General features: G+C 41.8%; 2 protein-coding genes across 8 annotated transcripts in view; one reads left to right on the top strand and one right to left on the bottom strand.

Moving 5' to 3' along the window:
• The window catches only part of LOC117757393 (aldo-keto reductase family 1 member B1-like), a 4,558-nt gene extending 2,809 nt beyond the window's left edge, over window positions 1–1,749 (bottom strand). The window contains exons 1-4 of the mRNA XM_034578514.1: window positions 1,591–1,749; window positions 629–796; window positions 419–535; window positions 227–304 (exon numbers count right to left, since the gene is read on the bottom strand). Coding sequence (XP_034434405.1) covers window positions 227–304; window positions 419–535; window positions 629–796; window positions 1,591–1,656 — 429 coding nt within the window. The 5' untranslated portion in view covers window positions 1,657–1,749. The remainder of the gene's footprint in view (window positions 1–226; window positions 305–418; window positions 536–628; window positions 797–1,590) is intronic.
• A 4,800-nt stretch (window positions 1,750–6,549) lies between these two features.
• On the top strand, window positions 6,550–49,135 carry tfec (transcription factor EC). 7 transcript variants are annotated; one of them, XM_034578386.1, is made up of 10 exons: window positions 6,550–6,699; window positions 13,285–13,523; window positions 39,963–40,217; window positions 40,984–41,085; window positions 43,421–43,466; window positions 44,488–44,544; window positions 45,687–45,762; window positions 46,711–46,858; window positions 47,845–47,967; window positions 48,004–49,135. In XM_034578386.1, exons 1-10 carry the CDS (start codon window positions 6,573–6,575, stop codon window positions 48,346–48,348), a joined length of 1,518 nt encoding a protein of 505 aa, XP_034434277.1. In that variant the 5' UTR covers window positions 6,550–6,572; the 3' UTR covers window positions 48,349–49,135. The 7 variants fall into 7 exon arrangements, with proteins under 7 accessions (XP_034434277.1, XP_034434275.1, XP_034434276.1 ...); XM_034578384.1 differs by having other exon boundaries at window positions 43,421–43,541; XM_034578385.1 differs by lacking the exon at window positions 6,550–6,699 and adding an exon at window positions 7,881–8,004 and having other exon boundaries at window positions 43,421–43,541.
• Window positions 49,136–52,982: the final 3,847 nt, after the last annotated feature.

Below are 52,982 nucleotides of genomic sequence, written 5' to 3'. Positions count from 1 at the left end.
TCTATATTGTTAATCTTAACATAGTACAGACTTTGCACGCACAGCTCAAGGCTGCAAACGTGTGCTTGTGCACTTAGTTGTCGATCCTCGTTACTTTCACAGGGTAAAACGGTTTGTTCAGTTTTGAAACTAAAATATAAGAGTTAAAGATGACATGCATCTTCCGTGAAGAATTACATCTGTAAGGAGTTTGAACTGTTTGTGTGTTTCTCCGATCGACTCTCACCTCCCAAGTCTCCAGTAAGTCTGTGTTACCACTGATCAGCTGTCCTGCGCTGTCCAGAGGAAATTCGTCATCGCCGGGCTGCAACATGACAAAAGAATAAAAACACTGAGGATTCCAGCAGAATGTGAGCAGGAGGTTTACACCCTTAGATGTGACAGTGAGCTTCATACTTCAAAAAGGACATTAAACTACCTTGAGACCCATGGGCCAGTGCACGAGGTAGAGGTCGACGTACTCCAGTCGGAGATCACTGAGGGTCTTCTCACAAGCCTGCCTCACCGCGGACTTCTCATGGAAAGTGCACCACAGCTGCAATGTGAAAGGCCAGAGCATGCATGGTCAGGGGGAGCAGTTTAAAAAACCCAGACATATAAAAGGATCATTTCCTCATCGACAACTCACTTTGCTAACAATGAAAAGATCCTCTCTCTTCACCATGCCATCCTTGATCATGGCCTGAACACCTTCTCCCACCTCGGCCTCGTTGTGGTAGATGAACGCTCCATCGATGTGCCTGTATCCTGCTTTGATGGCTGCTTTCACTGCTGCTGTCACCTGACCAGGGGCAGACTGGAAGAACATGACTGGTTAGTTTGAACTGAAAATAAGACCGTATAGGCTTCCTGGTGACATGTTTTTACATGATTGTGCGGCACATAGAAATTGTGACATGCTTGTGATTCCAAAGGGACCTGGTGATTTCGTTCTCAGCTCAGAACCTGGAATAATTCACTTGAACGAGGACTAAGCTCCACTTACCTCTGCCTGCATTGGTTTGTTTGTTAGTGAGCAGGATTCATGCAAAAACTAACGAAACTAAATGCAGATTCCCACTAAAATCGTTGGAAGGGTGCGATGTGGGTTTGGGAAGAAGCCATTAAGTTTGGATGCGGATCCAGATGTGGGGTCGGATCCAGTTTTTCTACTTTCTTGTCCAAGCAGGGAATTTCACAATCATACCTTTAGTATGAAGCCTGTATGTTACAGATTGGATTTACTTTTCCAATCTATACACATACATATCTATAATATTGCTGATACTAATCGCTTATTTGCTGTGAAGCAGGAAACATCAGACTTCTGAGATATTTTAAGAAACTTTAGTCCTGTTGCAAAAACTAATTAAGGTTTAACAGTTTTAGTTCCAGCCTTAAGTTATTGTTAACTATTAACAATTAAGTTGAACGTCCACCACTCGTAACGTGTCAAATTCAACGCAATTGCGTGTGACTTTCCATTAAAATACAGGTTCCTCGACGACTCGTTCATAAACTCGCAGCTTCGCGTCCAGCTAACTAGCTCACAGGCTAATTCTATTTATACAGTTTTATTGGTGAGAGTTTAGTTAAGATGTCAATACGCACCTTCCATGTGCCGAGCCCGACTGTGGGAATATGTGCACCGGTGTTGAGTTTCACTGTCGCGGCCATTTCTCCAGAGGACGAGGGAGAGACTGGGAGGAAGAGTCAAGTGCTCACGCCATAAACACCACACCAGCCGCGCGTCTACTCGTTTAGTTACGGTACAGGTGCCGGGAGCGGACAAAAAGGACCCAAACAAACTATGAACGTTTAATATCGCTTATTTAATATTACTTATTATGGACGATTGATAAAATGGGTGAAACGAAATTGAAAGAAAATCAAAGGTAAAGTCTGATCAATTATATCGTTCACATCTTGCTCATATTAAATATAATTGAACAGATCTATAAGAGGTGACACAGATATTTCCCCTCACTCTTGTTCAGGATGACCCCCCCACTTCAGTTTGTCAAGTTTCAAGTAATTATACTGTACTGCAGAATAAATCCAAAAGGAAAGGCAGCTACTTTTTGATGATGACATTCATAACTTGCTCTTATTTAATATGATTTTAAAAAATCCTTTAGAAGTAACAAAGACTTTTGCTATGGATACAATCATTTGGACAAGAAGAGTTGAAATCACATTTTTATGTCCCTGGCAAAGGAAATGTTAATACCCTGTATGGCTGGTTTAAGGCTGGGTGATGTTTGGAATCTATAACGATATATATATATATATATATATGATATAAATATATGAGAAAACACATATAACTAGTGGAAATGCAATTATCAAAATGATTACAGCCAAAAAACTTGGATTCCACTTGTTTATTTAACTGAACTTCAGCAGGCTAAAACCTTTTGTTAGTTCTGCCAATGAACCACAAGAGGGCACCATTACCACACTTTCCTGCCTCCTCAAATCTCAGAAATGAGACTGAGAAGTAACATAATCACAAAAATATATATATGAACTATTTTGACCATTATTTACGGTGACTTGAATGAATGATGAATGAATTATTTCACTTCTAGCCTCCTAAAAACCTCACGCACATGAATCAATATTTTCCTTTCCTTTATTCATAGTGGGAAAAAATGCTTTTTGAACAAACACCAGGTCATTGTCCAGCATGTGGCGTGAAATGTAGCTGATTAAATTCCTTTATTTAATTGGTGATTGCTACTTTCCCTATGGAATAATGCTTACACTCTGAATGTGCACTATTCTGAACGTACCCTTAAACCCCAAGAGACAAATACAAGATTTTTGTCTATTTTATCTAAATCAGATAAAACCCCACAGACCTTTAAACTGAGTCGTTCAACACTCTGAGCGGCAGATAAGAGATGGAGGAAAAAAACACACACAAAAGGAGAAAAGTTACTGGAGCCAGCAGCCACTGTGTGTACCTCACAATGGCTCCCGCTAAAGTTTGTGTCTCTTCTGATCTTCTCCCAGCTGGACGCCTGCTTTTCAGGGCCCCGTCTCGCTCTGATCTAACTTCAGACACCGCAGATCCTTTTTTTGCCAGCCCGCAAACTGTCAAAGTATCCCAGGAATCAAATGCTGTCGCAGGCTGTCATGATCAAAGGCCCGCAGGTAAACCAGACGCCAGACACAGCGACACACAATCGCCACCTTGAAAAAGACAAGGAATGGGGGAGAGGGCATTTCCGGAGGATCTTATTCTGTGACTGCTGGTGTAGCTGCTAGGTTTCACTGAGCGGCGAGCATCGACGAGAATCAAGGGAAAGAGAGAGACAACCTTTTGAAGATACAACAGAGGCCCAGAGAAAAACCAAGTGGCACTCAAGGAAACTTCAGGACAAAAAGTGTCAATCAAGGCGAGTGTTCTTCCGGTTTTTCTCAAAGAACCGGAGGATAAAAAGGTGGAAATATGCGACCTACAGAGAGGACGATGCTGTGACAAATAAATACATAGATCACAACGAGCTGCTGTCCTCTCTTTCTATTATAATGAACACTCCATCCATTCACAGGCCGCACATCAGACCAGACGCCGCACCAGCGAGAGCCGTGACCTGTCCCGCCGAGATCAAACACCTCATTTCATTTCACTGCCTCCGCTCTGTTCTCCCCGTTTCTCTCCCTCCACCTCTCCTACGCCTCAGCCCTTCTCCGTCCTCTTCTCCCTTTCTCGCCAGAGCGCCCCGGGTCACAATCTCCACCCATAAATCTAATGTCGAGTGTCAGCTCCCGCAGAGTTCACTCACACACTCCGCATTCTGCACATTCCGTCTGCTGAACAATAACAAGATCAGGGAGAGAAATCCCTACGTCATGAGTATAAAGCGTGGACGTTCATCAAGTGCGGAGAGGGGAGGGAGGGAACGTTCGGCTGATCTGAGCCCAGCAGACATCGTGGAAAAGTTATTATTTAAAAGCCTACAATAATCCCACCAACATCTGGATTAGGTAGACAGACAAAATTGATTAGAGCCAAACTATTAGGCTGTTTATCCATTAGTCGATTGGTAACAATTATCGGCATCAACATTCACAATCCATCAATCGTCTGCCTCATCTTTTTAAGCAAATACGACAAAAAATACTGGATCTAGACTCGAAAATGCTAATATTTGCACGTTTTCTCTGTTTTCTATGATGATACGATTTATAATTCTCCTTTGGTTCCGAGAGGACGTGCTGCGAATCCTTACCTCTGCCAAAGAGGTTATGTTTCCATTGCTGTTTATTTATTTTGTCGAGGGGTGCGACATGACCCAGGGAAGAACCTCGGGAGCAGATTGGGATAAATGGACATATCTTGGCGAGATAGAGGTTTGGTCTTGGCTGAGGTTATGCATGCCCTTCTTTATTTTGTAGAACTCATATCTTCATATCGCATCGTCTTATAGTATCGTCTCGTATCAAATTACCTCCACCAAGGAGTTTATGTTTTCGCCCCTATCCATTTGGTTGTAAAAAGGATTACGCAAAAAAAATTTTGGTCCAGGTCCAGATCAGGGGGTGAATCCGGGAACATTTGGAGATACAGCATTTTGTAACCTTTTCACTGATTTCCCAGGACATGACACTTGGATCTTGATGTTAAAATCCAATACATTTAGGGAACTATTATCTATGAGTGTGTGAAATTTGGTGCAGTTGATTCAATTTAAGGGGACTGTTGAGGCCTTGGCGGAGGTATGCGCTCTTTATCTTATCTTATCTCAAGAAAAGCGTCACCACATACACAACAGCAGCCAACACGGATGGAAACCCCATCTAATTTGGGACAACAGAGGACAGTGGCTGGGGTGTTGGTGCATCAATGGCCTCATAGACTGAGAAATTGTGTTTAGGGCCCTGCTTCTGCGAACAAGAGAAGCCAAGAGAAGCTGCTGCCTCGACCAGAATAGTTCAGACAATTTATTAAGTTAATGCCAGGGAATGTAGTGTTATTTGTGAAAGGGCCTCTGTGCTACCTTAACCATTCAGCTGGTTTGGATCTTCGTAACGTTCCCATTCCAATCCCTTCAGCTCTCAGATGGTGAATGCAAGTGTTTATTCTGTATTTATTACCTTTAAATATCTTATGTTTTTGTTCTACTAATGGGTTTGTATAGGAATGCCTTTTAAATAGTTCAGAACCAAATGTTGTATTTGTTTGCGTCAATAAAATGAAACAGTATTTGAAAGCTACTAAAAAACAAACCCTGCACACACTATATCTTTTTCTTTTTAAACTGCTCCTAAATATTTCACAATGAGAAAACATATTGTGTAATGTGCAAAGAGAGAAGGTACGTTGGGATGTGTGATAGAAGATCTGTATGAATGTGTGCGTGATTGGACGAATGCAACTTGCGCTGTAAACCGCTTTGAGGGGTCGATGAGACTGGAAAACACATTTTCAACACAGTCCATTTACCATCACTGTTGGTGGTATGTGCTCTACTTTTCAGAATGATTAACAATGAGTGGGAATTTCTCTGTTAGCTGTGAAGATCTATAACCAAACCATCATTGTGTATTTTCTCATGCACTATAAACATATAATCCTGTAAACATAAAAAATAAAGATTTCAGAAATCACACAAAGTGCCCATTCCACACCCTCACACACACACACACACACACTCACACACACACTTGGCCTTGTAGAGGTGTCTCCTCTCTGGCCCCTCAGACACGTTTTTTTTCTTCTTTTTGGCTTGATTAACCACTTAGTTCAGTCTCTCAGACACGAGATTGCAGGGAAAGAGAAAGTAATGAAGTGCTTTTGAATTTGCATTCCTGAGAGCCTTCGCAGACGCCTTGATTTCGTCCGGCCTTCGCTGTTTGTTCACTGTCGAGAGATGTCTGCTATTTTAACGGTAACGCGCGGCGAGTGTCCATCCAGCCTCCTCCATATTGCTCCCTCATCAACCTAACTGCCGCGAATAAACACAATCAACGCGCATGTGAAGGGGAATTGGGAGGCTTGTTCATCATTGTCATTATGCAGATTGCAGTGTGACCGTGGATGCAGCACCGGAGACCCTTTTCCCCTCTGGAACGAAAAAATGTCACCGTTCCATGAAGCTGACCGAAAACACTTGTGAGTGTGTGTGTGTATTTTGTGCAGCACTGATCAGGTGCGGACAAACTGTCTCAAGAACATGAAACTAGCAGCATTCAGTCCACACTTGAAGTCAAGCCTGTATTTTTAGTATCGACCTTGACAACAACATGAAAGTGTGAGTCCTGAGTTATCAGCTCGAGTGTCCAGTTATCAGCTTAAGTGTCCAAAATTCAAAAATGATATACAACGGACTGTATTTCAAGGCTAAAGCTTATTTTTTCTTAACATTTAAAAACATCCAAACATTCAAAACTTTTTTACAAGCCCACAGATGATGCAACAGGATGACTTGCGAGAATCTGTGTATATTTCTTTGTTTTGGTTATAGGGGCATGCAGTTGACACGAAAGCTTCCCTTTGCACCCCGCTCTTACAGGGCGAGAAAAGAGGAAACACAACTTGCTTTAAATCTGGAGGCCTTTCACTGCCGCCTGTGCTTCAAGGAATGATTGAGCATCAGGAGGAGGCAGATCCACGAGCAAGTTCATTTGAATATTGGACTTTGAAACAGAACCAGACTTTTACTGTGCATGTAACAAGTGGACCTGACTTCTTTAACCTCCAATCTGCAGGTAATTGAGAATTTTAGATTTATTCTTTATCTGTCAAATACAATGACAATTTGTGCTGCAATTGAAGGTGTGCTATAATGTGACTATAACTGCTGCTATTTACAATGAGGGGCCGTTCACCACGATACTCCAAAGTAGTGTTTCCACAGGAAGTACATAACTGCAAGGTTTGGATGGTTTCGGACCAAATATTTTTTCCCCATATATATACCTGTATATATATATATATATATATATTCAAGATTCTTAGTTGTCATATGTGCAGAAGAAGCAGGAGTTGCAATGGACAATAAAAATCTTACTTTGCTCGTCCTCCAACAGCAACAGAAATAAGGATTAAACAAGAAAATAGAGATTGAACACAAATCTAGCTTACTAATAAAAAAATATTAGTGTTTATGTGTATATATATATATATATATAAATAAATATATATATATTTATCAATATGCATTGCTTTCTAACTGTCATTAAATACTAAAATATAATGCAAAATTTGCAAAGGGAATGAAACTACTTTTCTCATAGTGGGACACATGACATATTTATGAGATTCTGGATCTTGAGATTTTGGACAAACATCTGTCCTTTAGTGAATCTGAAATAATGTTTTGTTATTTTTTTCTTTTCCAACATGATGTTCCAACACTATATAGCAATAGTTTTCCCAATCAATGACATATCAATTTGCTAAGTTTATGTTTGCATGTTTATAAAATGCACTTTAATGAATGATGATTGCGTTTGGCTGTTACTCTCTAGCTGTTATGCTCTAACGGCATTTCATTTAGTTACATTTGTAAGAGAACACCACGCTGCATTAGCTGCCACTGAGCTGCACACGTCTCTTCCTGGAGTGGGCATATTGTGTCTGTGTTTGTTTTAAAGATCAGAATGACACAGCAGGATAAAATCTCCAGAGTTCCTCATGGGGGCACTTCCTCATTTTGAGTCACCTGATATTATTTATAATACACTAAGGAAAAAAAACCCAAACAACCCTGTGAACTTCTCCAATCTTGCATCACGGGAGAGCGGAGCGTGTGCAGGTTCAGGGATTGGGAGGGGGGGGGGGGGGGACCGTGCAGACAGAATGAGCTGCAGAGCAACAGGGATGGACGTGTGTAGTGGACGATGAGTCACAGCCATGATGACTAAGACATATATTGTTTTCCGTGCCATGTCTACGGTTGTATAATGAGAGGATGGGGTGCAAAACGTGGTGCAGCGTGCAGCAGCTGGAAGTGTCCAGTGTGACTCTGACACTAAGGTTTGTGCACAGGGCACTTCGAGAGTTTTGCAATGGTGATCACTCTCGTGTGAGTCATGGCTCGACAGGATGTCATTTAACATCAGATGACAAACACACGCATGCACACACACATGCGCACGCACACACATGAACACACAAACATGCACGCACACACGCACACACACATGCACACACACGTATCTTTCAAGATGTTGAATGGGTGCCTACAACACCATCTTGTGGCCAATCTGGAAATGACAACTTACATTTCCAAGAAGTGCATTTATTTGTTACTTAATAAGAATAATAGTAATAATAATAATAAAAATAATAATATATCAGTTTTCAGTATTTAGCATTCCCACTCCCCCCAGTCTGATAGAGGGATGTGTGTAAGACGCAGTGGGCAGGAAGAAGAATGTAAACACGGTCTGCTCCGAGGCCTGACTTCAAAGTCAGACGGTGGTAACGTCCTCTCAGCGGTGGCGTGCGCCCTTGACCAAGGAAAAGGGAAAAGTGAATGTTCATCCACGGTTCGATGGCCTCTTCCTGATAACTGCTCTTTGAAGTCACAGAGCAGATCTGATTGACTTGTGGAGTAGACGCATACAGCCCCTGTTATATAGAAACTGTCTCGTTGTGACAACGCACAAAAAACACATTGCATGCGTTTCCCCAACGGATCGATTTTCCAAGGTTAGGGATAGTTTGTCGTACAGTGTAAAAGGGGGTGCGAGGAACGATCAGATGCACCAGCGTGTCCATGTGCTGATACCTCCTTTTGTTTTGACACACAAGCTGCTTTCAGAAATGCACCAAACTCTAGAGATCCTCCTGACATTCTCCAGAGGGGCTGTTTGTGTGAACACAAAATCCCCGAGTGGGTTTTTGACGATTCATCAAACACGTGACAATGAGCAGAGAGTCATTTGCTGCGTTATGCACGTGTGAAAGGTAAATTCCGCAGAAAGTCCAGACCAAATTCTGGCCATGTCATGTCTGAAAATGGCTAAAATGACACATGATCAAGGCTGCATGTTTTCTCCTTGTTAGCATTGTCGGTAAACAAACTTCGACTTCTTTGGCAAAAGCACTGATCCGAAACGGGTCCGGAGGAACCGACGGCAACGTGCAGTGCGAGCAGTGAGGTCGGGTCAGACCAGCGGAGCGTTCAGTGAGAGCACGTAAATCGCCTTTTCAGCGCAGACAATTTGGTCGCACAGTGTGAGGTCGGATTTAACAACGTTTGTAAAGTCGCACAGTGTTGGTCCAGCTCCAGTGATGACCTCAGCTCCTCACACACACACACACACACACACACACACACACTGAAAGCTCTCTGGGATAATGACCTTGTGTGAGGGGTGTCAGGTGTTCGGAGGAGACTTGTGGTGTGATCGGTGATAGAGACTGGATCTCCTGTGTGTCTCCTGTGTGTCTGAGCTCTTCATCATTATCTTGGCTCACTGACTCATGTCTTGAGCACAGGCAGCAGAAAGCTCTCGCGGCGGCCTTGTTCCCGACGCACCGGGGAGCGCCAGGAGGGACAATGAGAGAGAATTAGCGGCGAAGAAAGTAAAAAGAGCAAATAAATAGGTGCCTCAATACATGACAGCCCAGCAACAAAGTCCACTGTGGGTGAGAGGGAGAGCGAGAGGCAGAGGAGAAAGAAGAGGGGAGAGAGAGGCCCTGATGAAAATAAATAGTGGAGCTCGCAGGGAGGCAGGGTTGAGCGGATTGGAGGTGATGATGAGTGGAGAGCTGTACAAAGTGGTACATCTATGGGAGAGGTTTTAATGAGGCGAACGTCAGTGAGTGTGTGTGTGTGTGTGTGTGTGTGTGTGTGTGTGTGTGTGTGTGTGTGTGTGTGAGTGTGTTTTCTCATCTGTGACACAGACACTCAGAAAGTCCTCACCAATGATACTCTCAACTTCCCGTCTCCATGTGGGTGGCAGGCAGACAGACGGACACACACACACACACACACACACACACACACACACACACACACACACACACACACACACACACACACACACACACACACACACACACCGATAGACAGACATAGACAGACACACAGACACACACACACGTATCCAGACAGACACAAAGAAAGACAGACAGACACACACATGGACGGAAGGACAGACAAAAACACATGCACGCACACACAAACACATTTAGACAGACAGACACACACAGACACAGACACACATATACAGACAGACACAGACACACGGACGGAAGGACAGACAGACACACATGCACACATGCATACACACCGATAGACGTACACATAGACAAACACTTACTGAAAGACACACACACACACACACACACACACACACACACACACACACACACACACACACACACACACACACACAGACAGGCAGGCAGATGTGGTCTGATGCCTTCACACCTGTATTTAGCCTCTGTCCACTTGAGATGGGATCAGAAAACCCACATGTAATAGTGTACGGGGCTGAAGACCCTGGGGTCGGGCCTGAAGCAGTGCAGCGCTGTTGCCTCTTTAAAGACCGAGTACATAATATTTCAACATATTTAAGACTTTTTTTGTTGTTGAAATTTTCAAATTCCAATTTTAGACTTTTGAAGACCCTGCTTGTTTTTAACACTGGATTCCTACATTCGGATCAGAGACTTCTTGACGTTGGAGTCCTGAACGAAGTTGGTGGAAAATCAGTAACAACAACAAGTGTTAAGTGACCTAAGTAATGTGAGACCATCACAGGCGGCTCATAGTTTGGTACAAATAGAAAAGTAAAGAGAGATAAATCAATGGAAACAGAAATAAACACATTTATATGCATAATGCTGCAAAAACACAAATAAACAAAGTATTGACAACAACACAGAGTCACTGCGGTGAAGGGATGTTGAGCTAATTGTCAAGAAAGAACTTAAAGCAAAAAGATGAATCAAGACAAAAACAGTTACTACATGTGTCATTAAAAACAAGGTAAAATTCCTCTGTTTCAAAACTTTAATTTTAGTAACTCAAGTTAAGACGTTTAAATTCCATCGCCACAAAGGATTGGAATTGGCTAAATGACATTTGGAAGGCAGCTGCCTCTTCCAGTGCTGCCAACAGTGGATTAACATTCCTCACTTATAACACTTTCACACACAATCCCCTGTGTACGACGTGAGATAATGAACACAGGTTCAGGTTGCCATCTGCGTTTAACTGTTCACACCAGACGGTTAACTAGAAGTAAACCAAGGCAAACTGAAAGGTTCTACACTGGAGATGATAAATAACAAGTAGTTAAACCTATGGTTATTTTAAAAGGCCCTTTTTGTTAATTATACCAAAGTCCTGACTGTTTTTTTTAACTGAAGTTGTTTTCAGAGTTTTCCACAAGCCAGTCATGTCAGATACTGTAAGTTTGATCCTCTCCATGGACACTGGTCTTATTATTCCAATCAGAGACAATTAGGTCAAGATGTATTATGTCTCCCAAACATTAGAAAAACTTAATGTCATTACGATGACAGCTAAAAAAAAAGAAGGAAAATCAGCAACAATAATCACATTCAGCTTCCAGCCGCTATAATCAGACAGATTAGTGTGTGAATTGATGCATTTCATAAAAACATAATTTGGAAGTAAATATTGCAGTTACAGATACAACATGCAACAACCCTAAATTAGAAAAATGTCTAAAGAAAGACTAGACCTAATGTACTTTCATTTTGGTCGCCTTTTAATTGCATCATATAGTCTTTACCAGTAACCTTTTAATTGTTTAATTGAAAGACCCCTAGAGGCCAAAGTTACATATCGATTGCTTAAGTTCAGACGTGTGAAATTCAAATATAATCCTTGAAGGTGGGTATTTTTAAATTTCTGATACATTAACTAAAGACATTATAGGGTTTGTGGGGGTGCAGGGGCAAACTGGATGACAGGGGTACTGGCTGAGTGACATTTTCCAAATCCCATAAAACACTCCTCTTGTGTCTAACCAATCAATTGTTATTTAAGGAAGATGCCTTGCTCATGGGCTGACAGAGAAGCTCACAAATAACAAGACAAAGACTCAGGGGTAAACCCACACAAACAATCCAGTTGTTCCAATTGACAACTCTTGCAGGAATGCAGCTAGGTGGACAAAACCCTGTCTCTACATCGACAAACCAGGGGTCTGGCGAATTGTGCAGCGGAGGAATTCTGCACTGTTGGTGACAGAATAAAGGCAATTAAACACTGTTTGCCCCATGCTTGGACAGCCTGGCAGCCATGTGCCTTGCCAATTAACCTCACACGTAGGGGAAGGAAGAAAAAAGAAGAGAGAGGGGCAGAAACTAAGACACCGAGATTATAATCACACACGTTCTCCTCTTTCTTTCTTTTTTATACCTACCTTCTTTTCGTGTTCAACCACTTCTGTGTGTCCTATTTCGCATGTACTCTCCATTAGTACACCAGTGACAGTGACAGCTAATTTGCACTCAAGTATTGTAACTTCGATATGAAGTACTTACTTTCATACTTGCGTCCTTGGCTTCCCCCTGGGACCATCGGCCATTGATGACTTCTCGCCATCTAATGCAGTTCCAGGCAACTTTCTTCTGGAAATTGGTTAATTTTTTCACACAACTTCTCCAACCTGACAGCAGACAGCGAGGCTACCTGGAGAAAGTACCAACAAAAAAAGGAATTAACGGCACAGTCAGTGTAGATATTATACTTCTTTGGTTATCCATTGATGGTGAATACACCAGTTTAGCTTCAGACATGAACTCTGTATAATGTACAGACAATATGGTCTGCACATTATCCAAGGTTTTTCCTTTCAGACATGAAGAGCGTAGCAGGAGATTGTCTGGATTCACTTTTTTATCCAAAAATATTTGGATTTTTTAGAAACGTTGCCAACACGCCCACTCGCTCCCTGTGATTTCTCCAAATAATAACCTGCCATAATCATTTTCGAGTAACATGGACATGCAACCCTGGGATAAATGTGTACTAATGTGGTTTGAATTTTTCAATGTTCCCGATGTTTCCGCTTGTGTTTAATGGAAACCGGTCACCAAAATTAGCAACCAGAAACTATGGCAACCGTTGCAACACACTGCGGGACACAGTTCTTACCGATGAACATCCAAGCAAACACACACAAACACATCCTGCCATGCAACTCCCTTCTGCCCTCTCGTTTCCCTCTCCTTAATCAGTTATCCACTGAGAAATTAAAGAGTAAATCTTGATTTAATAAAGATAATATAACAATTTCATTACATAATTGGTTAACTTACTAATTAATTGTTATTTCCTTTTTTTTTTCTTCTGCTTACAGTTTTGGGTTGTAAGAAAATGTTCCACTCGTGGTCCGGCCCAAACAACCAGTGGGTGATTAGTCCGAGAGATGGCGGACAGCGTTTGTACAACTCAGGACCATATCCACAGATCTGGCCTCAGTTCCGTGAACCTCATCCCGGCGGTGCCATTCGCCAATCTCCAACCCAGTATGCCTACGGTGGAGGCTATGAGAGACCACAATCCCGTGCCTGGCGTCAATCTCAAAACACATGGAAGGTAGGTGTAGACCCAACAGACTATCATGGTCACACCTCATCAGACTGTTGAAAGCAAATCTATAAATAAGGATCAAATATTGGTGGTTCAATCGTCAACCACTGACAGGTACATTTATTTTCAGCTATTTACTCATATTATACGGCAAAAAAAGAGGCAATTCAGATCATTTGTTTCAGGGTTTGGCATAAATAGTTCGCCAAGAAAGGTCTCCATCTTTGTTATATTCAAATATGAGTTCACATTTACATGTAGGCTTAAAATACTTAAGAAATCAAAGTAGAATGCTGCAAGCGCACTGTTCTGAAGATCATTAAACTCCCTTTGTTCCCCTCAATCTCCCCCGTTACATGTATATGGCGATCACACAAAGAACTGCAAACACAACATAAACAACTAACACCTCTGGTTTAACAGACACACCATCAATGTGTTTTTTCCCTCCTTCTTGTCCACATGCATCCCACTAATAGCCCATACATCATCACAGGTAATTACTGAGCTTTCAGGTTAGAAAAATGTCACATGTTAACAGCATTGTCACGTTTAATGACAGAGCCCAATCAAATGGGTCCGCTTTCATAAATATGAAACCCAGTGAGGTCGTAAAGCCAGCAGGCCTCCTCAGGTGAACCTCCTCCGGTCATCAACATCAATGGCACATTGTAGTCTATTCATCACTGCTGTTAGGAGGCCCTTTGAGAAAACTACAACAAACCTCCAGGTCCCCGGGTAAAATCCGGAGAATTTGCCTTTTCACACATGCACAACAGAGCGAGAGGTTCTCTGCACAGACGCGTTGACAATGGCATCAAATCCTCTGCGTTATTCAGGCGAGAGGTGGAGCAGCCGGGTGCAGCAGACAGAGGCAGGAAGTGACGTATTAACGCCGCTGCGTAGCTCACGTGATCATGTTTACATCACCCCGACACCGTCATCAGCTCTTATCACCACAAACTCTCTTGACATCTTCGTCGGTGTCTTGTACTTGTGTGACGCCGCTTTTCACTGGGAGATATTGGTTTCCTTTTTGTTTTGGCGTCTGTCTCTGGTTAGAATTGTCATCAACCCTGCTCCCCTGCTCTGTGCTCACATCGACTTCTCCTAGATTTCTACGGACTTTATACGAGGAGGTCAGGCGGATAAAGTCCATAGAAACTATTTTATTGATGAACTCTTTTCAAATGTTGCTAACACTGGCAACATGTGTCTTAGTACAGTTTAAGCCTAAATGTGGGTATATTGTTGTTGTTCATTTGAATAAACTGTGTGTTAGGGGTCATTTCTTTGAAATCCTGTCTCTGGGGATTGTAGCACCATTGTCCAGGCAACTAAAAGGAGCCACACACACACAATATGCTGACAGATCACTGAGCCATAACTAGCTGCTGCAATTACTGTATGCCATTCGAGGTAGGCATACCGTTGTGTGCTCTTGTACATAGATTGCACAGCTATTGCAGGCCTCATCTGGGATTTTCAAAAATCACATCTATTTTCCTGCATTGCTTTGATGCAAAAATGAGACTGAATTTTGTATGATTGCAATACGTCTGGGCTACTGTGAGAAAAGCCAAATGACTCCCAGGTCGGCTATCTCTTCGGCTTGGGGAAGGGAGCTTCGGGGAGGGGAGATATGAATCAGACTGTTAGAGGAGGAGGAACAGAAAACATCCCTACATTAGATGGATGACTGATAGACTTCAAAGCATTGTTGCAGTATGTTTTTCACTTCTGTAGGAGGCCTTTCATGGGCTAAAGCTGTTCTCGTGTGTGATGTCTGTGTGTGTGTTTGTGTGCATTCAATAAATGCCTCAAGGTACATGCCCCCCCCCCCAATACAAGAGGAAGAGTGGTTAGGTAGATGCAGGTGGAGGCGAGGAGGGGGTAAATTCCTTCTCTGACTTTCTGGCCCTCGATTTGACCTAATGTGATGAAAACCAATGGGTGCCCTCGCATAGTCCATTTTACTTAGGAACCTTCCTAACTGAGTGAAATGACCCAGAAGTATTTCAGAGGCCGCCATAATAAGAGCTGTTCAAATTCTCCAAAGGATAAGGAAAGGAGCTTCAATGCTTCCTTACTTATCTCCTTTGGCAAAGGAAACATCGGAGTATCCTTTATGAAAGCAAAGGATAAAATGCCGCCCCATAATTATTTGTGGGAGCAACATTTAGTTTTTTTTTCATTTTCAATTAAATCCCTTGTGTTGCTATTTCCTGTGAGAAGGTAATGATTAAATGTTTCCTCTGGATGAATTGAAAACATCTTTTCTCAGGACGTTTCATTCTGTTTTTGACATGAAACTTTATTCTAACTGTCAGCGCACCACCCTCAGCATATAGCACCGTACATTTTGTGCCTATCTTGTGTTATAAATAAAGTTGTTTTAAAAAAAGTGTAAGTGGGGTCAGATTTTCTCCGCACCGTGGTTCTCCTTTCCTAACTCCTTACAGCTTCTCCTTAACGTCTTTCCTTGACCTTTTGACGTATTAAATCAGGGTCAAGGGATAGTGGATAGGAAAGGAGATTATTTGGACTTTCAGAATGCACCCAGTGTTTTAAGATAATGGTGAAATGTTCAGCTTTCTGTGGAGACTCAGAGGAAAAGGTAGTTCTAGAGTTTGAAGGTTCAGTGTGATAAAGTTTGCTTTAATTTACTCCCGAGGCCCTAAGTGTGGATTCTGGTGGGTCCTGAAACTGCTGTTAAGGTTGCGAGTAAATACCTAGACACCACAACTCAAGGTTTGTTTGCCTAATGTCCATGGCAGAGCCTGTGAGTCATGGTGGAAACAGGGACAAGCCTTCAGTGTCAGCCAGCGAGTACAGCATGTACTGTGACAATCAAAGACAAATGCAGAGGTTTGACAAATGCATTCGGCCCATGAAATGTAATCTTGTTACGGAAAAACATAATTTAAAACCTTTAACTGTGAAGACCCATCTTTTTGGGCAGTGGAATTTTTGATGGTGGACTTCAAAGTGTGATCAAATAAGTGTCTCACTTTGGAAAAACCTTTCTCGGTTCAAAGTGGTCAACAACTTTAAGAAAGAGGAGCTAATGTCGTTGCTCGTGCACAGGTAGAAATGGAAAGAGAGATTAAAGACATACCTGGGAACAGAGTAAAGATTTAGTCGAGGCTGGTGTGAAGGAGGAGAGAAGAGGAAATAGGAGGAATGCATGAGCCAGGGAGCGAGAGCAAGGAAAGAAAAAAAGAGAGGAGGGTGTCAGGGCAGCAGGGACTCTGGCAGGCCAAAGCATGGGAGAGCAGCCGTGATTGGCTTGGACCACCCATCTGGACTGGCTGAGCGCCTGGGCTGGCTCGACTGCTGTTTGCCTGCCGGACTGGGTGCATGCATGGATGAAGTAATAGAGACAGAAGTCCTGTGTAATAATTCAGATAGATGGAACACTGTGCCGGAAGCGTGAACATCAAAGCTGAACTATACATAGGTAACATACTGCAGTTCGGAAGCTAATAAATATGGCTTTTTTTAAGCTGTTGGCATGGAACCATAGTAAAAAATGTGTAAAGGAAGGAAACATAGTTTTATTATGTTCAAGAATATTCTCCTATTTCAGTAAAGCTCAGAAACACTACGTTGGCTTGAAAAAGGCAAACATTCCACTCCTCATTAAGAAAATCAGCAATTAGAGAAGTTCTCTGACATATGTAGTCCTTAAAAAAACAAACTGGAAACTTAAATTCTCATGATAAAATAATACAATAAAAGAGATGCAATCACTATTCAAACAAATAGATATACATTCTTGTGGCATACACCTGTTGGGGGGGCTTTTTCCAGTTACTTCACAAAGAGAAATCATCAAGTGGGATCCAACTGTCACTAAATGATTCAGCTGGATTCCAAATACTAAATAACAACTATCTCATTCGGCTGGGAAACCTCTACAGCCAATCTCCTCAAGGAACAGCCATCTTTTGTCCTTACACTCCCAAGCTATGGGCCGGGAGCTCGAGGCCTTTTTCCTCATTGCATCCTTTTCTCCCATGACACTGTCAGCCCAACTAGAAATACTGTGCGATCTTCAGAAGACCATAATACAGAACACCACCTCCAGCCTCCTTCCCATGTTGACCTCATCTCCCAGTTTGCTGCGGATTGGGCCTCGGCCTTTTAGTTTAGAAAGTCCTTGCTTAATACATTGACCTTCTTCTAGTCCCTTAAATGGCATGGAGAACTCTGTGTCCAAAGCCAAAGACACTTGGGAATTCGGCGATATTTTAACAGCCAAATCTTAAATTTACCAGGAAGTCTGGAGTTATCTATCTTCTTCAGCCATTCAAAAGTCTGCTTCACAGCATTGTTGACATTGGCTCCAGCTCTCAGTGATGCATTAAATCACTTCCCGAACCATTTCATCGGGTTTAAAGGATGGGACGACTTCCCTCTTAACTCGGACAAAGGACTCGTTGTTAACTTTGCCCCCTTTATCATCATGCCCCTTTTTGGCCTAGAAGGAGCATCCTGGCCCAAGTGCCTGCGTTGTCCATGGGTTCCAATATCAAGATGTTGCACCCTGTCGGAATGACCATCTAGAGGTCCTGCCAGTTGGCCATTTATCAAGTAGACATTTGCACGAGTGGTTGCGTCCTTGGATTGACCCATAAGCGAACTGTTTGGTTTAACAGTTTCTATGTCATTATTCTGTATAAATGTGCTTATGGGGCCTGGCCTAATCCATTATTACAGATTTTAGTTTTGATCAGCGACAATGGACATATTACTCCTTTATTAATCAGAATAGCATATTTATACACCTGTGCAACTCCCTTAGGGTGTTAGAAAGATAGAGGTGTCATTTTTTTTTACATGATTGGTTGGTTAAGAGTAATTTTTCACAGAGCATTTTCCCCTGACCCCTTTTGTTATGAAAGGGTTATCTAAGACACTAATAGGATTAGACAGAATTGCCCTCTTAAAGCTTCACGTTTGATTCTTTAGTGTCTCACACTGGACATAACTCCATCCTAACAACACACACATACACACTCAGACATCACCACCCCTCCAGCTCACCCCTGACCTCTTCCTACGCCGAATTGTTCTCGCAAAAGCGGAGATCAGACTGTCCCGATAATTGACACATAGAACAAAAACACAGACCACTTCTGGATAAAACATATCATAATCCCTCAAGGTGGGGGTGCCGGGGGGGGTTTCAAGGCCACCAAGATTGCTATTCACGGCATCCAGAGTCGTGGAGAGACCTCCGGGAAAGACATTGTGAGGTGTTGGTATGAGACGTGGTATGACACTCCTGGGAAGAATGGTGATTAGTAACGAAGAGGATTGACTTCGCTCGAGGACATTTGTCACCATCTGGTAATGCATTTGGAAACTGACTAATGATCTCTACATGCTCCTCATGGTTGTGAGCCAGTAAAGATGCTGCATTTGATAGAAACAAGCTTGTTTTTGTTGTGTTTTAAACTGTAATTGTTCTTTTGTGATGATACAACAGTGATAAGATCCATTCTCAACAACGTGTTGTGTGGCCTTGAGCGTCCAACAACCTACTTGGTTGATCCACATTCCTAATGGGACATTGGTCATATGGATTAATGGCTTTTTAGTAATATTATGCAATATAATCTACTAGATATTAGGTTCATATAACTAAACAGCAGACATAGTGGCAAAATGTTGATACTTAAATACACCGTTTGCAATGTAGTTCTTCTGCTTCGGTAAAAATATGAAAGTTTTGTTAAAGTTTGGGATAGACTGTGATCTTGTCCAATACAGAATATGATAATAGTATATTTACAATAAACTTAAATTATGACCTTAACCAGGAAAACACTGACAACACAGTATCCTTGTTACAGGAAAACTTGATTGCCCCTTATCTGCATCTTATCCGCATGTTTTCCTTTTAGATTGGTAAAGATGCTGCCAGTGATGGTCAGCGGTTAATATCTAAATTCAATAAATGGTAGATGGGAGCTGAATCTCTCTGTCTGGGGCATTGGATTGGCCCTAATTGTAAATTTAGATTGAAAAGTTGATTGCACATTTGACATTAGAGCGTATATATTTTGTAACTACATGAGAATGTTTTTTTGTTCTGTTCTTGAACGTGTTTTAATGTCACATCTGTGCTCTGGCTGTCCTTATGCTTCTACTTTCCACTTTCTATCGCTCTGTTCTTTCTGGGAACTCAGCTCTTTAACCCTGCATTAACTTATTGTAGCGTCTGTATGCACAGCACATTCAGTTGCATCCCCGCTTTGTACAAAGATAAAAACTAAAATTACACTCTGTAATGTGTCATATATAGGCGAATGGAATAGGAGTTCAAGTGATTAGGTTTTGTGTGAGTGAGATCAAGCTGTAAAGCAATCACTGACATGGTTAGAGGACCATTTGTCTCTGTGTATTAACAGACAATGAGTGTTCGTAATTATCTTAACAACACAGGCCTCATCAGGCCCCTCGACTCTCCCCCACTCTTATCGAAACCCTATCTATTTACATTAACGACTTCCTTCCCTTCTACCACCATCCCATACATCCCCAGGGTGGGTTTTTGTTTGACCATGATTTAATGCATCCATGTAGTTACACTAGTTAAATATAATTTCAGACAAAGAATGTTAATGGCTAAGTATGGTTGTACAGTCTGAACAATATGGTGAACATGAAGATCAAATTAAAATTGTGTGAGCTCTCTTATTCAAGTGCAAATGTTCCCTAACCAAGCTCGAGTGGAATATTTGAAAAAATGTATTACAACATCAATACACATATTTCTCTGATATATATATGTGTATATATATATATATATATATATATATATATATTTATACATGTATTGAATGTACAGACGAATGATCAATATTCATGTCATCAATTTGTTATGATCCATTGTCACACATTGCAACATAATTCCCAAACAAAAGCTTGACCAACTTCTATTAACTGTTTATATGTATATACAACTGGAATCAGTAATAATGATATTTTTCTAAAATATGTAAATAAACATACATTACAACTAGAGTGTGTCCTGAAGTAGATTTAGTGCTTATCTCAACATGTTTATTAGCTTTTATACCTGCAACCGTTTGGTTCAGTGTTGCCCTCTTTCCCCCCTTGGGCCACATTTCCTCTACTAATGCCATCAGGGCTGATACCCATGCACCTAGCACAGCCATTCATTCAACCGCTCAACCCTGGGCATCACCGGGGCCCCTGCATACTCCGTAGCCTTTATAAGATTAATGCAATGGATGGAGCAGGTGTCTGCCAAAATTCCATTCCTATTTAAACCTCCAGGCCCATACCAGCAACCCTAATCCTTTTAGGCCTAATTGAGTGAAGTCGACAGTCTTTTTCAGTTAAACTAAGTTTACACACTAATAGGATTCAAAAGGGGGCAAAAGAAGTACAACGTGTGGAGGGTAGTAGTGAGTAGTGCGAGTGTGTGGCTGCATAGGGAAGTGGACAGGGTGCAACAGGGAGAGAGGGTAAACAGGGACTGTGTGTTGGGACCAGTGGAGGCTCCCTGCTGGGATTGAGGAACTGTGTTTAAGAAAGAGGGAGGGAGTGGGCTGGGGGTCTCCCCGGAGGCTAGATAAGCTCAGAGGGGGGAACAAGAACAACATAATTGGTATTCGGGAACCCCTAGTGTGTTTGTGTGTGTCTGCGTGTGTGTGTGTGTTTGTGATCCAGGTGTAATAAACTGTGCACTGTGTGAGGAAACCTGGTGCGTATCCTTGGATATTTAAATCAAGAAAGAAACAAAGAGTGTGTGTGAGTTTGAGAGGGGATTTAGATATTATTGCTGTCATGAAAATACAATGTCACATCACAGGAAACACTAATAGAACCATGTTCTGGCAAAGTGGCAAAGGAAATGGAAAAATGATGTGGTTTAAAAGCATTAGCGGAATGGATCTCAGTCGAGCTTATCATAGGGGTAATGTGATTTTTGTCATTGTTAAACAAGGAATGCAGCTCAGGAAAAGGGTTTTAACTATTTTTTTTTCAACTTGTATTAAGCAGCAGATATAAAACATAGATAAGCGGTGGGAACTTTGACATCTCATGAGACTTAAAAAAGCCAAATCAACACTTTCAGTCTTTCAGATATCTACACTTCCATCAAAAACTTCCTGGTAAGAAAGCAAGCACATGATACGATCTATTGAAACTTCCTTAAGTCGAAAGACAGTAGGAAATGCCAGGCCGGGCCTTAAAAAGGAATCAAAGAGCTTGTCCCCTCATTGAATCCTTGTTTTTGGCTTGTGGCTACTACGTGATCTTATCAAAGCCCTTTGTCAATGTCCCAGCCCCTTTGTTCCCCCCCTGAAAGACAAGATGAGCAGTTGTGATAGGCAAAACCCCACACACACAGACACAGCAAATTATCAGGAGGTCAGAGTGGGACACAGTGTTTAGTCAGTGGCGTCAGGGACACAGACATGGCCCAAGGACCTAACCTTTCAGGGCTGCCCGTAGCAAGAGGTGCTTCGTGGGAATCCCCTTTGAAGAAAACACATCACACAGAAGGGGTTAGCGTAGAGTTTTCTGTGATCTTACACGGCCGATGTCTTGAAAGACAAATTGACAACAAAGGCACTGAAGGGACAACTTACATCTAACAGGAGGTGATAAAGCAGATGTAATCTAGGTGTTTTTATAGCACCAAATTATCGGATTAATGATGAGTTTATTATTATATGAGACAGATTTCTCACCCAGTGGTGTTAGATTTGGATCCTCGTTTTGGTTTTGTAACTTAAACTGATACCTATTTGTAACATTTTACTCATTTGATTATTCAATCAGACTTTATTTATTTAGTTTTTTTTCCATTGAAAGTTGCAAAGTGCTTAACAAAACCGTTGAAAAATATAACAGCTGAATGCAACAAAATATACAGCAATACAATGAACAATCAAATAAATAGATAAAAACAAAAATCTAATAAAAAAAGGTCTAAATTCCAAATAAAATAGATTAAACCAAGTTAAATTAAATAAAATTGGATTAAGAAAATGCTAAGAAAAAGGTAGGATTTAAGATTAGTATACGTTTATGAAGATGAAGACTGCTTTTAAAAGTTTAATATTCCTGATATGTAGTGTTGGTCAATGAAAAACTAAATATGTAATATGTTTAACAGTTGCTCATACCTGACAAAAAGTTTGCACACACAAAGCTATACAGTGTTAATATATATTTAAATATCCTGCTTAAACAATTTAAAAAATGTTATACTTTACTCTGCTCCGAATTAAAAAGTGAAGGGAAACTCCTTTTCTGCAGCCATGAAGAGATAGAACTGATACTTAAGCTTCATTTAAAGAAACAACAACTTAATAATCACAAATCAGTGAATTCTATTCTATCTGTTCATATAGACAGGATTTCCTCCGTGGTTTTTACAGCGTAGTTTGCTGACGTCTGAGACCTTTAAAAACAATACATCTCTGTAATACAACCCTCCACATTCACGCTTCAGATAATGGGACTGATAAGTGGACAGATAATTAAACTATTATATCCTGTCAATTCTCCTAATCAGGTTAAAGGGCTGTTGCCGTCATAGACGTTTCCAATTCGAATCACATTTCACCTCTTGTGGCAGCAGCAGACTGCACAAGACAAAACCGAGACAAGACGATCATATACTGTGTATGTACCTAAATTTGACAGCTATATGTTGCTTTTCATCCACTCTCGTGTTGGAGATAAGAGGTGTTTGTAAAAAATAAAACTGCCAGAAATGATGATGTTTGTCATGTTCTTCCTAAAATGCAGTTTCCAATGGTTGAAAAAGTGGCTGAAAATGCAGAGGAACACATTTTTCAAGAGTTACAGCAGCTTTGGAAACAAGACGACTTTGAGTAGGCTTATTTGTGACTACCACTAAGTTAGCTAGCTACAGGCTGTAGCTTCATAATTACTATAACACGACAGTGGCATCAATCTTCGCATTTAATTTTTATCAAGTATGTGGCGTGCAAGAAACTGTGTTGGGTTCCTTGCTAGTTAACCAAGTTGCATCGGCCCCCCACAGGTTTGAGTCCTCTTACAGTGGTTGCAGGCTTGATTCCTACCGTCCCTTTGCTGCTTGTCTTCCCTCTTTCTCTCTCCCCGGATTTCATGCATATATTTTCCTATCAATAAAGGCAAAATGCCCCAAGAACTATCTTGAAACATGGTATTATAACACCTTGTAATGGTAAATGCACTCTAGGGTCGCTAAAAGTATTAAGCTGTGTCTCAAATCTGTGGCGGCATCCTTTGGGGGCTGCATTTTAAAAACTGATTGCGAGCTGTCACATTTTGACTGCTCTTTCAAATGTGTCCTTCCATCCCAGAGAAACAAAGGCTCCAACAAGTGGATCCTTCCCGGCCCAACCTATCCCAGGATTCATTGTGCTTCAGTGATGAAAAGTTTTTCAACTGTCTCATTTCGGTTCTGTTGTCACGGTCTACCTGGCCCGCGAAGGAGGCAGTCTTCGTGATCGGGGGGACACCGTGTCCTCCGAAGGATGCAGCCCCTGAATTGAGACACAGCTTGAGTAGCATCATTACAACAGCCTGAAAAAACTGCACGGCTGAGTGTGAAAAGATGATTCTAGATGTAAAGATAATCATAATGTAAGAATGCAGTCTGATCTGAGAGAGATCATCTACAGTTTAACCTCAGAGGACCCTTACTGTCCAGAGTCTCCCTAAAATACCCACGATCCTTGTCAAAATGTGTGTGTGTGTGTGTGTGTGTGTGTGTGTGTGTGTGTAATAGTGAGAGATCCCACTAATTGAGACTGAACTATGAAGAGTCAGAATGGGTGGGGGAGAGATAGAGCTTAACGCAATGATAGAACAGAGAGAAGGAGGGGGAAAAAAATCAAAGAATTGGAATAATTGGCATAATTCAAGGTGGCTGGGCACAGTCAGGGGGAGTGTCAGTGTTGGGCGAATCTTTTGCCATCCTCAAAGAGAGACGGTCTGCACAATTAGCCACACGAACTCTGACCCCGCTCAGAATAATTAATGAATAACAGAGGGGATAAAGACAAAAGGCGCGGAGCGGTCTGGTTGAGTGGCGAGCGAGGGTAATACATCAAAGAATGCCGTTAATTGGCCCTGTGGCTTTCATTCTTTGCCCTATTTCTTTCAATTCATTGACTCAAAATAATGGGTTCAGGGTCATTATCAACAGGTCGTAAGCCCTGGGAGTGCCAAAATTCAACAGGAGAGTCAGGGATGTGTGCGCAAGTGGGTGTGTGCGCTCGCCAATGCATGTGTACAAAAATGTGTGTAATGGCTTAGCCTTTTTTTGCCTGCACCCCCCCAAAAGTCCTGACGACATCAATTCCACACGGGGGAAAGCCAGAGTGGTGTTGGGATGAGAGCGACAGGACACAACTCTTAAGGTTGTTTTTTTTGGTTTTGAGTTGTGCACGAGTTTAGACGTACATCTTTCACTGCATCTGTTATGCAACAAGTGTCATCACGATGCTGGAATATAACTGGTACGGACAGGTAAGTGCAACTAATACTGTGAAGTAAACAGTGCAAATGTCTGCTGGTGTAAACGGGTGTAGTGAATGTCTGCGGAGTTGCTTACGTCAAGTAAGAATATTGCAACATGCAATGGAACTGTGTGACTAATGTGGACGAGTTTCAATGGTTGTATGATGCACTGCACACAATGCAACTCAATCACATTATTTTCAAATACCTCCGACTGAACTTCAATTTTATTACTTCAAATCAAATTTTCAAACAATACGCTCGTGTCATGTGCCTGCTCTTTATCTTTGTCCGAATGCTTCAGATAAAGAGCGGCCTTGTTTCAGATTCTGTGGCAGCGCTGGGACAGTGAAGACTCAGTAAAAGATAAGGGAGGCAGGCCCCTTAGGTCGTATTTAAAGTTGGATAATGTGCATTTAGATGGAGGCAGACTTCAGAGTGGTACTAAGTCAATACGACTCTGATGGAGCGGTAATACCAAAATAAACAGAATCACAGCACTGCAAGTATTGCCTGTGTGGGTGCAGACTCTTGAAAATGATGTAGTAAGTGCAGTATAATAATAATAATAATAATAATAATAATAATAATAATAATAATAATAATATATTCTTTTGAAAATGTTGGGTTTATTTAATTGAAAATTCAATATGTTTATGTCAGAAAATATGTCCAGTATAAACCATGTATCTCCAAATTAGGTGATGAGCAGCTGTACCATTTTGAAATAAACTATAGCTATTGTACCAGTTTAGTCTGAACATGTATGTATGTGTGGTGACTATCAAGTTTGTGCAACTGCATTTATATCAATATGGAAAAATATTGCTTGACATTGTGTTGGGATTTAACAAAATGAAACAGACTGTTAATACTATACATTCGGCGAAACTATGAGAACTTTAAACAAATTTTAATTCTGCTGTCGCTACTGTGGGCTTTAGTTGACTCTTGATGAATCAAAGAGAGAAATGCATCATTATTTCCTATTTCCTATAACAGCACACGTTTGAGTCTATGTAGTCTGTCTTCCTCTGGGCATTGGTCTGAAGTTTCTAATCAGATGGCATTTTCTGTAAAAGAGCATGTAAGGTAAATCCATAAATTTCTGATACAACACCGGAACAAACTCAGACCTAAGTAAAAAGTATGATTCACCATCGGGTCACATCAGGGCGCCTGTCTCTCACTTTATCTGTATGTGGCTCTCGTGCCCTTGTCTTTCTGTCTGTCTTTTGTCTCGTAAATTTAATTTGCTGATATCTGTCAAAGGCAAAGAGTGCAGATTTGGAGCGAAAACCCCTGGTCATGTGAAATTACTCCCCCTCACGTACAGAACCAGACACACCATGAAAGAGCGAGGGCGAAGGAGGGGCGGATAACTTAATTACCATAACTTTGTCATCTCACCACACGTGATTTTGTTAGAAATACCTCGCCGCTTGTTACACACGCTGAAGTATTTCAGCCATCCTCTTGGCCGTTTACAGCCCATGTCCCCCCCCCCCCCACCCCCCACCACCTCTCTCCTCTAGTCCTTTTAATTGCCAGACGAAAGGTTTCCCATACCTGGGTGAGCCATGTCAAGCAATTAATACCCTGAAATACGCCTTTTAAGTGAGTCTTTTGGTCCGTGGGGCTCCCCATTGTGATGAAAAGATCGGCGTCGTCTCACGTTAGCCTCGCACAGGTGCCTCCTCTGCCTGCACATCAGATTATTGCCATAACCAGAGATGGAGAAACTGATCCAGATTAACAGATAGACAGAGGGGGACAGGTATAAGGCATGGACGGATAGAGACAGACGGAGAGAGCGAAGGGGAGAAAGGTAAAAAAGCGGAAGAATCAATCAGTATCATTTTCTTTGGTGGGCTTTAAGTCTTTCCTAAGATCAGAATGCCCTTATGACCTCTGCATACCTCAGAATGCTAAAGACACACACAAACAAAAAGGGGTGTTATTGTAGACTAACTCCACTTATACAATTTGCAACAGCTCAAAGGATTATCACGTTTAGCCCAGTATCTACAAATCAAGTTTACGTATACAACTGCGCAAAGTACTTTCTATTATCATACTGTTGTACTGCAGATAAGAGGATAGACCAGGAGCATTTGGAGTATTCATGCAGGGTTGTGTGTTTAAGGTCAGTCTACTCGAGCTGTGAAAACAATTAATACTGATGACCTAATCCCCCTGTGTATTTCAAACTACACTTTCTGTATTTATAGATGTATCTATAGATATATATATTCATTCATATATTTTTTCATATTCCTTAACATGACTTTAAAAAGGATCATGGGCATTATAGGTTGGGGCAGATAGTTAGGCATGCAAACTACATTGCCTTCATGAATTTGTTGGTGATGTGTAGATGCAGGTTTAATTCTAGGTTCTTCATCAAATCCTGTATCTTAAGTTGGTAACTGATCAGCTGTTGTTGGGCTTCTTAGGTTTGATGGAACATATTTGGTAAAAGGAAGTGCTTAACAATTTCACTGGAGTCTTTAACATGTAGTCTATGGCAGACAGTCTTTATCGTGTTAGTCTATTTCAGACTTTAACACACTTGGAAATGGCAGTGATTAAATGATTGAGAAAATTAATTGAACTCAGGCACAGCTAATCCCTCAGTTTACAGAGAAAAGCAACAAAAGTGATGAGAGTGGGCAGCAAGAGGAAAAGCATCATCCAATAAAGAAATTTAGAGAAATTAATTATGATTAAATTAAGAAAAAACTGGAGAAGTCTGCATCTCCATCCAGCTTTAGAGTGGATGTATTTTCATACTGGTCTAAATACTCTAGTATGAGCCCCCCCTCACTTATATGACCAAAATCATGTTTGGTGAGGACACAGCAACCTTCACCTTTGACCATCAAATTTAAATCCATTTCTCCTCTAGTTAAAGTGGAGGTTTCTGTGAGATTTAAAGAAAATCCCTCCAGGTGCTCCTGATATATCAGGTTAACAAAAATAGGATGGACGCTAGGTCACAGTGGCATCTGTCCTTTGACCACCAAAATCGAATCCGTTCATTTTTGACTCCAAGTTAACATTTGTGCCAAATCGATCAGAACGATGGATGGAAGGACGGACGGAATTTCGTGCAGACTTTTAAGGAGTTTAATAAGACATTAAGGGTATTATGTCATAATGACTATGTTTTTCTGGAGTTTTCTGGAGCCAAAACTACAGTCACTGTTCGTTCGGTGACCTTAAGCTTTAACCTGTGATGATTAACGTCTAACCAGTTCAGTTATAGGTATTTTGTCAGAATTAGCCCACAAATTCTTACGGTATCATCACAAACTGTGAGGTTCACTGTTGGTCTTCCTCTCTGTTGCGCTGCTGGGAAGAGGAACGACCGGCACTCCTCCCCATTCAAACAGCAGGATCACAAATATAGAGCAAACAAACTGCTCTTTGTCCGCAGCACAAACCATTAGTTCGGGTAAGGTCAAAGTTGATTTGATTTTCTGCTTAGTTCTCATTAAACAGCTATTGCATTATTTAATTTCCCACAATCAAGTTAAAGGAGTTATCAGTATATGTCCACCAAAGGCTTTTGAACCGTGGCTTGCAAATTTAGACCACAAATGCACTTCATGTTGGTCAGGCAGAGGAGGACCTTCGTCTTTGGTGTCATGTTAGGCTGAAAAGATCAGAAGAGCTGCATTGAAATATTCTGACCTGCACTGTCCAGTTCCAGAAAACCTGAGTTCTGTTGAATCTTAATAAACAATGTTTTCTTTAAATCTCAAAACTTTATGTAAACACTGAAATCGCTCATTATTCACTACTGATTGTAATCCAGTTATTTCCAACCAGAGATTACAGGGAGTACTACGGCAGTTTCTGGGGAATACATGTAAACATTTGAGCTCAGTTAACTTCAAAACGTGGATGACACCCGACACATACACCACTGTAATGCATAGCTATGGAAAATACACTTTTAACCAGATCCACACCGACTCTAAACGGGTTCCTCCCTGGCCCTTGTCTGGTCACTTCCACCATTATGGTGCAAATCTTGTTCAGTAGCTTTTGCATACAAAAATCTATTTATCCAATCTAATTATCCTATTATCATGAATGGGATAGACTGTGGAAATGAATTGCCCTTTTTAATTAAGTATTCTGAATGTGACACAGCTGTCAGGCCCAAGGGCACTTTGGCACACAGAATGGAGGAGATGGGGATTGAACCACCAACCTTCTGTTTAGCGGGCAACCCGCTCTACTGAGCCACAGCCGCCCCTTAAGTTAGAGACTTTAGTCTAAACAGCGTGCTAACAGTAATGGATAAATAGTTGCAACTTTGTCCAAATGTCATGTCCTGTAATGCAAATACCCTAGTGAACCTAAATGACCCAAAATGCATTAGAATTGATGATAACTAAATGAGTATGACTACATTAGTGACGAGGTACATTTAAACAACTTCCGCAGTTACCATATTCACAACTATACAGTAAATAATTCACTTTATATAGAATAGTGATTTATGAACAAAGTAGATTCCCTCAGCTGATAAAATGCCAAGAGAGGTTTGTGGGCAACAGGCAACTGGCAGACAGGAAACGATCTTATTCTATATATACACGTGGGTTAAGAACATGGACTTCAGCCAACATAGTCAAATGAAACCCCGGTTGAGTGCTATCTCCAGACATCAGTAACAAGAGCATCTATTAATCCACTAGTTACATGGTGTTGTCTAATATTTTATATTGACTTAAAATGTTAGAGTCTAACTACATCAGTCTGTAATGGGTTACGCAGAACGGCACTAAAGAGCTTGGAAAAAGAAATTCCCAGTTTTTTCTTTTCCTGCAGTCGCTGGTTTTGGTTGAGAATCTCTGTTCCTCTGTAGCAGTTTGACATTATTTGGTATTGATCTTTGATTTAGTTTTGCTAACACTTGCCATATTGTACAACCGTGTATTAGAATGATTACTTGTAAAAAAAAAAAAGAGAATTATTAAATCAGCAAACAGGGGTTGTATTCAAGAAAAAAACGAGATTAAAGTAAGACATTAATGTGAAGAAACGTGAATATTCTGGGATCAAAGAGATGAGAAAAAGGTTCGATATTATTTCAGATTTATATTAAATAAATTACAAATTTATGAGGCAAACATACAGAAAATTGTGGTGTCATTTTTTAGGCAAGGAACCATATCGCTTCACGTTGGTTGGATCTACCTCATCGCCCCGCCAACACCGCCACCTGCCGTGTCGTCTGTTGTGCCCGCAATGGACTACCTAATCAAATTATACTTTGCAATCAGATTTAGCAATAAGGAAATACCCGTGATTTTAGCCCAGAATCACCATATTATCATAATCATCCGGACTTTGAAGAAACATTTATTTCCATGAATTGGGCCCATTCAAAAGAAAACCATGGCACTGTTTTGGATGAAGTGAGAGCTGCATCATCACCGGATGCCGCCATGTTGCACCGCCTCACTGGCAAGTGCTCCTATTCGTACTGGCTTTGATGGGACAAATACCAATGTCTTGCTGCACTGGCAGGCTGGTGGATTGTCCCTGCCAGTGTCTCTGTATGGCTTTCATTTAGGGTGCACATGAGATTCTGTGTGTGTTCTGGCACTGGGCTCGCCGGCCAATCGCAAACCAAGCTGACAAAGGTTCATACACAATTGCAAAGTGAAAAGGATGTGGTTTCTTGGGGGGTAAAAAATAATACTAATATCTCAGGATTAAAATGAGGCACCATATACGTTGGTCCATGTTGCATCCACTAACAAGGCGGAGGCGGGGGTTTAAGACCTATACTGCAGCCAGCCACCTGGGGGCGAGTGAGATGTTTTGGCTTCACTTTTTAGGGAGAAGTCATGTCATCCATCTTTATCTATAGTCTGTGTGGCTAAGACAGCGGTTGGCCAGTGTATGTTTAAAAACAAAGCTGTTTAATGGAAACTTAGCATCTAAATGAATCAGTATTAATGTATTGAAGTTGTTACGGCTTCTACCTGTGCTACAACATCACCTGGACAGAAATCGTGAAAGGGAATAAAGCATTACGTGATTCTGCGTGAACTAGAACACACTCACTGATTCAGGCAGCCTACTGTACATACAGCATCCCAAGCTGACAACTAAGAATATACACAAGGAGCTAACCTCTATTAGTGCTTGTGTCCCTCTGAAGCACAGTGTGCATACTTGCATGTATCGCCCAGGTTTCCCTGTGAATAGGCTCCTTTTCATTGCTTGTAAAGAATAATGTGCCTTAACTGATTTAGCGGCAGAAATTGTATTATTCCATTTTGACTAATCACATCTCCTCTGCACTGACGGAGAGGCCAGGCCGCACTGCATCCTCCTCTTTTTTCTTCTTTCTCCTCCATCTCTACTCAGCTTTCTGGACTCTTACAGTGGACTGAAGCCGTTAATGTAGTTTTTGTTAGTAAGAAAAAATATCTAAATAGGGGAATTTGAATGTATTAATATGCTCTACAGTACTTATTTAAGTTTACCATAACTATATAGTCCAAATTACTCAGAAAATAACCTGGAGGAAAAATACATTTTTATAACACTATCCTCTGCCAATATGGTAATTAACTGTTGTTTTCATCTGCGTTTGATTTTGTGTGTTTGTTTGTCTGTTAATGAGCAGGATTACACAAAAAAGACTTGATGCATTTCCATGAAACTTGGTGGCAGGACGCGGTATGGGTCAGGAAGAAGCCATTAAACTGTGGTGCAGATCCGGATCAAGAGGCAGATCCAGGAATTTATTTTTCACTTTTTCCAATAAGAAATAAAATAATTAATGGATATTGATGGGAAAAAAATGCAGGCATGCTAAGGGGACAGATTTGTATGAATGTGAGAAAACTTATCCAAATAAAAAATTTGTATCTAGTGAATTTAAATGTAGTTTCGTAAGGGGACTGTTGGGCCTTGGTGGAGGATTGCACTCTAAATTTACAATTTATTTCATGTGATAAAATCACATGAAATAACAAAGAAACTGTTGCCCGTCAAACTGCTATGTCTCTTCTTCATAGTGTTTGTATTTCTACAAACAGAAACACACCTATTCAGGCCATAATCACATGTTTACAATATAATATCATGTAAAATCTCGATTAGGCTTCACACCCAATGTGGATTCTTTGTGTGTGTGTGTTAAATGTTAAAAGTTGTTTCTTACAAGGTGTCTTTACTTTAAGTCTGAATTTTAATTATTTTCACACCGCTGTCGAGGCAGGCCATTTTCATAAATTCAATATTTCATCAAGGTAACAAGCGCACACGCGTGCATACACACCCTCTCACACACGGTTTCACATGTAATCCAGTTAAAATGGCTGTAATATTTAATTCATATGAGAATCATTAAAAGTGCAGTGGTGCCGTGTCCATTATGCATTCCTTTTCTAGCAGGATAAAACAGTCCTCAGATGTGGGAGCTGCACTTTGAAGTGTTGTCTCAGAAGCAGGCCAACTCTTACAGGAAGTCCCTGATGTTTAAAACATGCAGCGCAGGGGGACTAACAAAGGTGAGCACTTTTGGCTTGCACCGCGAGTTGCGAGCCCAAAAATGGCCAGCCAGGAATTTCAATGCGATGCGCACAGCGGCCATCAAATAAACAAGACGTAGACAAATATACACGTGGGTAATGGCGAGAGAGTTGTGAGGGTTCAAAAAAACTGTGTTGTGTGGACAGACGGCTTCATACACACTCACACAGAGACACAACAGACATGAAGAACAGCTGAGCGTGAGTCCCCGGAACGTAAATATTGCTCCACTCACACAGCTGACGGACACTGCAGGATATTAACTTGTTTGCTTATCATGGGAACTTCAATTTTTACAAGAAACTGATTTAAATATAGCTTCAAGACGGCCATTATCCACGTAATGTAATCATCCGCCATCACACACATGTGGGACAAACTGCGATTTTAACAGCTGAGCGGAGATGTTAGCTTACTGTGCGTTACAGTGTTCAAATAAAACTTGATTCTTTCAAAACATAATCAGCACTGGTCTTATTTAACTGAATCATTCAGATTCAATTTGTCTTATTACATTCAATGTCCTCAAATTAAGCCCTGATTCTTTTCTTTATCAAAGTGTATCAAAGGATATAACCATCGGTCACTGTTTGTAATAATCACTGAGTCAGCAGCAAGTATTAACTGCCCCAGTTCACTCCTTAAACTAGTTGACATAGGGCAGGTAAATGCAATTAAACCAATGGTAGGTTAAAATAAACTTAAACGTATTCTGTGCTAGCATTATTAGCTGTAATGCCAAAATTTAAACAAGGAGCAATAAAATTAAATGAATAGTTGCCCGGATATTGTTTGACAGAGTTTTCTCAAACACATAGATTTTTCTCTCCATGTAACAGCTGTGGTACTTACAGTCATCTTATGTGGTCGTTTCTTAATATTATACATTTTTGGTATTATCTACGTAATCTTAATTTCCCCATGTGGATGAATAAAGTATCTATCCATCTATCTATCCATCCATCCATGTGTTAAGAGGGACCTCTACTCTATGGCGGACACGGGTGTTTGTCGGATGCGGCTCCGGTTGGCAGTGATGGAAATGAGACAATCGGGTGAACACAGTAACTTGGGAGCACAGTGAGATGAAGGAGCGCCTCAATCTGCTGCATGCTTGTGACGTGGGTCGTGACGTAAACAGATTTTAAGTTGATGACTGTTTTAGTTGATTTTCCTTTATTTATGACTGCTGGGATGTGAAGAGAATCTCAACAAACAAGATGTTTCAGAAACAACTTACAAACCTTACCTTTAAACGTGGGTCTTTGAGCTATATCCCCTTATATTGGAAATTAAAAAATACAGAGAGATTTGTCTGCTGACTGTGGAAGAATTTTAAGACTGCATGTTCTTGGCTTCAGATTTTGTTGATTAGTTTTGTTATCTGTAGCCTGGGATGACTTGCAGTGACCCTACTCAATTTTGCTGTGTCCAGGATTTCCAAGTGGGAAGTCCTGCACCGGCCTCTGCTGTGGCCCGACAGTGGCTGGGACACAGCGGTACCACGTTTGCGTGAGTCTAGATCTGTCCGTTTTAGCATATTTGCACACATCCACAGATTGCAGTTTTCTATGTCTCCCCAGTCGAAGCCGTGTCTGCGGTGTGGAGGTTTAAAAAAGCCTTCCAAGGGGAAGTGGGTGTCATGTAGATAACCTGGGAGAATGTGCTGAGCGCGGCTGGATGTTCTGCAGGCAGGAAAGTGCAGTGATCCACAAGCAGGAACTCACATTCTGTCAAGTTATTGCACCCCTACACACACACTCACCAACCCCCCTAACTGCCATCTGTATTTCTGCCTCTGTCAGGCCTTTCTCTGACCAAAAAGCACACACATGTACTGACACAGACACACACACACAGGAAATGGCCCGTGCGGCTCCCAAATAAGCTGATGTGTCATGCCTTCCTTTCCGATATTTCTGCAAAAGCTCAGGAAGGAGGCTGCAGAACCTCTCTTCTCCTTCTTCCTCTTCTTCTCCCCCTGTCTCGTTTGAGAGCTACAGCTGTAGCCGTGACAGCTCTTGTTCCTCTGCAAAAAAAACACTCTTCAGCTCCTGCGGTGGGAGACGCTGTCGCTCTGGGGAGCCATGAGTCGCTGCTGTGTGGTCAAAGTCATCACTATGACAGAGATCCAACTGCTACAGGTAGGGGGGAGCGACTCCACTATCGGCCGGGGAAATCAGGACAAGATCAGATATAGAAAAGAATGCTTGTGTTTGTTTGCATGCAAGAGGGTACGCCTGCGCTTTATAGTGGCCATGCACTTACAACCAGAATAACTGAATATCCACTGTGTAATGCAGATTTTGCGTTCAGTTTGCTATCCCAGTCTTATCTCCCCTCACATTTCACAATCTAGGGTGTGTGATTTTCGGCTATTTACTGGTTAGCAGGCTCAGCAAAACCACAGTTCATCTTATCACCTCAGTTTCAAGATGGGGAGAAAAGATAGTCAATCATGGCTCCATGCATCCTGTAACTGTGTCAGTGTGTTGGGAAGAAATCGCAGCGTTTTTGGAGAAACGGTTTAAAATCTCCTACTTCGGTTATGTCCACAATTTGTACAGCTATACTTAATGTCACCAACACCCACTGTTTCATAAACTGTTGGATTTTTCTGAAGTGAAAGGAGAACTTGGGCAAGACTGAAACTGAGTTAGGCAACAGCATGTCGGTGAAGAAGAAGAAACACCTGTGAGTGTGTCTGTTCTCATGGATTTGTGAGCGCAGCAATTCAGCCCGAACTAGAGAAATGCACTTTGCGCTTTGAGCTCAGAGGTAAATGACAACACTATTATATCTATCTCACAAACAGAGGCTGGAGAAACCATGCTTTGAAGGCATACATAAACTGGACTCTGGAACGAGACATGTGTTTCTGTAATCCAGGGTTGTGTTTTTATTTTTGAGTGGAGGATACGTATTTATATTGTTATGGTAAGATATGTATGCATTTTCCTCTTTTGGGGCAAAGAGCACTTATGATATTCTGTATACTGTAGTTGCAGTCGTTGTGTGAAATCATATGTCTAGGTTTCTATTCTGGAAAAACGAGAGCACTTGTTTGGATTTGTTTAAGCTGCAGTATTCTTGTGTGGTTAAAGCCATTCTTAGGTGCTGAGATAATGTAAGTAAATGTGTGTATGTGTGTGTGTATTTGTGTATGTTTACAGTCACATTATGTACATTTATAAATTTTGAGGAGTAGACATGTTTTCGAGTTAAGTTCAAGTCAGGGTTTTCGTTAAGGAGACGTGTGTGTGTGTTTGTGTGTGTGTGTGTGTGTGTGTGTGTGTGTGTGGGGGGGGTCCTCTTCAATTGGTCAAGGTTAGGGACAAGGTTTATTGTTAGACTGTCGACAATGAATGGAAAGTGCTAATAAGGATAGCTGTCTAAAACTGTGTGTGTGTGTGTGTGTGTGTGTGTGTGTGTGTGTGGTGGGGGGGGTGGCTCTGACATCTTTATTTTACTGATTGAAACATCTGTAATGAGGATAATGAAGTTAGGGAGATGCAGCTGATCTCTTAAGTTTTTAACTTGATGCAGGAAGTACAAAAACCGAACTGGACAAATAATCATTTTGTACACTCAATCGTTTGAAGAAACCGCGGTTACATAAGCTGAAGGGTTACTTAAACATTTTGTACATTTGCAGAAATATCAGGAGCTGTCTAGAAGCCCTCGTAGCGACGCTTTGATATCGGTAGGTTGGGTGATTTGGCCTACATACCCAAAGGTTTGCATGTCAGGAATAACTGTGCAAATTAAAAGTGAACCTGTGACCTCTCCTCTGCCAGAAACCTCAGACACTGCCTCAATTGTAGTAGCAGGTGCTTGTAGCCATTTTGAGAAAGAGGAAAAAAAAGTGAAGCGTCTGAAACTTCAGAATAGTCACAACAATCTGGAACTTGAGCCCCGATTGATTCGATTCTTATCTCATTCCTGTCCCCATGAGTATGGCGGGCATTGATAATTTTCAGCATGTCCCCTTCACACATGCACAGGGCTGCCATTGTCGGAGTTGGCCTTGGTGACTGAAGCACCATTACCTCTCAAATCTAATCAGATCCCCTTAAGTGGATAACAAGCGTGTCTCCGGCATTTACAGTAGTGAGAAAGCTGAAGTGAAACCAGGACAATCTGCTGTCACACAAAGCAGATGTGGTGTGTAGCTGGCTAGCATCCCTCCTGCTCTCCGTAGTGGAAAAAAATGTTGATTGGCTAACAACTGGCATCTTGTTTGGCCTGGGGAAGGCAGATAAGAGCTCCCAGTCACAACTGACAAGTTGAGTATTGTGACGAGCCTCCTCTTACTTAGGTGGACGAATGGTGAATGTGGCCCGTCTGTGCTGCTGACGAGAGGAATTTAATGCTGAGGTTCAGTGTGGAGCCTAAAGTTGGCCCGTGATTTAAACAGTGTTGAGCTCAAATACCGAGAAAAACTGTGATTGATGCTAAAAGTCTGAAAACACAATGAGCTACATCATCATCATTTCATCAGCATGTTATCACCACCACCAGTATCCTTTCCACCTTATTCATTTAATCCCTCATTCTCATATTGTAAGTGTGGATTGGACTTCTACCGCAACTTGTGTATTTTGCTTTCTTTTTCGGTGTAATTTTTACCTTGTATTTTATGGTATTTTGATAAACCTGGCTGCTATGACAATTTAATCTCCCTCCATGATCTGTCTGTCTGTCTATCTGTCTGTCTGTATGTGTGTCTGTCTTTCTGTCAATTCCAAACATTCATCCCGACTCATACGTAACTTTGGATAGACGAAACGACACATTCTACGTTTTCAAATTAAACATGATAACGACGCAGGGGTTTGGCTGCTGTAGCCCCGATGTAGCATGACCAGAAGCTAATGGTGGCTAATGTTGGCTGATTTGAGATGACATGAGCTCGTTTTAAAAAGCGTTGTGCTCGTTGACGTTTGATTCAGAAAAACCTTTAATGATGCCAATAGTGTAAAAACATGAATTCTTCTGAATTCCAGCATTTCCTCTGGAGAGACTTTGTAACTCTTGAGAGAAGAAATTACACGTTCTCCCGCTGAAAACTAAACAAGGTGGATTAATTGGATTCATCCAGGACAGAGTCACTTGATCCGGCAAGACCAGAAGCTTATGTTGGCTAATTTTAGGTAAATACAGATTAAGGTAAATTTAGCTGCATCATGGACATTACTCAATGAGTCTGCTGACTTTATAGTTGCTGTAAGACATGCACTGAACTCTGGACCTTTTGGGGAAAGTAGAACTCAAATGTCTGAGTCAGTTGCTCCTGAAACTTTTCCTGCCAGTAAAAATGTCCAGAAAATGTCTGAGTGAGCCAATATGAGAATACAGCAGGACAATGTCCAGAGAAAAAACTCTTAAACAAATTATGCAAATATCGCAGGATGTAAAGGAGGTGCCCTACACATAGAAGACGTCAAGTTGGAAAGACAACTGATTCAAGATCTTTAAGGGCCGATCTGTAAACAAAAATGCATGATTTCTGCAGCCACTCCCGGCTTGAATGTCCTGAGAGATTTTCCTGTCTCGGACAATCTCCTGCTGTGTTCTTCTTCTCTGGAAAGTGCCCAGACTCAATTTTACGCAAGCTGATATCTGAAAAAACGGGTGATGACTCTCACCAGTAGCTTCTGTGGCCGTAGTTCAACCAAAGTTACAAAGATGATCTGTTTTTAAGGTTCGGTAACATGCTTAAATGTGACACCATGATTACATGAGCAGTATAAGGATTTAATATCTAATTTCCCTCAGTTACTTAATATCACTGTCCACAGATTGTGCTACTAAACCCTGTATTGTTGCTCATCTGATTTTCTGTTACTTCCAATTGACCAGCTGAGCTCAATCATATTCCCCCCAAAAATTCAATTTAGTGAATACGAAAAAATTAAAGTCTTGATAAGCCCCAGGAGCAAATTATTATCACCAGTGAACAGCACACTTTTAAGATTAAGTTAAGAAAATCTGGATAATATACCCAGACATGATTAAAATCATAAAATCAATGCATACATTAGTTGCATTATTATTATTATTAACATCATTATTATTATTATTACTATTACGTTCTCCTAAAAATACTTTACAGGATATAAACCAATAAAGCAAGTTATAACACAGCTTCTTTGTGAGCTCCAGACAAATTGGACATTTTTAGGTGAGATGCTCCGTCTGTAAATAGTCCCAAACTTAGAGTATGAAAGACCCCAAAATAGCTTAATTGCTCTTATTGTTTTGGAAGCTGATAATACAAAACTGTCTGCATTGAAACCGATGAATGAATGAAAAGGCACGGTTAAAAATGGCATTAGAGGAGTTATTTAAAACCCCCACTGGGGAACAAGGGTCAATTGTGCTGCCACAACCCCTGGAGCAAGCCAGCAGAGGACTATGGGAGCTGACCGCTGATTGGCCGGCGAGGCAGAAAAGGGCGGTCCCGATGAATTAGTGATAGTCGCTAAAGGCAGCTATCCTGCAGTGATCAAACCCTGGGTGATCTGACAGTCCAGTGTTTGAAGTGATTATCATGCTACGCAACATAAAAGCTTACCCCCAGCTTTGGGCCTAATTAGTTCACTTAGGGCCCTTATAAGACATTGGTAGGGGGACTGGAAAGGACAGACACTCACTGAGAAGGCAGCAGATTAGCAGGACGGCAGCAGCAGCAGCAGATCTGGATGCCTAAAGTTGACCTGCTGCCACATCAAAACAAACTGAAGATTATCTGCTTTTTCTGAGAATGCCACACTTAACTGACTGCAGTTACTTCACAATGCGGGACGCGACCAGAGCTTCAAATGTAAGACCATTGGAATTCAGATTGTCGTGAATCAACTTGTAACATTTATATGTTTATTATAACATTTCCTTGTCGTGTGTTGTCATGTTGTCTGATGTAAAGTTTGCACGGCTCTCGTTACTGGTTTGATAGTGGCTGAATGCATGAGTATGTGCTGCTGCATTTTAAGAGAATATGTAAGTTCTAACTTTTAACCTATATCTGTTGACATTTCCAGTCAGACGCTTGAGAAACTATCTTTAGAATGGGTCATTCCCATAAAAACCTTGCTACGGTTATGTTATGAGAAACATGACTCAGTTTAAGGAGTGTTAAATACAGGGAGTGACTACTAATGGGAAATTGTGACGCTCAACAATGTGCGCTTGATGAAATCTATTTTTCGTAAGTCGACAGCAACTGCAAACAACCCCTGTGCTCTTATGCTCTTACTATAGTCTGTGAAAAACAATCTCCCTCCGACTGAACTACTTTTCAATGAAGCCGACAAAGTAAAAACCATGTGTGATTTAATTTTGCCACAGGTACAGAGCCACCTCGAGAGCTCCAAGTTCCACCTCCACCAGAGCCAGAACCAGCAGGTCAAGCAGTACCTGACGCTGGGCTCCAAGCTGGCCTCGTCGGCCGGGCAGGGCCACGCCATCCCTCACCCGCACGGCCCCGGCCAGCCGCTGGCCACCATGCCGATCATGAGGAACGGGAACATGCCCTCGCTCAGCGACGGCAGCAACCCCACCAGCCCCGTCACCTTGCTCACCATGGCCAGTCACGACAGCGAGGTGAGTCAAACGGAATTAAACTGCGGTTGAATTTATGGAACTGAAATTGAGAAAAACTCTGAATGTGCCTCGTGGTGACTGGAAAAGCGTGAAATTTGAAACCACAAAAAAATTGAACCACAGACCGGATTAAATGTTTCATAATATTTGTAGGTTACGCAACATTTTAGAAACACTTTCCTGTCAACCGTCCATATTCCTGTCAAACTAATTAATTGTTACTCAGGAGAATTGTTACAGTCCCTCTGAATTCTTTGAAATTAAGAGAGATGAGTTATGGCTGACACTTTGCTGGGATGCAGAAAATAAATTCACATGCACCGATGACTGTGTGTAACTGTAAAAAGTTTGAATTTCTACAATGCTCTAGCAGCTCCGACTAATCATCCAAACAAAGTGATGCCATTATTGATCACCCCCCTTTCTCTGATGTGCTCATCAATAACTTCAGACATACAGTCTCTGATGAGAGTACCCATTCAAAGGAGGAAACTAGTTTGATAGCACATGCATGTTTCTCCCCTGCCAACGCCTCCAAATAGTTGTGAGAACACGGCAGCGGAGAACTTTAAGTTATTGGATTAGTCTTTAGCGGAGAACTTTAAGTTATTGGATTAGTCTTTCGACACTGCTGCCCCCCCCTCCCCTCCTCGTTGTTTTCTTCTTGTGTCTATATTGGTTTGAATGTTTTGAGATTTCAAAAGCACAGACTTGGACAGTATTGAAAATTCAGTATTCAGTATTGAAATGACTTGTTTTCTTTTAGTTTCCAATGGATGAAGTTATTGATGACCTAATTAGTCTTGAATCCGGGTTCAATGACGGGGGCTTGGATTGCATGGAGTCAAACCTCTTAATGCAGAACAATGTAAGTATGAAACACTATTATTCTAGCACTGTTTTAAAATGCCACACACTATGTTCTGAAGGTCTTTTATATTGATTTCTGCAGCACAGCCCTCGCTTGTTAACCTGCTGTGCACGTGTATTTGCAGCAGGGTTTATGTCAACTTTAATGTCGTCATGAACGACTTCTGAATTGGAAAGTTGAGGTTCCTCCAACCAGACGTTTAGGCGCAGGATTGACTCGCTTGGGAAAAGTGGGACCTCTCTCAGTTTGAGGACGGCTTAAGTCTGAAGATGAGTGAAAGTTCATTGGGGCTTAGCAACATTTCTCACATCGCTCGAGAAGTTTAACAATAAAGATTCCATTTAAAAGAAGGACAAGGAGCTAAATCTAATGTCACTGTCTTACTTAACGTCAATTCTTTGCTAGAACAGAACTGGCACCACAGCACACTTAACAGATTCTTACTCGGAGAGAAGGAATTCTAAAACTGTTGGGCAAAAATCTTGGACAAGGCGTCCATTTGGTCAGTGAACACAGCAACACCTGTAGCACATAGAGTTAGTTGGATGGGAACACTGGGAATCTGGTCTAATTCCTCAAATACAGAGGGACAGACAAAGAATGATACACAGAGATGAAGCCAAACAAGATACCGCAGCAGAGCCGGAATGAGAGGGGCTGAGGAAGAGATAAGACAATGGTGGGTGGGGGGGGGGGGGGGGGGGGGGGGGTGGGGGGGGGCAGCAGTAGGGAGTTAGGAGTGGGAGTTTCTGAGGCGTTGGATTGGGTTAATGCACACACTCCCCACGGGCTGGTTCAGAAATGATACCATGCTTAAACGGATCAATTCATCCTAATTAGTCATACAGTACGATGCATCAAGCCGTTTCGCCGTGTCAACACATCCGGCAGGGCAAGCGGGAGAGGGATTGAAGTGATTACAGTGGGAGTAGTGGGGGGAAATGTTGCAATCTTTCATTTTGATAAGCACTTCTGTCCCCTCCTCCTCCTCCTCTTCCCTCCCTTTTCGATGAGATAATGAAAAAAAAAAGAAGGAAAACCAAACCAACTGGAGATAGTTGAAATGTCTGCAGTTTCCTCCTGTTTTGTTTCCTCTCGCTCTCCGCTCCTTCCCATCTCTTGACTTGGCACGCAGCCTTATCACATTCACCAGTCCGGGAGTTGGATGTGACACACACACACACACACACACACACACACATCGCGGGCAACATTGGCTGCGAGGATCCTTGAATCCGTGCTGACCTCTGTAGCGTTTTTTCTTTCCCATAAATACACAAATGCGGATTAGACACACATGTGTATCAGCACGCTATATGTTGACATTCACCCTCCCTCCCCTCCCTCTGTCCGTGAAAAGGCGTCATTATAGCAGAACCGATCCATTCTTTTCCCAGACGAGCAGACACCCGTAGGAAAACAGTTTTTCCTCTGTTCGGGCAGTTGACCTGCGTAGCCTCCTCATCTAACGGGATGCTATTTTCAACACAGAGGACATGTTTCATGTCGATTTCAAGCCGAGGGGTTTTGGAAATGGTGGCACTAGCGGATCAAGACACTGCCTAGTTATACCAATGTAGGAAAGCACTAATACTGAATTGGAGGTCAGGAGTAAAGGCCAATATATACTTTTGAGTATAAGGGATGCCATAGGTATATAGAGTACCCTACAAAATACTCTATGGACCCCTTATATATGTCCCTGCGAATAATTTGGCAAAGCAAATTTTTTTTTACACTTGGACTAAGTTATGTGAAAGAACAACATAAGAGAAATGCCTTTAAAAGATATTAGATGTGTATTGAAATATTTTCTCCCTGTTAACACTGAATACCCATATCGGGACTATTTAATGGATGAATCTGGAAACCTTATACGGACACACTGGCAGTGGGCCCTCATCTGAGAGCCTCTGCCCCATCCTCTCGACGTGCACCTCCCTGGAAATGTAGTTTACACTTTGCAACAACTGTGATTGGCGCACTTAGAACGTGGCGGCAATTCATTAACAAAGTGCTGGGTTTGCCTTGTCCTGCTGTGGCGGACATGCGGGTAGAATACGGCTCCCGGCAGGAGGGCCGCAGCCGAGGCCTGGGGGGGGGCGACCGTCATGTCTGCAAGGCTCTGCACTTGCCCCGTGTCACTTTTCTTGTAAATGCCAAACAAAGCCACACAGCAGCTATAAACAACTGTGTTGTGTTGTGGCTGTCGTCGCGGTGTGAATGGGATCAGCGCTGAGGAGCGTGTGAAATGTAAATGTCTGTTTTCCCCTGTGACTGACCCACGCTGCCTCTTTTCTCTCCCCCTCCCCTCTCTCCTCCCCCCTCGCAGGTGTCCCTCAGTAGCAGCATGCTGGACGTCTATGGGGGTGAACCAGGTATGAACGCCCCTAATGGTGGAATGAGCCCCACATCTAACCCCACAAAGCTCACTGTTAAAAGGGAATACACAGGTATGCACCCTAGCACTGATCAAACCACTAACCAATTAATGACTCATCACGAGCTCACGCTGCTGCAAAAATCACACAAGTTATGGTTGGAAAAGATCCAAACCTTGAGGGTTTAGGTAGCAGAACAGAGCGTACCTGCGTCGGCTATAAATGGCAACACATTGTGTGCGTCTGTTCCTGCTAAAAATCGAGTCCAATTACGCGTGTCAGGCAAATATGTAAGCTGATTTGTGTCCAGTGTTTGACAAACACTGCCCTGCTTGTCATTGCTTCCGTTAATAGGCTGCAGAAATGTGTGGACTTTTCGTCACAGTGCGAAAACAGAGGGCCCTTTAAGACATTTCTTATTAATGTCATGCATCAAGCAAAGGCGTCTAATTGATTTAGGAAATCGAAAAGGATGCCTGAAGAACCCTTCGCTCTCAACCGGCAAATAAGTAAATTGCCAACTGGTTCTGAGTGTGGGCGGAGAGGACAATGGGCTGTTACACAGTCTAAATTGTCCTGATTGAATCAACAGAGACAAATTGGGAAATCCAATCTCAGGTCCCCAATTATGTAATTTGGAAGAATGCGAATACAAATATGGATGCACTGACAATTTGGGCCCTCGCCGGGAGAGATTAGGGAACTGTCTTAATTGCGGAGTAAGTAGTTTAAAAGTGGCCACCATTTTTTATTTTCCACAAAGAGCTTCAGACAAACTGGACGGGATAAATTGGGCTCTTTCAGTGTGTGTGTGTGTGTAAAGGAGGTCAAACTGTGGTGTGGGCCAACTGCACAGAAACTCCACTCTCAGGCTTGACCCCGGCACCGAACTGTCTCGACACAACTGGCTGTGCCTCTCGTGACTGGAGGTTTCACGGCGTTTTGTGTCTTTCAAATGCTAAATTAGTGTGCGTTGCTAATCACTTCGTTCCCCTCTCTGATTTTTTTTTTTTTCCAGAACTTGACACAAGGGTGATGGCCAAAGAGCGACAGAAGAAAGACAACCACAATTTGAGTGAGTGTCCCCCCGCCGCCTTTCAACTCTAACGAAGTTTATGGTCTGGCGATGACTTATCGCCGGCCTCAAGGGCGTATTTGTTTTATCTTTGGTCGAGACGTTCCTTTGTCAGATGGCCAAAACAATGTGCGCACTTGTTTTCTGAAGACGCACAAAGAGCCCGACTCTGCAGAAAGTTGACTGTGCATGTGTTTGCTGATATTATTGAATCTGCACTACACTTGTATCATTAGTCTTTTCTGTGATTTTAACTGAAATTTCAAAATGAATAGTCATCTTTTACAAATTGATAAATTTGTCTTTTTGTTATGATAGATCCACATGCAATGCTCATACTCATCTTTAAACTATATTAAAAATATATTTTTCATTTCGCTTATGTCAAGATCTTGTACTAGAGCTCACCTGAGAGGCTGCAGCTCACTGGTCTGCTTCGTTAGGCAGGATTTTCAGAATAAAATTGTGGCTGACATTGACTACCGAAAAACCTTGACGAGCTTCGGCTAATTCACTTTACAAATTATCTTCATATCCTGATGACCCACATGCAGTAATGACTCTGCTCTTGATCCACTCATAGAAAAGGGAAACAAGGCATGAGGGATTTTTTTTTATCACAAACTATTGAAATTAGAAATGAATTGCAATGGAGACATTTTCAATTCTGTTACACTTGAAACCATTTAAGTACAAATACAGTTTCGGTTCCACGGCTGCTTCTGCCGAGCTGCAGCTGGTCAACAACTGATAATGCAGTTTGAAGTTGAGGGTTTCTATATGAAATTCATATATAATATATTTGAGTATCCCCTCATATTTTTTTTTTCCTTATGCAACACTCAATCATCATCAATGCTATTCATTTCCATATCAAAGTATATGTAGGTTTAGTGTCATATATATTTTTATATTATATTGTTTATTTTATATAGTTCTTATAATTTATTTATCTTTGTTCTCTGCACCAAAGAGGAGCAGTGTTTTATTAATTTCCTTGTATGCAGCACTCACAATGACAATATAGGCTTTCTGTTTTCTGATTCCTTCACTGTCCAAACCCTAAATCTACACCCATTGAATTTAATAGAGCAGCTGAAGAGGGTTTACTCATCTCTTTCTTTTTTTTTATGTTTCCTTAGTTGAAAGAAGACGAAGATACAACATCAACTACAGGATAAAGGAGTTGGGGACCCTCATACCCAAATCAAACGACCCGTAAGTTGCAAAATCCGAAAATGTATTTACTGTAAGAATATATACTGCTTCTCGTCTCATATCCCTGAAACAACTGCCAAGACGAGAAATTGTCTTTCAGGGGGAAGTGTATTAAAAATCCGAGCACAAAGACACTCAAAATGTCGTTCGCTGAATTCAAATGAGCGCTCAAGCACATTTCAGTCACATAAGGAGGGTGCACTTGAACCTCCATTGTAGTCGGCGCTCCGAGAGCCATACGTCCTCTCGCTGGGTCGCGGCGGTTCAGCTCAAAAGCAATGAACGACGAGGAGAGGGGTCAAATGCAGAAAGGAGGCGGGCCGCGCCGTTCGAATCAAAGTTTGAAGCACAATTGGAAATGCAGAGATGGGAGTGCGGAGGTGAAGAGAAATCCACCGGCCATCTCTCGCAATTGAACTTTGCCTGGAATTTAAATGGAAGGTTACCGTTGTCACGGCGCCATTAACAAAGGATAAAGGAGATTATTAGCTGCTGATCAGACCGGTGTCTCACTTGTGTGAAAAAGGACAATTTCACTACAGGTCCCCTTAAAAAAAAGTAATAATATCTGCAAAGGAATGACTTGCACTCTAGCACCTTAACTCCATTTCTCCATCCCCCACCCCCCCCTGTCTTCCTACTTAGCTCATTTTCCCCTCACCTATTTTTACTCAAGGATTAATTTTACCGAACAAGGAGCCACGAGAATGGACTTTCCACATAGCTACTTAACTATTCTATTAAAATTCCCCATTCAGTGTCCCCATGTAATGTCCGAGGATGAATAATTGCTCAATGTAAATCACCATTTCTTATTCATATCATAAAAAAGGGGTAAAAACCTCCACGTTAAAACTTTTTTCCCATTTTTTATACGTGGAGGATATTCTGCCGACATCAGGGTGTTCTGTGTTAAAGGTTATCTTTTTACATTTCTCCTTTCTGCAGGGACATGCGCTGGAACAAAGGCACCATCCTCAAGGCCTCGGTGGAGTACATCAAGTGGCTGCAGAAGGAGCAGCAGCACGCCAGGGAGCTGGAGACCCGGCAGAAGAAGCTGGAGCAGGCCAACAGGAGGCTGCTGCTGAGGATCCAGGTAACAGAACACAACAGAGCGATGGTTGAAACAATATATCACCATGGTGACAAAAGTAGAGCTGATCAGGAAGTTGATCGATTTTTACAGAGAGGCTAAAGACTCCTACTTTTAAGCAAGTTGTCCAAACTCACCACGGTTTTGAAGGTTTATTTGTACGCCCTCACACATAATGCGTCCTTTATTTATATTTTATACTTTCATGGCTATTTAAGCACCAGCTACTTGAAGTTCGTTGCACGTATGAAGATGCGCCAGAAAAGTTCCAGCGTCAGCATCTTAACTTCCAAAATGAAGAGGATGATGACAACATGCGTGCGTTCACCCGGGTGTCACGTTTCCATCCCTGTTGATCAAAGCCACAGCTGATAGAAACATGTGTCCACTGCAGAGTCATTTGACCTGGGAGTGAATGTGGATTGTATTAATTCCCACTGCAGACAAAAGCCAGATGTTATTTAGTTTTCTGACCAGTGGAACATGGGCTTTACAGACCATTACACCAGAGATCAGTTTGGTAAAGACCCCCACCCCGTCTGTGCTAATTACCTGATGAATAAAGACACTGAGCTAATCTCTTTTAGTGGAAATAAAAGCAGCGGGTGTCAGAAATAGATGAGGAGCACTAATCAAAGGGATATCTAATGGTGCATGCTTGCACGGGGCTCGGCGCATGACGCTCGTACACTTGAGCGCAAACACAAATTGTGGTTTATTGGACACAAAGACAAATCTGGAATGATCTCTGAGGATGACAAAAGGGTCCAGGGAACCTTTACGGCCACTGACGATAAAGGGAGAGTTTATAAAGGTCAAACTGGGCTTTGTGATGACACTGATAGGTGATTAGTGCTGAGAGCATACTCTGAGAATGTGTGTGTGTGTGTGTGTGTCTGTGTGAGAGATAATATTGTAACTACAATAAGTGAGCAGGTAATTTTCCAAGAAACACATTAAGTAATGAATTATTTCCCTTCCTTTTTCAGGAGCTTGAGATCCAGGCGCGAGCACACGGTCTCCCAAACATGACCACATCCTTGGGGACAGTCGAACTCTCCTCCCACCTCCTCAAACAGCAGCCGCAGCCACAGCAGGCGTCCCCCCAGGCCCCCCAGGCCCAGCAGCCCCAGCAGCCCCAGCAACCTCAGCAGCCCCAGCAGCCCACACTCTACCAGGACGACCCCAACAGCGACTACCTCCAGAGGATAGCCGCAGTGGCCGGCGTGGCCTCCATCCCCACCGCCAGCGGCCCACAGGACCACATCACCGGCGCCGATGGGTGCACAACGTTCTCCGACCCGCTGTCCCACTTCACAGACTTCTTCAGCTCCACGCTCAAGGATGAGCACCGGCTGGACGAGATCCTCATGGATGACCCGCTGTCGCCGTTCGGCACCGACCCGCTCCTGTCGGCCGGCTCGCCCGGAGCTGCGTCCAAGGACAGTAGTCGCAGGAGCAGCTTCAGCTCTGCCGGAGAGGACGACCTATAATCCCCCCCTGCAGAACATACTCTCAAGTTATCTCCTTCTGACAACATGGTTGTAATCTCCAGTGTTAAAGGGCAGACGCAGAGCCTGAAAAAGACTGAGTGACGGCTCTGGGCAAACAATACTGACTACCCACAGGGCTGCGAGTCATTTAACTGAGCACTGACACAGCCGGCAGAGCCCCTCAAAGTGCCAGCTGTGTATTAACTGGACTTCCTGTTGAATGGGTGGGTGTTATCGGACCTAAAGCTTGGATTCCCCAAAGCTCAGCGGCACCAAAAGCATCCCCCGGACCCTCTGCTGTACACCCTGCTCTTTTTTAAAGTTACTACAGACTGTATGTTTCTCTGCCTCCCGCATAGAGCAGAAACAGACCCAGAAAAAAAGGGAGACATTTTTGTACATAATGTAAATAATAAAGCCTGTTTTGTACACGGTAACATGCAAAAATAATCACTTAAAAACCTGTGTCCATTTGTAAGGAAAATACTACTTCACAAAAACGACTGTAAACTGTGGCTGTCGGGATTATATTTGTGTAATGTGCCTTATTTGAAATCCCAGTTCTTTCTATGAATAACTGATGTACTCACCACAATGCCTAACATGTCCTCAGTCCTGTCTGTGTCTTATACGTGTTTTTGATAAGTAAGTGTCTATATGCATCTTTTTTAAACCATGTATTCCTTTAATACGTCATGTATGTATATACTATTATTATCTAACATGTTACCTTTTTTTATTCTTACCAGGGGAGGGAAAAATATAATAAACCCCTTTTTTATATACTTGATTTGGGCTTCTCGTTTCTCATCTCAAAGTCTGCATTCACACCAGTGGCGGATCTAAGATTTTTTCTGAATCGGGGGGGGGGGGGGGGGTGGCATAAATAGGGCCACAATTTACACAACGGGGACAATTATAGGTCCAGTCAGGTGCACATTTATTTAGATTTAGGGTCCAGTCACATGTGCGTAAATATAAAGTGAATATAGAAGTGGTAGGGAGACAAAGGTTTTTAATAGCAACATTCACGTACATGAGACCAGGGCCTTACGCTGGGGCCAGTTCCCCCTTGGACCCACCCCTGAACCTGCCCCTGATGCACACCCAACAAAAAACCCTAAAAACCAAAACTATAACTTCTATATAACTCAGTAGAGCGCATACCTCCACCAAGGCCCAATAGTCCCCCAAAAAAACACATTCTAATTCACTAGATCTGGACTTTTATTTGGCTCAACACTAAATTTCACACTCTCATACATGTCGGGCCCCTGAACATGCCTGATTTACTGAAGTACATATTCGCACCAGTGTTAATCAGAGTTCGAAACGACAACAGGACTGAGAAACGCGAACAAAGCCTGAAAAGTTCTGCTGAGCAAGAAGGTGAAGGAGCCGGTTTATAAGGTGGCTGACTGGCAATGAGTGCCGGAATAGCAGGAGAGAGGAGGGAAATTGGATAATAAAGACAAGTAGAGGAGGAGTAATAATTCTGATGAGCCCACTGTGAGCTGATGAGCTCTTGAGGATGAATCATGGTTATGGGATAAAGAGTTGCCACTAGAGCTGTTGGCGAAGAGCAGAGAAAGTTTCCTTTGAGGTAAGCTGGGCGACGAACATTGAAAAGGTTTACGGGAAAAAGTTTGTTTGCTACTAACTTCTGACTAGAAATGTCTAAAAAAGTGGATCACTCATTCGTCAACATAGTTTTCTAATAGTGACGTCATGTATTAATAATACAACAAACACAATTCCTCCCAAATAGATTCCTCATCAAAGCCTCCCTGAATTAATGCTTCACAGTGTTATTAGCGTGTTTCTCTGTAATGGAATCGACAAGTTCCTCATCCGCATCTTCTCCTCTGCCGCAAATAAGCCTGAGCCGATCAATCACAGAGCGAGTAAAAACCACTCACAGCTACAAAGTGGTGAGTGATGTTTGTGGGTAATTGGCCAAAGCAGCTATGGAAGGTAAATATAGATTTTCATTACGCTAAAAATAAAGAAAAAAAAAAAAATACATGGAGAGTATCTAAAGAAAGAGTCTGCAGATTGAGCGAGATTTCAAAAGGCTCCGTTTACATTTTGATTTTCAGAGATTTTCTTTCTTCTCGTTTTATTTAAACTTGAGAAAAATATACAAATCCAATTAGTGTCATGCAGGATTTGATTAAAAACAAAGTCAGGGGTAGGATACTATGAATGAATACAATTATAATACAACACAATATACAAAAATAATTGTATTATTTATCTATCTATTTATTTAATTCATTAATTACAAATGACCCCTGCTCTTGTAATTATTTGGCTGCTCGTAATCCTGTTTTTAACCTATTATTTTTTATTCTTATTGTTGGTGTATTGTTGTTTTTACATATGAGTTACTGGATACAAAAAATTGGAATAGAACAGAATAGAAAGCAAGCAGTGCAAGCAAATTTGTTTAAAATCCGACTAAATACTTAAAAATTTAAGAGAAGAAAATAAATGTCAATGATGTCAATTTATACAAGAGGACGATAATATGAATGAATATGCTTTAAAAAAAAGAATAGAATGGAATAGAAAGCAGTACAAGAAAATTTGAGATGCTACTTCTGAAAACAGTGCATATTTATACAAATCTAGTTCAAAATCCGACAAAAGAAACAACCAAAAAATGTGAGACTAATCAATACCAATAATAGAGTGTGTATACCTATTAGGTTTTGCACAGACTGAAGACAATGATGTCAATATATATAAAAGTAGGATATCATGAATGAATATGCTTCTTTAGAATAGAATATAATATTATTGTCACTGTCCATGAGAAAGCAGTAGAATGAAAATTAGAGGTGCTAGTTCTAAAAACAGTGCAAATAAAAAATCCAATGAAAGACACAACCATTCAATAGGAGACTAATAAATATTGAAAAATACTGCTACCATGTTGCCCTCTACAAATATACAGTATGTGTTCATTGCACTTTCTCTCCCTCTGTATATACTCTGTACAATTGTTATAGTTTTATTCTTTCTATTTTGTATAGTTTTGCTCTTAAAGTTTCACATCTTGTTGAGAGTGTTGTGTCTGATACCTTTTCTATCTATCTATCTCTATATCTATCTATTTAAAATATCTAATCTCTAATTCTAAAATATCCATCCAAAATAGAAGTGATTTCCTATTACACTTGAAAATGATAAGATTATATATATGATGTGAATATATATATATATATATATATGTCAGTAAAGTAAGAAAAATTAAAAACCCTAAACGCATCCCCAACCACTCCCCATTGAGACAAAGCATGCTCTCCTAAAAAAGGGAAAGTCCGATTAAACTTCCTGACTGATTCATTTCCCTCCATATCAAAGGCTATCGTGGACAAAGTTCAAGGCCGGTTATGCGCAGGCTTCAAAGGGGGAAAACGCGGTCGGATGAGGCAACGGTGACATCAGAACAAGCGACTTTTTATTTGGAACATCGCAGTTCATCAACCCAAACCACGGTTCTGGAAAAAAAACACACAGGAACAGGAATGCGAGAATTGAAGTGCGATGTGGACCAAGGCGCCGGCGCTCAACACCACTTTTATGTTATAGTAAATTTGAACGTGTAGGACACATTGTTTGGGGGGGGAGTTTGCAATCCTACAACCGGCATCTCTCACTTATCCTCCTTCATACAAAACAGATTTCACGTGTCTGGCTTTTTGCAACACATCTGCAAAAAACTGTGAACCTCTGTAAAACACATTTGTTTTTTAATCTTACTATTGCCTGCACAGCAAAATGGTGTCCCTGAATGAATGACCTCACTGCCAGGTTAAAGGGCCTGCTGCTGTGACATAACTCCAACAGCAGGTGGCAGCAATGGGCTGTGTTTTGTGCTCACTCTGTGCAGTGTTAATGAAAAGAAACCCAACACACACATATGGAAAAGAGAGAAACATTTGTGGTGGGTTTATAAAAAATAAAAAAAAGGGGGTAATAAAGTAAAAATTTAGCTTATCACAAAAATTGGTAAACAGTGCTAATACATATGGAACGGTGCCGTGCCAGAATAGGCCCGAGTCCATGGTAGTCCCCATCCTTTGCAGTATAAACTGACAAATCTAACGGAGGCGAGTGATGTCGCGAACCTCACACACGCAGTCGTTCTGTCACCAAAACAACGTTGTCAGACCCGCTGCCACCCACCAACACTGACACCGCCACTGAGCGGGGAGAAGCTGTCACCGGCGCACATGCCACAGCTGCCAGCGTGCTACAGTGCGCTCACCTGTCGAGCCTGCCATTGGCAAAACTTAATCACCTTCCGCCGAGGTGACTCTCACAAAAAAAAAAAAACACACGCACGGGGCCACACACACAAACAAGCCCAATCAAATGTGCTTGTGTGCAAACATGCCAGCACCGACACACACGTGCACAGGTGTGTATGTCTTTGACACACACACACACACAAGCGAGGAAGAGAAGGGAAGGGAGGAGAAAAAAATAAGCACCTAAAAGCCCTCATCAGAATCTGGACTGTGACAAGACTTGTGCACAAATTAGGTGAAATTTGAGTGGGAATAACAATATGACAGCCGGCAGTGAGGCACCAAACATCAAGTGTCATATCTATTTTCAGCCGT

The sequence above is a fragment of the Hippoglossus hippoglossus genome, chromosome 23 (assembly GCF_009819705.1).
Source record: "Hippoglossus hippoglossus isolate fHipHip1 chromosome 23, fHipHip1.pri, whole genome shotgun sequence".
NCBI lineage: Eukaryota > Metazoa > Chordata > Actinopteri > Pleuronectiformes > Pleuronectidae > Hippoglossus > Hippoglossus hippoglossus.
Note: the sequence above shows the minus strand (reverse complement) of the source record. Positions and strands in the feature narration are given on the sequence as shown.

Coding starts and splice junctions, on each gene's coding strand:
- tfec (XM_034578384.1), top strand. CDS start 6,573: ATGATTGAGCATCAGGAGGAGGCAGATCCACGAGCAAGTTCATTTGAA. Junction 6,700..13,284: donor CTTTAACCTCCAATCTGCAG/GTAATTGAGAAT, acceptor TTCTGCTTACAG/TTTTGGGTTGTAAGAAAATG. Junction 45,763..46,710: donor ATACCCAAATCAAACGACCC/GTAAGTTGCAAA, acceptor TCCTTTCTGCAG/GGACATGCGCTGGAACAAAG.